The sequence below is a fragment of the Neoarius graeffei genome, chromosome 25 (assembly GCF_027579695.1).
Source record: "Neoarius graeffei isolate fNeoGra1 chromosome 25, fNeoGra1.pri, whole genome shotgun sequence".
Taxonomy (NCBI): Eukaryota; Metazoa; Chordata; class Actinopteri; order Siluriformes; family Ariidae; genus Neoarius; species Neoarius graeffei.
In genome coordinates this window covers 36,891,000-36,963,088 of record NC_083593.1, presented here as the reverse complement: position 1 = coordinate 36,963,088, position 72,089 = coordinate 36,891,000, and the positions used below count along the sequence as shown (strand labels likewise).

The 72,089-nt window shown below is 43.2% G+C and overlaps 1 protein-coding gene across 1 annotated transcript; it reads left to right on the top strand.

The window, feature by feature from the left end:
- The first annotated feature begins 22,815 nt into the window (after nucleotides 1-22,815).
- Nucleotides 22,816-68,977, top strand: LOC132873652 (GRAM domain-containing protein 2B). Its single transcript, XM_060909406.1, has 14 exons — nucleotides 22,816-23,044; nucleotides 24,966-25,088; nucleotides 35,815-35,902; nucleotides 43,341-43,410; nucleotides 43,563-43,666; nucleotides 43,780-43,875; nucleotides 43,969-44,040; nucleotides 44,143-44,223; nucleotides 44,396-44,507; nucleotides 56,250-56,333; nucleotides 62,287-62,377; nucleotides 62,552-62,653; nucleotides 64,247-64,331; nucleotides 68,636-68,977. Exons 1-14 carry the CDS (start codon nucleotides 22,938-22,940, stop codon nucleotides 68,672-68,674), a joined length of 1,254 nt encoding a protein of 417 aa, XP_060765389.1. The 5' UTR covers nucleotides 22,816-22,937; the 3' UTR covers nucleotides 68,675-68,977.
- Nucleotides 68,978-72,089: the final 3,112 nt, after the last annotated feature.

The following is a 72,089-nucleotide window of genomic DNA, read 5'->3' as shown; positions in this document are numbered from 1 at the left end:
GCTATTGAAAAAATGTATGGTCCGACAAAGGGGGTGGGGGGGTGTCACAGGCACACACACCCCAGCTACGCCCCTGCTGTGCAGGGTCACAGTAGCCTATCCCAGCTGACTATGGGAAAGAGGCAGGGTACACCCTGGACAAGTCACCAGGTCATCACAGGGCTGACACATAGACACAAGCAACCATTTATACCTACAGTCAATTTAGAGCCACCAATTAGCCTAACCTGCATATCTTCGGACTGTGGGGGAAACTGGAGCACACAGATGGGACCCATGCAGACATGGGGAGAACATGCAAACTCCACACAGAAAGGCCCTCGTCAGCCACTGGGCTCAAACCCAGGACCTTCTTGCTGTGAGGCAACAGTGCTAACCACTACACCACCATGCCGCCTGAGTTCATCTAAGTAAAGTTAAACAAATAACTTTAAAAGTTTAACGTTCAGGCGGCACGGTGGTGTAGTGGTTAGCGCTGTCGCCTCACAGCAAGAAGGTCCTGGGTTCGAGCCCCGGGGCCGGCGAGGGCCTTTCTGTGCGGAGTTTGCATGTTCTCCCCGTGTCCGCGTGGGTTTCCTCCGGGTGCTCCGGTTTCCCCCACAGTCCAAAGACATGCAGGTTAGGTTAACTGGTGACTCTAAATTGACCGTAGGTGTGAATGTGAGTGTGAATGGTTGTCTGTGTCTATGTGTTAGCCCTGTGATGACCTGGCGACTTGTCCAGGGTGTACCCCACCTCTCGCCCATAGTCAGCTGGGATAGGCTCCAGCTTGCCTGCGACCCTGTAGAAGGATAAAGCGGCTAGAGATAATGAATGAATGAATGCGTTTAATGTTCATGAACTTAAAGGTGCAGTACATAAGATTAGTCTTTTTTTTTTCAAAGGTCTTTAATGCTTAGGTGTCTTCGATGATTTGATTTGAATGATTCTTGCCCATGTTCACGAAGCTCCCCCCCCCCAGGATCTTCAGTGGCCTGTAGAGTATAGTGTCTATAAAATGACTGATAGGACGTGCTTTCAACCACAACAAAGCATTCTGGACTAGAAATATCTTTTCCAATTGGATTTTCTCAGCAATTTACAGTAATATACTTTTTATAAGGCCACAACTCATTGTTTTTATCATGCTCTACAGATCTACTAAGTTATTTTTACAAGTAAGGAATAAAAAGGACTAGTGCACTTTTATTGCACACTTTAACCTTTAACTACTGCATCTGTAAAATAAAACCAAGTAGAAAATCACTCATTTTCACAGACCTATGTATGTAAAGTTTTACAGGAATACTTATTGTATGGCCTTAAGTCCAAGGTCAGTTCTTTCTAGCTTCTTTATTTGATAAGACAAGGAAGTTTTAAGATATACAGTACTATATGGCAAAATGTATGTGGACGCCTTCCCCTATCTTTTGTCACAAAGTTGGAGGTGTATGATTGTCGAGAAAGTATTTGTATGCTGTAACATTATGATTTCCTTTCACTGGAATTAAGGGGCCCAAACCTGCTTCAGCATGACAATGCCCCTGTGCATAAAGCAAAGTCAACAAAGACATGATTTAGAGGCACTGAAAGTTGTTTTGGAAGTGCTCAAGTGGTCTGCGCAGAGCCCTGACCTCAACCCCTTTGGGAGGAACTGCACATCAGGCCTCTGCTCAACTTCAGCAAATGACCTCATTAATTCTCTTGTGGCTGAGTGGCCACAAATTCCAAAAGCTACTTTCTAAAATCAAGCATTAATGCCATGACTTTAGAATAAGATGTTCAACAAGCACATATGGTTGTCATGGTCAGGTGCTTACATACTTTTGGCCATAAAGTGTAGTTAAAAGAGCAAACAAAACAAGAACAGGACACTTAAAGGAGATATGCAGAGCCTTTATTTTTAAATACATTTCTGAGTGGATAGTATCTCCATCCTTGACTCTTGTATGCTGCATAAATGGGAATTAAAATATATATATATTTTTGAGAGTTAAAATCAAATGCAAAGTTGGCATTTGAGCTGCTCCGCTGAGCCAGCCAGCCCTGAGTGCGTGACGTCACAGCAGGAACCGGTTTTAAGGCCGAGGCCTTTGACAGCTATAGACCAAAGTCATATCAATAAAAATTTATGGTGAAAGTAAGAAATACCTTTACCAACTTGCTCAACTAAGACTGATTTGACTTCATTGATTGTGGGTTGACTCTCATTAAAACAGGATAGGTGTTATAACTTATGCAACATACATGTACATGCATGCATTTTCACTGATAAAACGTAAAAGACTAATTAAATAATCAGATGAACTGAGACAATCACATTCTGAAGCAAATTAAATAATCTTATACCGGTAACTTAAATACAGAATATAAGTTACATGTATTAATCTAAATGCAGGTGAACAACGTGTTGTTTTTGTTGTTTTGTATCCAAATGAGAGTCGCATCTTACTCGTCTGTGTTCTCGCTTCTTGAAGGCCGATCTTGTGGCTGATTGTTTTCAAACAATCTGACTTTTAGTTGTTCATTCAGTTCTCCGTTCATTCGCTTCTTCCATGTAAAGGAGAGATGGCAGGAATATCCAGCGCAGAAATAAGATGGCTAGTCCACTCATTCTCCATTTTCTCCATACTGAGTACTCTGCCATTACTGCTTGGCTCAGGCAATTACTAAAACCCGGGATGGAACAGGACGTCACCAGTTTTAGCAACAACCACGGGGAGGTCACTGCCTGAACGATATGTCCCGTCCCGTTCCGTCCCAGGTTTTAACAACAACCCTCAGCTCACTCCGGGAGAACTGGTGCAACTGAACTCACTTTCCTTTAAAAAAAAAAAAATAAATAAATAAATAAATACTTTCTTTTTCTTGTTTTCTTTTTCTTTAATTGTTGGTACTGCACCCTCTTTCAATACGGGCTTATAGCCAACGCTCCTCTCATACGAGTCTTCAGTAAAATGTCCAGAGCAGAGGAGAGACCACTTCGTAGGTGCCCAATGTGCCCATGAACTTCTCGCAAAGCACATCCAAATCTTTGCAGTTTGAACATTATTGGGCCATGAATGCAACGTAAATCCACCTTCTGTTGTTTTGCTGCACCGGCCAAAAACACATCTACATGGCATGGCGATAAATTAGCTCAAAATGGAGGATCGAAGTTGCAGTCAGCTCTGTGTTTTAGTATAGCGGAAATGGCGATGAGACCGATAGTCTTCCTGCTGTGATGTTACGGACGTCAAGCTCATTCACTCAGACTGCTACCTATATGAATCACTTTAATCGTAAAAATTACTATATTAGATTAATTGTTAACACTTAAAACTATTCCTATGCCATTCTTGAGGTCTCAAGGCATTTATAAACAAAATGTGAGGCCATGGCTCTGCGTATATGCTTTAAGTATGCTTCAAGTGATAGAGTTACTTTTGTGCATATTTTCTCAATTTGGGGACATGGCCATGTAACTTTTTGTAAAAAGTATATCAAAGTGAAGGGCGGCACGGTGGTGTAGTGGTTAGTGCTGTCACCTCACAGCAAGAAGGTCCGGGTTCGAGCCCCGTGGCCGGCGAGGGCCTTTCTGTGCGGAGTTTGCATGTTCTCCCCGTGTCCGCGTGGGTTTCCTCCGGGTGCTCCAGTTTCCCCCACAGTCCAAAGACATGCAGGTTAGGTTAACTGGTGACTCTAAATTGACCGTAGGTGTGAATGTGAGTGTGAATGGTTGTCTGTGTCTATGTGTCAGCCCTGTGATGACCTGGTGACTTGTCCAGGGTGTACCCCACCTTTCGCCCGTAGTCAGCTGGGATAGGCTCCAGCTTGCCTGCGACCCTGTAGAACAGGATAAAGCAGCTAGAGATAATGAGATGAGATGAGATGAGATGAGATATCAAAGTGAAAATGTTCTGAGGCAAATAGAGAGATATGGAGTCAACACTGGCTTCTTCTAAAGCCATTTGCAGGTTCATTAACACACATTCACATTTGAGCATCCAGTCTCATTTTAAAATGTTAACGTGTTGAATGAAAAGGCATCACAACAGCATCTTTTTAATGGGTCCAACATCAAGTGATCGTTAATTTATGGAGCTTGTAAATGCTTCTAAAATAAATCAGGTCCCATATTAAAAATCTAGAGAATGATAATGTTTATATACCATAAAATAACTAAAATCATAACATCTGAATATCATAGGGGAACCGTCAGGGCCTTCTAGGCCTTCAGAGAAGGCCCAAACATATCAGCATTTCAGATGTTATATTTAATTGCTTTCATTCTTTCATAATTTCATGAAAATTATTCTCTTCTAATTCGGCCTCATTTTCTATCAAATTTGCTTCAGAAATGAAAGGGTTACTGTCCTGAAAACATTAAAATAGAGTTATCCAATGAGATTTTTTTTGTTTGTTTATTGTCTCTAGGCAGAGAAGAGTTTAGCGCTGGCTCACTCATTGGTTAGGACTTCATTGCTGGGACAGAAGGCCATGGCAGTGTATGTTTATGTCGGAAGTGACAGATGAATTAACCAATCAGATTTTGATTTATAGTGAGAGGGATCAAAAATGTATTGCCCTCAGCCTTCTTGAAGGCCAATGCAAGCTTAACAGCGAATCCATGCCGTCAGTGCGTCAGTGAAGTCACCTTCCAGCCGGTGTAGCGTTCATCAGTATTGTTAGCGTATGCTAATAAAGCAGCCAAGCCAGTTCTACTGAGAGCAAGTAACACAGGCTAACGACCGAGAAACTAAGATTTCTGTCTCCAGACTCTTCTTCCATGCATGCTCACCACACTATTTTTCACTCAGACTTGAGTATTCATTTCCCTGTGTAATTTACTTTGTTACTTTTAAAATCAACAGTGACAGCTACACACAGTGGAGCGACCTGGCAGCCTGCTGCTAATCCCTTGCAAAATCCTTTGCCTTGTTGCTTATTTGGTGTGTCTGGCTAAGTTTTGGCTGAGCTGAAGTCCCAGCTGAAGTCTAATAGTAACGGTTCGCCACTGCTTGTAAATATGTGGAAAGAATATCTAATTTAGTTTTGGTAGCCTTTCAGGTATGTAATGTGGGTAAAGTTGAGAAAATAAGAGGAGGTAATGAAAGGGAAAAAAGTCAGGAAATACTTTTCTTGGGGCAAATTTGATCGGATACAACGGTTTAACACATAAACCAAATACACGCGATGTACGTGGTAATATGGCGGCAAGATGACTTCACTCATCTGTACAGCGGGGACTAGACAATGAGCTCTCCAGATATTTTACGTAGAGCTCTGTGGGTTGACTATACGTATGAGTGTTCCACTGATCTCTACATATTTTATGTAGAGATCAGTGGAGTGTTCATGCTCCTTATATATATTGTTGGAACAGGAAATGAACAAAACAATGTGTCCTAGGCTTTGGAGGAGGGTGCCCTCTGTTGGTCTGGTGGTGAAATGTCATAGGTGAGACTGCTTCATAGACTTCTGGTATGCATGTTCATCCATTCATCCATTATCTGTAGCCGCTTATCCTGTCCTACAGGGTCGCAGGCAAGCTGGAGCCTATCCCAGCTGACTATGGGCAAGAGGCTGGGTACACCCTGGACAAGTCGCCAGGTCATCGCAGGGCTGACACAGAGACACAGACAACCATTCACACTCACAGTCAATTTAGAGCCACCAATTAACCTAACCCGCATGTCTTTGGACTGTGGAAGAAACCGGAGCACCCGGAGGAAACCCACACAGACACGGGGACAGCATGCAAACTCCACACAGAAAGGCCCTCATCAGCCATTGGGCTCGAACCCAGGACCTTCTTGCTGTGAGGCAACAGTGCCAACCACTACACCACCGTGCCGCCCTGGTATGCATGCCTAATTTTCTAAAAAGTTAGTGATTTAATTCTTTTTAAATTACAGTTTTTCACCAAATTTGTATGTTTAAACATCAAAACTGAAAGGTTGTAATTCACCCTAACAGAGCATCAAACCCAGTAACTGAAACTTCAGCCAAAAATAGGGATGGAAATTTCATGACCAAACTCAATTTAAAAAAAAAAAAGTTTGTTGCATCAAACTCACAAAAGCTTGGATAAAGCAACAACAGGGGTGGGTTGGTTATTTATTTATTTATTTATTTATTTAAATTGAAAAGCCATAATCTATTTTTGTCTGAATCATGAACTAAATTTACAGAACAGCTGGCACATTATCTGCATTCCACACAAGAAAGGTCACTGTAAAGCCTAAAACTAGTACAATCTTCTTTCTTACAGCCTTTTATGTTGGCTTAGAAAGCAGTGTAGTTCTTCGAGCCAAATCTATAATTAGATCATAATTAAAACCAAAACAAACAAACAAAAAAACCTAATACTTTACACAACAGCTTGGTAGAGAGACCTACAGAGTGAAGATGAAAGTCAAACCATTACAGAAAAACCACATGAACTTCACATGTGATTTCTCACAAGTGAAATATGTGGAAAATGTGTTTTGCACATGGGAAACGTGTTATTTGCACATGGGAAACGTGTGGTTTTGGCCCAATTTTATGTGAATCACATTTGGGAATGTTTTACACATGTGGTAACATGTGATCACATGTGAAATGCATGGGAAATTCACGTGTTTTTTCTGTAAGGGAAATGTTATTAATGTAATATAATTATAATATAATACATTTATTCATCAGGTCAGGGTGACATGATGAATAAATGTATTATCTCATCTCATTATCTCTAGCCGCTTTATCCTTCTACAGGGTCGCAGGCAAGCTGGAGCCTATCCCAGCTGACTATGGGCGAAAGGCGGGGTACACCCTGGACAAGTCGCCAGGTCATCACAGGGCTGACACATAGACACAGACAACCATTCACACTCACATTCACACCTACGGTCAATTTAGAGTCACCAGTTAACCTAACCTGCATGTCTTTGGACTGTGGGGGAAACCGGAGCACCCGGAGGAAACCCACGCGGACACGGGGAGAACATGCAAACTCCACACAGAAAGGCCCTCGCCGGCCCCGGGGCTCGAACCCAGGACCTTCTTGCTGGGAGGCGACAGCGCTAACCACTACACCACCGTGCCGCCCTAAATGTATTATATTATATTATATTATATTATATTATATTATATTATATTATCTCATCTCATCTTATCTGATTATCTCTAGCCGCTTTATCCTTTTACAGGGTCGCAGGCAAGCTGGAGCCTATCCCAGCTGACTACGGGCGAAAGGCGGGGTACACCCTGGACAAGTCGCCAGGTCATCACAGGGCTGACACATAGACACAGACAACCATTCACACTCACATTCACACCTACGGTCAATTTAGAGTCACCAGTTAACCTAACCTGCATGTCTTTGGACTGTGGGGGAAACCGGAGCACCCGGAGGAAACCCACGCAGACACGGGGAGAACATGCAAACTCCACACAGAAAGGCCCTCGCCGGCCCCGGGGCTCGAACCCAGGACCTTCTTGCTGTGAGGCGACAGCGCTAACCACTACACCACCGTGCCGCCTATATTATATTATATTATATTATATTATATTATATTATATCATCTCATCTCATTATCTCTAGCCGCTTTATCCTTCTACAGGGTCGCAGGCAAGCTGGAGCCTATCCCAGCTGACCACAGGCGAAAGGCGGGGTACACCCTGGACAAGTCGCCAGGTCATCACAGGGCTGACACATAGACACAGACAACCATTCACACTCACATTCACACCTACGGTCAATTTAGAGTCACCAGTTAACCTAACCTGCATGTCTTTGGACTGTGGGGGAAACCGGAGCACCCGGAGGAAACCCACGCAGACACGGGGAGAACATGCAAACTCCACACAGAAAGGCCCTCGCTGGCCCCGGGGCTCGAACCCAGGACCTTCTTGCTGTGAAGCGACAGCGCTAACCACTACACCACCGTGCCGCCTATATTATATTATATTATATTATATTATATTATATTATATTATATTATCCTAATAATAATTCTTAAATTTTCCAGAAGAGCTGTAGAGGATTCACCAAGATACTCAATAAAACTTCAACACTTTCCAGATAAAACTGCACAAAGTGTACATGATTCATTTTAGAGATAGAGTTGACACAACTAATATTGCTTTTTTTTTGTTTACTGTTCTTTACTACTACTTTCTGGAAGGTTATTTATTAAGCAAAATAATAATAATTAATTGCCATGTCTTTTGTTTTGTCATTTCTTTATATGCACCTCAGACTTTACATGAGCCTCTTTTTTTGTTGCATGGCAACATAAAATGTCAGCATATCAGAGTGGGATGCTGTTCTGCTCTATCTGAAGTGACTCACTACATAAATAAAATTAAATAAAGCATTTAGGTGTCCTTGGAATGATCTGGAAAATAAAAATCTAAACACTGCATAACTGATAAGTATTCACCCCCTTGGTCACTGCGTTTACATGCACAAAATGTTCTGGTTTTGGCTCTTATTAAAAAAAAAATGACACTATTCCTACTGTTCACATGACTAATGAAAATTAATATTCCACTAATATTCCTGTTTACATGCAGCCATGCATACACCAATTAACATAAAATACCCCCATGATGTATGTCCTACAGCTATGCACTTTCTAAATGCATTGCCCTGTGGAGGGTAAACAGTTAAGAGGTCATGTGTTAGCCATAAAAGCCATAAAATCCCCAGTCAATACACATATTCTGAACGCCTTCTATACACTCAATGGCCACTTTATTAAGAATACCCATACACTTGCTGTTTTATGCAGTTATCTAATCAGCCAATCCCTTGACAGTAGCACAATGCATAAAATCATGCAGATACAATTCAAGAGCTTCAGTTAATGTTCACTTCAAACATCAGAATGGGAAACATTGTGATCTCAAAGTGTAACTTTCACTGCGACATGGGTGTTGACGCCAGATGGACTGGTTTGAATATTTCAGAAACTGTTGATTTCCTGGGGTTTTCACACACAATAGTCTCTAGACCAAAGGTGCACAGTAACAAAGTACATTTACTTGAGTACTGTACTTAAGTACACTTTTTGAGTATCTGTACTTTACTTGAGTATTTTTTTTTTTTTTGGAAACTTATGACTTTAACTTCACTACGTTTGAAAGGCAAATATCGTACTTTTCACTCCACTACATTTCTATCAAGGTACTTGTTACTCGTTACTCGTTACTATGAAGCAGGTTTGAAAGTGGATGTTTTTTTCTTTTCTTTTCTAAAACATGATTGTTTTTTTCCCAGGTGACACTGAGACAGTCTATCAGTAATCACTAGGGTCACGTCACGTCCATAGACTGTATAAAATCAAGTTCAGTGATTTCCCAGCAGCATTATTTGAACATGATCAGTCAATGGCAGAATGGAAGGAGGCGGTTCTTCTGGGGAATGCACACACTCATGGCCATACCTAGAACCCATATTTCAGTTTTCTGAAAGGATTAAAGATTCGTTTTGTTTTAAATGTTTGCTTTGTATGCCGAAAACGAACCACATCACGGCCTACAAAAACTCGCCATCCAACTTGCGGAAGCATATTGAGGTATATAAACATTTTATTCCAAGAGAAAGCTTGCAACAAAGTTGTCTGTGCTTTTAGAGCGAGCGATAACGTTGCAAATAGCCATGCAGTCTGGTTAGTCAAATGACTTTCTATGGATTTACCCGCCAAGTTGCCATAACCTTGTCCATGGCTAACGTTTACACATAGCTAGTTAACTTGGACACTGTTAGTTAGCATGTAAAAACAGAGTTACGCTAACATGAATAACGTTGACTTATCTGAAGTCCTTTCAGAAATGTTTTAGCATAACCTTGCCAAATAAACAGAATGTAGAAATCTTTCTTTTCTAGTAGCGTTAACTACCCAATATGATTTCTAGTTTGAAAAGAATTTGCTAGCATGTCAGGTAGAGTTTCACTGATTAGTTAGCTTAATGTTAAACCAGCATGATGGCACAGCATGCGTTCATTTTGTGAATTCACATTTCTATCTTTGGTAACGGCATTAGGTTTTGTAAGCATTGTGGCAATAATACAATGATGCATTGACAGAAAATATACTTTTAATATTTAAGTATCTTTAAAAGCAAGCACTTCAGTACTTTAACATAAGTAAAAATTTGACTGGACAACTTTCACTTGTAACATTTGACCAACGGGATCTGTACTTTGACTTAAGTAATGAAGTTGGGTACTTTGTCCACCTCTGCTCTAGAGTTTACACAGAATGGTGTGAAAAACAAAAAACATTGAGTGAGTGACAGTTCTGTGGATGGAAACATCTTGTTGATAAGAGAGGTTAGAGGATTGGTTTGAGCTGCCAGGAAGGATATTGTAATTCATATAATCACTCTTTACAACGGTGGTGAGCAGAAAAGCATATCAGCATGCAATAGCAAAAGACCACATTGGGTTCTACTCCTGCCAGCCAAGAACAGGAATCTTAGAATCAAGAACAAGTTCCTATTAAAGTGGCTGGTGAGTGTGTATGGTAAGTATGAACAGGAACATAGAAATCAGATTTGGATTGAGCACCAAAGCTTACAGAGTGAATGTGATTAAGCTAATGGAAGTGTTGGGGCTTGAACCCCGGTCCTCTGATAAAAAATTTTACAGCTGTAGCCCATTGAACCATGGGCACACGTGTGTAATAATCCCTATACACTTAAAGGGGAACTGAAGGCAAATTTTTTATTATCAAAATTCTATTTATCTCATTTTATAAAATGTAGGAATGCATTTCTGACAGCTATTTTGTCACCGCTATAGCAAGTTATGAGTGTTTGAAATATGCTATGTAATATATCAGTCCATATGTTAAAGCAATGGCCGTAAATGAGATTCACTGAGACCTGTGCAAGACATCGTAGGACGGAAGTAAAACATACAGCAGAAATCAAAGCGACCAACATCTGCCAATGTTGTCAAAAGACGCGCGTGCCCTCTTTCGAATGCTGATGTAATCAAGCTGGAAGTTTTCCCTGTGTCCGAAATTGCTTCCTACTCACTATATAGGGTACTATATAGTGGGGACGCCATTTTGTAGTACTGTCCGAAACCTTAGTGAGGATTATGTGGGGAAACGCGCTCAGTATAATATGTATTTATCATAAAAATAAATGCATGTATTTTATATTTTAAAAACCCACCAGCCGCCTGATCTGGCAAATTTTAATTGTGCGACAGTAATGATGTAAATACTAGCGCGATGGACTAGTCCTTATCCTGTCGTCTTTCCGACTCTTCTCTACTCCACGTTGGTTCAAAGTCGTATGGAATAATCTCCATGTCACGTACGCGAGGGAGGCGAACGTATGTGCAGAAGCATACAGTTTAATAAAGTGCAGAATATATATACAGTGAGACAATATATACACAGGCAAACAATCCAAAATGGCAGGCTAGATCAAAAATGAGAATACAGGCAAAAGGGTCGGTCAAGGCACAAACAGTACATCAAAAGCTAAGTGAGGACAAGAACAAGAAACAGGCACAAGGATTGTAAAACAGGAAATCAAGACAACGGGTAGAACGGTTCGGTAATGCATACATGCGTATCATAATACTTTGCGATGCAAATGCATCAGCACAGTCCTTAAATAGGCAAACACTTAGTTCCTTAATTGAGCTCAGGTGCGCCTTGTTCAGGGCGCATGTGCTGGAGTCCACTCAGCACAAGCACAGCCCGAGGCGCGCCTTCAGGTACACATGCCACAGCACACAGGACTGACACTCCATCACAGATGAAGCGGGCAAATCTCTAAATTAATCTAAATTGGAATGATATGGCGATCTGGCCGCTGTGTAAACAGTTTTCAAAATGGCAGCGCTGACACTTCACTTTTGAAGTCTCGCACAAGTCTCGTGAAGATCGCGTGAATAAGCGACACCTGCCGTGGACCATATGAACTACATTCAACGTGGCTAAAAACCGAAAAGGCTGATAAGTGTAATATAATATGCCAATACGAGTCACGATATAAGGTTAATAAAACTGAAAACGTAATTCAACTGTGATTAAACCGGGTCAACCCCGTAATTAAATGAGGTCAACTGTGCAGGAAAACGGGGGCTGCAACAGTGAGGTGAGAAAGAGAGTGCAGGCAGGCTGGAGCAGATGGAGAAGGATTTCAGGAGTCATTTGTGATAGGAAAGTCCCAGCAAACATGAAAGGTAAGATGTATAAGACAGTAGTGAGACCAGCTGTGATGTATGGATTGGAGACAGTACCCTTAACGCAGAGACAGGAGGCAAAGTTGGAGGTGGTGGAGTTGAGGATGTTAAGGTTTGTGATGGGAGTGACAAGGTTGGACAGGATAAGGAATGAGCACATCAGAGGGACAGCACATGTGGAGAGCTTGGGAATTAAGCTAAGAGAGATGAGAATGAGATGGCATGGGCACTCTGGCAGCGGGGTCGTGGCCAAGCAGCAGTCTGTGAATGGAGGGCAGGGTCGGGGAAGGTAAGTGGCTAAGTCATTCCACCTGCTGTCAATTGTGTGTGTGTGTGTGTGTGTGTGTGTGTGTGTGTGTGTGTGTGTGTGTTGCAGGGATGGAGCATAAAAGGAGAGAGAGAGCAGAGAAAGGGAGCTCTCTCCCCGACCACAACGCATGTGTGAGTGAGTGAGTGAGTGAGTGAGTGAGTGAGTGAGTGAGTGAGTGAGTGAGTGAGTGAAAAAAGCTGAAAAGCTCAATAAAGTGTTTGGGTGTAACATCAACTCTCGCCTGCCATGCTTCTGTGCTCCACCCACATCAGGAATTGTTACAGTGGTGCTGAAACCCGGGAGCACAGAAGGGAACCACTCCATGGAGTCCTCCCCATTCGAGGAGCTCATCCTTGCCCTCACTACCGCCCAGCAGAACCAGCATCAAGCGCTGATCACCCTCCGAAAGGAGCAGGAGCAACGCTTCGAAGCCTTGATGCTGGCCCAGCAGGAAGATCGCCAGGCGTTCCGGCACCTGCTCGCATCAGCAGGGCCGTCGGCTACCGCTGCCACCACCCTCACGAAGATGGGACCGCAGGACAATCTGGAAGCGTTCCTCACTCTCTTCGAGCAAGCAGCCAAGGTGTGGGGGTGGCCGCTGGAGCAGTGTGCGGTGCACCTCCTCCTGCTCCTGACTGGCGAGGCCCAGCTCACAGTGCAGCAGCTCCCTGCTGACAGCCGACTGGTCTATGCTGACCTGAGGAAAGCCATCCTGCAGCGGCTCGGCCGCTCCCCGGAGCAACATCGCCAGCGCTTCCGGATGCTGGCACTGGAGGAGGTCGGCCGGCTGTTTGCATTCGGCCAGCAACTCTGGGATGCCTGACGGTGGTGGCTGAGGGTGGAAGACCGCGACACCGACAAGATCATCGATCTGGTGGCACTGGAACAGTTTATCTCTCGACTTCCAGAAGGAACGGCGGAATGGGTCCAGTGCCATCGCCTGGCGTCGCTGGAACGAGCCATCAGGCTGGCGGAGGACCATCTGGAGGCAGCTCCAATGGCAGGCGGATGAGGCGTCTCCCCTCACTTCTCTGCTCTCTTTCCCCCCGTCTCTCATCCCCCTCCTCACCCCGTTCCCCTGCCACGGAGGCGGCAGCTGGCTCCTCCCCACCCAGCCCATCGCACTCGTGGTGTCCTCCCATCTCCCTCTTCCGTGTCTGTGTTGTCTCCCCCTCAGGTGAGTGGCACCCATAACACCAGTGCAGACAGAAAGCCTGGGCCGGTGTGTTGGCTCGGCGGAGAATTGGAGCATCTCCAGAGTCAGAGCTCTGCAAGGGAGGTGGGAGCTGTAATCCAGATCCCCGATGCGCCAGAAACTGCCCCCGATCAGGCCGGAATGTATCGCATACCGGTGAGTATTCAAGGGGATACATATCACACTTTGGTGGATTCTGGGTGTAATCAGACCTCAATTCACTAACGCCTGGTGCAAGGTGAGGCATTGGGGGGAGCACAAGCGGTGAAAGTGTTGTGTGTGCACAGGGATGTTCACCATTACCCTTTAGTGTCTGTCCAGATTCTATTCCGGGGCCAAATGCATAGAATAAAGGTGTCGGTTAGTCCTCATCTCACCCACTCGCTAATGTTGGGTACCGATTGGCCAGGGTTTAAAAAACTGATGGAATATCTAACACATAGTGGGTCCTGCACTAGTAGGTCATGGGAAAATCCCGGTGTGGCATTGACTGGAGAAGCTGTCACAGAACCGTCTACGTCAACACCACATCAGGGCGAGGAGCAGCCTGCTCCTCCTCCCTCTCTCGGGGATTCCCTTGGGGATTTCCTGTTAGAGCAGTCACGAGACGAGACTCTGTGGCATGCGTTTGACCAAGTGAGAGTAATCAATGGTCAAACTCTTCAGCCAAGCGCGGCACCAACCTTCCCTTATTTTACTATTATTAAAGATAGATTGTACCGAGTGGCATAGGACACTCAAACTAATGAATGAATAACTCAGTTGTTAATCCCAAAGAGTCATAGGGAACTTGTATTCCATGCAGCTCACTTTAATCCCATGGCTGGACACTTGGGGTGAGATAAAACACTAGCCCGAATAATGGCCCAGTTCTATTGGCCAGGGATTCACAGAGATGTCCGTCAGTGGTGTGCGGCATGCCATGAATGCCAATTAGTAAATCCCGTGGCCACTCCAAAAGCACCTTTGCACCCTCTCCCTCTAATCGAGACCCCGTTTGAGCGAATTGGGATGGATCTCATCTGGCCATTTGATCGGTCAGCGCGGGGATATCGCTTTATTTTAGTTCTAGTGGACTACGCAATGCGATATCTGGAAGCAGTGCCTCTCCGCAATATCTCAGCACGCAGTATTGCGGAAGCGCTCTTCCGCTTTATCTCCCGGGTCAGGATTCCAAAAGAAATCCTGACAGACCAAGGCACTATGCTTATGTCATGCACACTGTGCGAGCTGTATGGGTTACTGGGGATTAGGTCTATCCGCACCAGTGTCTATCATCCACAAATGGTGAAGATGTGCGTAATTGGGATAAGTGGCTCGAGACCCTGTTATTCGCAGTATGAGAGGTCCCGCAAGCCTCCACGGGATTTTCTCCCTTTGAATTATTATATGAGCATAAGCCGTGTAGCATTCTGGATGTGCTACAGGAAAATTGGGAGGAGGGACCTTCACCTAATAAAAATGAAATCCCGTACATTCTTGATCTGTGTGCAAAACTCCACACCTTCACGCACTTAACCCAGGAGAATTTGCGGCAGGCACAAGAACGTCAAAGCTGGCTGTATGACAGGGGCGCGCACCTTAGAGAGTTCACGCCGGGAGACAAATGCCGCTTTTCCACTACAAACGCGGCTGAGCCGTGCCGTGCCGAGTCGAGCTGAGTCGAGCTGAGCGGGGCTGTTGGAGTTGCATTTCGACTACAACCGCGCTGAACCGTGCTGGTTGGAAGTGGGTGGACACATTGGGTGGAGTTAGCGAAAGTGGGTGGACGTCATGTGATGTCGTTAAGCAGCGCAAACAGTGACATCAGTGACAGTGGCGGAACAAGTCAGAGCCGGGCCGGGGGCGGGGCAAATGACCGGGCCCTTTATTAAAGCTTATCATAACATCATTTTAGGCTACAAAATGTCCGCAACTGCGGTGTTTACCAATTTCAACACTACCGGGTGCAACTATGTTATTTAGTACATCAAGTCCTTCAAACGAACATGTAACTCAGAAACAAAAAACATTAGGATACTGTACATGGCTCATAATAAAACATCAATAGCCTATACTGCGCACATTATTTGAAGGGCATACGAATGAGCGCTCAGAGTGGTGACAGGAAGAGTCAGAAATAAAAGGAGGGCGGTGCAAACCTCACTGAATGCACTGTGTTTACCAATTTCAACACTCCGGGGTGCAACTATGTTATTTTGTACATTAAGTCCTTCAAACGAACATGTAACTCAGAAACAAAAAAACATTCGGCGACATACTGTACATGGCTCATAATAAAACATCAATAGCCTACTGCGAGCATTATTTGAAGGGCATACGACGAGCCTTGCGCTCCGCGAACTCGTCCACGATGCTCTGTATGTCACTGATTCAGTGAGCTTTGAAGCGGTAGTCTCATGACCCGGAGAGTAAACAATAAACATGGAGGACATGGAGTCGTTAGTGTTGCTGGTCTCGGTGCTGTGGCTTGACAACGCCAACAGATACTGGCAAGAGCGTATAGATGAGGCGAGGCGCATAAGGCTTCAGAAATTCTCGTAATTCGTAATTATTCTTCTTCCGGGTTTGCGGTGTTTACAGATCCCAGCGCGCTCGCGGGGCGTGTGTGGGCATGTGAGGACACTCCTCCTCACCAATCAGTGCACAGGGGAGTGTCTGCTCACGCCCCCAACCTCAGTCAGCACGGTTTGGCTCGCTTCAGCCCTACCCCAAAACGGTGCGAGTTTTAGGGGCTAAGCAGGGCTGAAACGAGCTGAGTCGTGCTGGTTTTTGGTAGTCGAAACGCGAGCCGTGTCGGGCTGAAGTGAGCTGAAGCGAGCTGAAGTGAGCTGAAAAAGGGTAGTGGAAAAGGGCCAAAAGTGCTCATATTATTGCCCACGTCGAGTTCTAAATTAGTCACCAAGTGGCAAGGGCTCTTCGAGGTCACACAGTGAGTCGGGGACATCAACTATGAGGTGAGGCAAATGGATAGGGGTGGGGCACTGCAAATCTACCACCTCAACCTTTTAAATCGCTGGAATGAGGGGGTCCCTGTGGCGTTGGTAATCCGGGAGAAGGCGGAGCTGGGGCCAGAGGTGAAAAAGATAACATCTTGGGCCACTCCGGTCCCTTGTGGAGACCACCTCTCACCAGCCCAACTCACGGAGGTAGCCAAGTTGCAAAAGGAATTTTCCAACGTGTTCTCGCCCCTTCCTGGTCGTACCAACTTCATAGAACACCACATCGAAATGCCCCCGGGGGTGGTAGTGCATAGACGCCCTTACCACTTGCTTGAACACAAGAAAAAGGTGGTTTGGGACAAACTCAAGGCCATGCTCGAAATGGGCATAATTGAGGAGTCCCACAGTGACTGGAGCAGCCAGGTGGTCCTGGTTCCCAAGACCGATGGGTTGGTCCGGTTCTGTGTGGACTATAGAAAGGTCAACGCAGTGTCTAAATTTGACGCGTACCCAATGTCTCGCATTGATGAGTTGCTTGATCGGTTAGGCGCTGCTCGCTTTTATTCAACACTGGATCTAACAAAGGGATATTGGCAGATCCCCTTGACTCCTCTATCCCGAGAGAAAACAGCCTTTTCAACACCGTTTGGTTTACACCAATTTATCACGCTCCCTTTTGGGTTGTTTCGGGCACCCGCTACATTCCAGCGGCTTATAGACAGGGTCCTCCACCCTCACGCTGCCTACGCGGCCGCCTATCTAGATGACATAATAATCTACAGTCATGATTGGCCGCGGCACTTGGAACACCTGAAGGCTGTTCTAAAGTCGCTGAGGCGAGCGGGCCTCACAGCTAACCCGAAAAGTGTGTGATTGGGTGGATGGAAGTACGGTATCTGGGGTTCCACTTGGGTCATGGGCAGGTGCGTCCCCAAATTAACAAGACTGCAGCGATTGCGGCCTGCCCGAGGTCCAAGACCAAAAAGAAGGTGAGACGGTTCTTGGGGCTGGCTGGCTATTATCGTAGGTTTCGACCTAATTATTCGGACGTCACCAGCCCGCTAACCGATCTCACTAAAAAGGGGGCTCCAGATCCGGTCCAGTGGACAGAGCAGTGCCAACAGGCCTTCTCTGAGGTAAAAGCTGCACTGTGTGGAGGGCCACTTTTGCACTCCCCTGACTTCTCTCTCCCTTTTATTTTGCAGACTGATGCATCGGACAGAGGGCTGGGGGCCATTTTGTCCCAGGAGGTGGAGGGCGAGGAGCACCCCATGCTGTACATCAGCCAGAAACTGTCGATGCGCTAAAGCAAGTACAGCACAATTGAAAAGGAGTGTCTTGCCATCAAGTGGGCAGTCCTCGCCTTCCAATACTACCTGCTGGGGCACCCTTTCACTCTTTGTTCGGACCACGTGCCCCTCCAGTGGCTCCACTGCATGAAGGATGCCAATGCACGGATCACCCGTTGGTATCTCGCTCTCCAGCCATTTAAGTTCGAGGTGATCTACAGCCCGGGGGCGCAGATGGTGGTGACAGACTTCCTGTCCCATTGGGGGGAGTCAGCTTCAGGCCAGACGGCTCCCCAGCCTGAGTTGGGCAGTGGGGGTATGTGGCAGCGGGGTCGTGGCCAAGCAGCAGTCTGTGAATGGAGGGCAGGATCGGGGAAGGTAAGTGGCTAAGTCATTCCACCTGCTGTCAATTGTGTGAAATTGTGTGTGTGTGTGTGTGTGTGTGTGTGTGTGTGTGTGTGTGTGTGTGTGTGTGTGTGTGTGTTTGTTACAGGGATGGAGCATAAAAGGAGAGAGAGAGAGCAGAGAAAGGGAGCTCTCTCCCCAACCACAACGCATGTGTGAGTGAGTGAGTGAGTGAGTGAGTGAGTGAAAAAAGCTGAAAAGCTCAATAAAGTGTTTGGGTGTAACATCAACTCTCGCCTGTCGTGCTTCTGTGCTCCACCCACATCAGGAATTGTTACAGGCACATCCTGAGAAGAGATGCAGAGCATGTTGGAAGGGGAATGTTGAGGATGGAGCTGCGAGGCACAAGAAAACGAGGAAGGCCAAAGAGGAGATACATGGATGTGGTGAGAGAGGACATGAAAGTGGCAGGTGTGGTAGAGAAGGATGCGGAAGACAGGGAGCAATGGAGATGAAAGATCTGCTGTGGAGACCCCTAATCAGGAGCAGCCAAAAGAAGAAAAAGAAAACCAAAAACGTAATTGAATAATACATTAATTAAGAAATAAAGCAAGTTTAAAGCAGATACGCAGAGCCTTTATTTTTAAATATATTTCTGAGTGGATAGTATCTCCATCCTTGACTCTTGTATGCTGCATAAATGGGAATTAAAATATATATATATATTTTTTTGAGAGTTAAAATCAACTGCAAAGTTGGCATTCAAGCTGCCTCACTGAGCCAGGCAGCCGAGTGTGTGACGTCACAGCGATAACCAGTTTTAAGGCCGAGGCCTTTGACAGCTAAAGACCAAAGTCATATAAATAAAAATTTATGGTGAAAGTAAGAAATACCGTTACCGACTTGCTCAACTAAGACTGATTTGACTTCATTGATTGTGGGTTGACTCTCATTAAAACAGGACGGGTGTTATAACTTATGCAACATACATGTACATGCATGCATTTTCACTGATAAAACGTAAAAGGCTAATTAAATAATCAGATGAACTGAGACAATCACATTCTGAAGCAAATTAAATAATCTTATACTGGTAACTTAAATACACAATATAAGTTACATGTATTAATCTAAATGCAGATAAACAATGTGTTGTTTTTGTTGTTTTTTTTATCCAAATGAGAGTCGGAGCTTACCCATGTGTTCTTGCTTCTTGAAGACCGATCTTGTGGCCGATTGTTTTCAAACAATCTGACTTTCAGTTGTTCGTTCAGTTCTCTGTTCATTCACTTCTTCCATGTAAGGGAGAGATGGCAGCAATATCCAGTGGAGAAATCAGATGTCTTCTCCACTCATTCTCCATTTTCTCCATACTGAGTACTCCGCCATTACTGCTTGGCTCAGGAAATTACTAAAACCCGGGACTGAATGGGATGTCACCGGTTTTAGCAACAATCGCGGGGAGGTCACTGTCCGAGCAATATGTCCCATTCCGTCCCGGGTTTTACCAACAACCCTCTGCTCACGCTCCAGGAGAACTGGTGCAACTGAACTCACTTTAAAAATAAATAAATAAATAAATACTTTCCTTTTCTTGGAGTTTTATTTTTCTTTAATTGTTGGTACTGCACCCTCTTTCAATATGGGCTTATAGCCAACGCTCCTCAACAGATCAGAAGTTTCGTATGAATCTTCAGTAAAATGTCCAGAACAGAGGAGAGACCACTTCATAGCTGCCCATCGTGCCCGTGAACTTCTCGCAAAACGCATCCAAATCTTTGCAGTTTGAACATTCTTGGGCCATGAATGCAACGTAAATCCACCTTCTGTCGTGTTGCTGCACTGGCCAGCAACACATCCACGTGGAATGGCTATAAATTAGCTCAAAATGGAGGATCCGAGTTGCAGTCGGCTCTGTGTTTTAGGATAGCAGAAATGGCGATGAGACCGACAGACTTCCTGCTGTGACGTTAAGGACATCAAGGTCATTAACACAGACCGCTACTTATATGAATCACTTTAATCGTAAAAATTACTATATTAGATTTATTAAGAAAAGAACGAAAGAAAGCACAACTTTATTCATCACACACTTGTGAAATTCTTTTCTGCATTTAACCCATCTGAAGCAGTGAATACACACATGCACAATGAGCACACACATACCCAGAGCAGTGAGCAGCCATGCTAACAGCACCCGGGGAGCAGTTGGCAGTTAGGTGCCTCGCTCAAGGGCACCCCAGCCCAAGGCCATCCCATATTAACCTAACCGCATGTCTTTGAACTGTGGGGGAAACCGGAGCACCCGGAGGAAAACCACGCAGACATTGGGAGAACATGCAAACTCGGCACAGAAAGGCCCCTGCAGGCCGCTGGGCTCAAACCCAGAAACTTCTTGCTGTGAGGCAACCATGCTAACCACTTACACCACTGTGCCGCCCGCTTATTAATGCTTAAAAATATTCCTGTGCCATTCTTGAGGTCTCAAGGCATTTATAAACAAAAAGTGAGGCCATGGTTCTGCATATATGCTTTAAAAATGACTTCAGTTCCTTTTTAATAAAGTAGCTTAGGGTAGTATCTCACTGGGCTGCGACAGCTTGCGACAAATTGCGAACGTCATTCGGGAGAGTGTTTCAAAAATGTCCTGAAACATTCACGGGGCTTCTCAATTTCCTCGCATGAGTCGCAAAGTGTCGCTCCTTCGACGCTGAAATTTTGAACATGTTCAAAAATTAGTGCGACAAAATTTCTCTCAAAATAGCCGCAAATGCTTCGCTGGTGTCACACAGCTGTCACGAACCCTTCAAAAATCAGTTTCCGTGAGGCTTCCTCTACTTCCTTGCCTGCCAAGGGAAAGCCAGGCTGCGACAGCTTGCGACTAGTTGGAGACACAACAATTGCGGTAAAATATGCGAATATCAATTCAGTGTGATTCCAAGTGAAAATTGTTGCTAAGGGTAGTATCTCACTGGGCTGTGACAGCCCGCGACTAGTTGGAGACACAACAATTGCGATAAAATATGCAAATTAGCGACAATTTTCACTTGGAATCACACTGAATTGATATTCATATATTTTACTGCAATTGTTGCATCTCCAACTAGTCGCAGCCCGGCTTTCCCTCAGCAGGCAGGAAAGTAGAGGAAGCCTCACAGAAACTGACTTGAGAAGGGTTCGCGACGGCTTTACAACACCAGCAACGCATTTGTGGTTATTTTGAGAGAAATTTTGTCGCACTAATTTTTGAACATGTTCAAAATTTCAGTGACAAAGGAGCGACACTTTGCAACTCATGCGAGGAAACTGTGAAGCCCTGTGAATGTTTCAAGACACTTCTGAAAATGTCTCACGAATGATGTTCACAATTTGTCGCAAGCTGTCGCATCCCAGTGAGATACTGGCTTAATTCGCATATTTTATCGCAACTGTTGTGTCTCCAACTAGTCGCAGGCTGTCGCAGCCCGGCTTTCCCTCGGCAGGCAGGGAATTATAGGAAGCGTCACGGAAACTGACTTGAGAAGGGTTCGCGACGGCTTTACGACACCTGCGACGCATTTGCGGCTATTTTGAGAGAAATTTTGTCGCACGAATTTTTTGAACGTGTTCAAAATTTCAGCGACGAAGGAGCGTCACTTTGCGACTCATGCGAGGAAACCGAGAAGCCCCGCGAATGTTTCAAGACACTTTTGAAACTCTCTCGCGAATGATGTTCGCAAACTGTCGCATCCCAGTGAGATACTGGCTTAATTTGCATATTTTATCGCAACTGTTGTGTCTCCAACTAGTCGCAGGCTGTCGCAGCCCGGCTTTCCCTCGGCAGGCAGGGAAGTATAGGAAGCGTCACGGAAACTGACTAGAGAAGGTTTCGCGACGGCTTTACGACACCAACGACGCATTTGCGGCTATTTTGAGAGAAATTTTGTCGCACGAATTTTTTGAACGTGTTCAAAATTTCAGCGACGAAGGAGCGTCCCTTTGCGACTCATGCGAGGAAACCGAGAAGCCCCGCGAATGTTTCAAGACACTTTTGAAACTCTCTCGCGAATGATGTTCGCAAACTGTCGCATCCCAGTGAGATACTGGCTTAATTCGCATATTTTATCGCAACTGTTGTGTCTCCAACTAGTCGCAGGCTGTCGCAGCCCGGCTTTCCCTCGGCAGGCAGGGAAGTATAGGAAGCGTCACGGAAACTGACTTGAGAAGGGTTCACGACGGCTTTACGACACCTGCGACACATTTGTGGCTATTTTGAGAGAAATTTTGTCGCACGAATTTTTTGAACGTGTTCAAAATTTCAGCGACAAAGGAGCGTCACTTTGCGACTCATGCGAGGAAACTGAGAAGCCCTGCGAATGTTTCAAGACACTTTTGAAACTCTCTCGCGAATGATGTTCGCAAACTGTCGCATCCCAGTGAGATACTGGCTTAATTCGCATATTTTATCGCAATTGTTGAGTCTCCAACTAGTCGCAGCCCATTACAAAGTGACAGAGGATTTCTTCTTCCTGTTCTGGGCACTAGGGGGCGACATTTCCCTCTTGACGTTTTCTTTTTTTCTTTTTTCCATGCCTAGGTAGAACTTCCTTCCTTTCGAAATGTGACCCTTGTGTTTTCAGCAGATTGTGTTTGTTTATGTGTAGCGGCTCTTTGGAGAGAGCTGAGCTGTGGGTCTGTTTGTGTGCAGTCGTCCTGCGCCATGGTGTTGATGATCGAGCAGACAGATCGGATTTTCACTCCGTTATCACCGCCTGAAGGAGGAAAAACCGGTCGAACCGACAAAAAGGACCTCCGAATACAAACCAAGTAAGTCTGCTTGGTTTGTTTTTTCCATCCTCGACAAGGAGAAGAAGCCTCGATTAGAGTAGCCCTGAGCAATAAGCTAACTCATGCTGATGGGAAAGTTCATGGTTTGCACGGATTCGTGTTTCACCCGCAGATACTGATCCAGGAGCAGATGTTCTGCAGAGAGAAGCCCAGCTGCTGGAGCTCCTGGACTCCAGTTTGCTTATAGCAGTGTAGTTTTTGTTTTTTCTTCCATAAACTTCTAATTCTGGTCAGGAGGCCAGCTTTAAAGCTTCTTAAATGTCCAAGTAACACTTGCTCCTTCAAAAACAATGGTAAACTCGTCCATGGTGCCCTCCTCAGTGTGCCATCTTGTTTCCCTTGCAAATGAGCAATTCCAGCGTTATGGACGTGACACTTGAACTCAAAATGGCAACAAATGACCCAGTGCATGTTTTATTGTCTCCCAGTATTTAAACAGGTGTTGCATATTTTAAGGCTGTACCATACTGGAGAAGTGATAGAACAAGAACAATTCCCATAGTACATCTAGGGCATGCCAGAAAATGCCAATAAAAGATGCGTTATGGATGTGACAGAAAAAGTATCACTTTTCTTGGGTGACTGTACATTTTTATTAAACTCTGTGAAATTGTAAACCTAATGTCGAAATGGAGATATCCATTTGATAGAGGGGTCCAAGGTGAATATTAAAAAATCTTCGTTTAAAATATTTTGTATTTCATGCAGAGTTTCGGAAGGAAAAGTCAGCGTTATGGATGTGACGAAATTCCGTTATGGATGTGACGCGTCTGAAATAGACATGGCATATGTTTAGAAAATCAGCAATTTAACCACCATAACCCTTTGAAAAACTCTCTAAATATCAGCTAAAACTATCAAAGTTGGCGGCACGGTGGTGTAGTGGTTAGCGCTGTCGCCTCACAGCAAGAAGGTCCTGGGTTCGAGCCCCGGGGCCGGCGAGGGCCTTTCTGTGCGGAGTTTGCATGTTCTCCCCGTGTCCGCGTGGGTTTCCTCCGGGTGCTCCGGTTTCCCCCACAGTCCAAAGACATGCAGGTTAGGTTAACTGGTGACTCTAAATTGACCGTAGGTGTGAATGTGAGTGTGAATGGTTGTCTGTGTCTATGTGTCAGCCCTGTGATGAGCTGGCGACTTGTCCAGGGTGTACTCCGCCTTTCGCCCGTAGTCAGCTGGGATAGGCTCCAGCTTGCCTGCGACCCTGTAGAAGGATAAAGCGGCTAGAGATAATCAGATGAGATGAGACTATCAAAGTTCTTAAATAATATTTAGGATGGCTATTGTTTTGCTGTTTTGTGGATTTTAGCATACATTTCTGTGGCTTGTGGCAATAATATAGAATTGTACATGATCAAAGTTGATTTTAGCTTGGGGTTTACATTATAAGAAAGAAAGACTGACATAATAAGGCGAAGGGAACAATTCTTGTGACAAATTGGTTCAACTTATTCACATCTGTAAAATACAGGCCTAGGTGATATCTCTGGGAGTGGTTTTGAAGTATTACATGTTGCTTTATTTTTGCATGGTGAGGTTGACATTTACATGGAATTGCCCAAATCCAACTCCCTCGCTTAGTTTGCTTTACAACTTTGCAGCTGATTTCATTAACAAATCAACACACTGGCTGGAATTGCAAGAAGGAATTGCTTTATGAAGCCTACAAGCTGAAATACTGTAGTTATAATGCGACTATTTTTGTAAATATTATTAATAAAAGGGAGTTCATATTGTGTGGTCCAGCTCAGGGTTACTGTGTTTGTTTGTTTGTTTGTTACTTGTGAAATGAAATCACTTCAGCTGTGTTTATCTTTGTTTTTCTGGTTTCGTCGTGCATCCAAAGCTCTGAATCTTAAAAATCGCATGTTTTTTTTTTTTGTGTTCATTTGTTGTGCATCCACAGCACAGAAGCTGAAAATGTCGAGGAGAAACTAAAGAAAAGTGGAAAGTCAGTCTTCGACCTTCAGGTGTCCATCGATACGGAGTCCGACGTGTCTGAGAGCAGGAGGAAGTCTCCTGTCCCCAGGTGAGACTTGGACAACCTTTATTGTCATTCAGTACGCAACAAGTGTGTCACCGTCTGAATTTACCACCAGTCTGAATTTACCAGGTAAATTTATTAACCTGGGGGTGGCACGGTGGTGTAGTGGTTAGCGCTGTCGCCTCACAGCAAGAAGGTCCGGGTTCGAGCTCCGTGGCCGGCGAGGACCTTTCTGTGCGGAGTTTGCATGTTCTCCCCGTGTCCGCGTGGGTTTCCTCCGGGTGCTCCGGTTTCCCTCACAGTCCAAAGACATGCAGGTTAGGTTAACTGGTGACTCTAAATTGACTGTAGGTGTGAATGGTTGTCTGTGTCTGTCAGTGCGTTTACATGCACATCCAAATCGAGCTACTGTTGGTAATCGAGCTAAGGGTCCCAGCAGGGGTGCCAGAGAAATCCAATCCTACATGCACACAAGGAAATCGAGCTATTGTGTGAGGTGCATTGTGCACCCGAGCCACAGGTGGCGCTACACGCCCCATCGTGTTGGTACACTTCCGGTTGTCGTCATGAAGAAGAGATATTCAAGAGTATAAACAAAGTTATCAGCAGTGTTGCCAGATACAGCTGACGTTTTCCAGCCCAAAACATGTTCAAATCCACCAAAATGTACTTAAAACCTCCCAATCTGGCAACACTGGCAGTTCCGTGTTCACAAGTTCCGTGCTCAAGCTGTTAGGCTTGCTCTAACAGACTGTATGGCTACAAACTGTCCTGCGCAGACCATTGTTTTGTAAGACAACTTATTTTGCACAATTGTATATTTTTCTAAAGTCCATTTTTTGCTTACAAAAAAATATTTTTTTTGCTTACAATTTAACTTATGTCTTAATAAACACACAAAAAGTTCAATTGTTTTTGTTTTTATTGACATTCTTCAGATGTTGGATATATATATATATATATATATATATATATATATATAAATATAAAATATACACACACACAAATACAATGACTTGTTTATGTACACAATTCACAGCTATGCAACAGCTGTACAGATGTATTTGGTGATACAGTAAGTGAGCTAAATTTTAACAGTGCAAACAATGCCACAAAAAGAAAAGATTCATGCCGTTGTCATGATTCGTTGTCATGCCGACCGAGGCTGTTGTGTTTCCCGCTTGTGGTCTCGTCACTCGTCACTTCCGGAAGGGGCAGTGCTGAAGTAAGCAGCTCGAATACGTAGCTCAATAGGGTTTACATGCACTAAGTAGCTCGGCAGAAATCGCATAATCTAGGTCGTGTAGCTCGATTCCGAGAAATCAAGTTTGGTTCAATTTCAGCCGAATTAAGGTGTATACATGGCATTTTGAACTTCGATTTCAGTCGAGCAACGGCAGAAATTCGATTCTCTCTATGTGCATGTAAACGCACTGTATGTGTCAGCCCTGTGATGACCTGGCGACTTGTCCAGGGTGTACCCCGCCTTTCGCCCGTAGTCAGCTGGGATAGGCTCCAGCTTGCCTGCGACCCTGTAGAACAGGATAAAGCGGCTAGAGATGATGAGATGAGAATTTATTAACTTTAATTTAATAATATTAACTTTATTTACACACATACTAATAAAATTCAATCCAAACCATTCACACAATACAAAAACACATTATCTACACATTATAAATCTGAAAAAGATTGTAAAAATATCATCTTTCTTTTGAAAATGGCGAATCGCTGGTCTCGTGCCTCCTTGGACTGTGTGTTTTGCTGATCTTCATTTTGTGACTGGGAAATGATTGTTTCCTCATCCATATTCAACAGCTTGTCTACTGCTAATCAAATCTCACAATTGTAATCACAATTCGTGTTCTATTAAGGCCTCTGCATGCTCTTGCGACAAGGCTTTCGCAGGTAGCTTTTCGCAGACAGTTGTAATTTATTGTTGAGCGGGGAGTATAGGCGTGCGCGATGTTATTCACTGGCACAACGCAAGGGGGTGCGAAGTCGCTAGGAGTAGTTGGTGGGTGTGGTTAGTGGAGTGTTTATCCTCCGGTTACTTATAATGACTAGAACTTTTTTTTTTTTTTTATAATGACTAGAACTGGAGTCGTATAGATGTACGTACTTCCTCAATCAACCGCTCTTCATGCTGCTCCATCTTCGCTCGTGTTTTTAAAAATGGCGGTCGTGAAAACAAACCAAACCGGGAAAGTAGGGAAGCGGAAGTGCGTGTACAGCGGCTGTAGAGTGGAACAATCAGAGCCCTCTTGTCTGCGACGCTGTCTGCTAGGCTTCTGCGGTGGTCACAATTTTTGGGAGGTGCGCGCAGAGCGTCTGCGAAGGTGGGGGGGCTACGCAGACGCTATCTGCGACACCGTCTGCGAGGACTGGGTTGTCAGCATAAATTGGCCTTGAGTCCACAAATGTGTTGAAATGCTCGGTACAAAATCGCAGCAAGAAATGGTAAATTTAGACTTCCCGGAAGTTGACCGGGGAAAAAAATCGGTCTGCGTATGCGCATGGTAAATTTATACCAGCGCACGATCAGACCGTGACACCGGACGAAATTTCGTTGCAATTTGGCTCAGCACAGAAATAAATATGAAGTAAATTTAAAATTATGCAGCAGCAAAAATATTATAGTATAAAGTGACCTGTGAAATTAGGAAATGTTCGAGTTATAAATAGAAGTTTGGATTTGGAGTTCAGCAGTCTGGTGACTTGGGGGGAAAAAGCTGTTACAGAACCTGGTGGTCCTGCACCGAATGCTGCGGAACCTCTTTCCAGAGGTGAGAATGGTCTATAGTGAGGGGTCACTGATGATGTTACTGGCTCGAGACATGCAGTGCCTTGGTGCAATGTCCTGAAAGGAGGGAAGAGAAGAAAATCCCAATGATTTTCTCTGCTGTCCTCACCACTCTCCTCACATTCTTCCAGTCAGAGGCACTGCAGCCTCCACACCGCACAGAGATGCAGCTGGTTAGAACGCTCTCTATGGTGCTTCTGTAGAATGTAGTGAGGATGGGCGGGGGCAGGTGGGCTCTTCTCATCCTACGCAGGAAGTGCAGACGTTGCTGTGCCTTCTTGACCAGTGAAGCGGTGTTCACAGACCAGGTCAAGTTGCCTGTTGCCCCTTTTCCACCAAAGCAGTTCCAGGGCTGGTTCGGGGCCAGTGCTTAGTTTGGAACCGGGTTTTCTGTTTCCACTGACAAAGAACTGGCTCTGGGGCCAGAAAAACTGGTTCCAGGCTAGCACCAACTCTCTGCTGGGCCAGAGGAAAGAACCGCTTACATCAGCGGGGGGTGGAGTTGTTAAGACCAACAACAATAGCAAGATCGCAAAAGGTTGCCATTTTTAAGTGGTGAGAAGCAGCAGCTGTACAAACGCGAAGTCATCCATTATTATTATTGTTGTTGCTGCTGCTGCTTTTTCGTGTTGTTACTATGGTGTTCGCGCCGAGGTTTATACAAACGCAGCAACATAACTGACATATACAGCGACGTAATGACGTGGCTCCGCTTAGCAACCCGAGCTATGGAAAAGCAAACTGGTTCTCAGCTGGCTTGCAAGTTGAACGAGTTGTGAACCAGCACGAGCACTGGCCCCAAACCAGCCCTGGAACTGATTTGGTGGAAAAGGGGTATGTGATGTGTACCCCCAGGAACTTGGTGCTGTTGACCACCTCCACGGCTGTGTTGTTGATGAGAAGTGGAGTGTAGCTGGGTTGTCTCATCTCATTATCTCTAGCCGCTTTATCCTTCTACAGGGTCGCAGGCAAGCTGGAGCCTATCCCAGCTGACTACGGGTGAAAGGCGGGGTACACCCTGGACAAGTCGCCAGGTCATCACAGGGCTGACACATAGACACAGACAACCATTCACACTCACATTCACACCTACGGTCAATTTAGAGTCACCAGTTAACCTAACCTGCATGTCTTTGGACTGTGGGGGAAACCGGAGCACCCGGAGGAAACCCACGCGGACACGGGGAGAACATGCAAACTCCGCACAGAAAGGCCCTCGCCGGCCACGGGGCTCGAACCCAGACCTTCTTATTGTGAGGCGACAGCGCTAACCACTACACCACCGTGCCGCCCCTAGCTGGGTTGTTTTTTCTTGAAGTCAACAATGAACTCTTTAGACACGTAGTCATGCCATGTTTCCCCTAGCAGTAACTTTTTATAGCTGTAACACTTACAGCAGTGATAAGTAGGTTCTTACTGTCATCCTTCAAAGAAGACGAAGAAGCATTTATGTACACAAGCACAGTGAAATTCCTCCTCTGCGTTTAACCCATCTGAAGCAGTGAACTCTCGTGCACACACACACCCAGAGCAATGGGCAGCTACGCTACAGCGCACAGGGAGCAGTTGGAGGTTAGGTGCCTTGCTCAAGCGCACTTCAGCCATGATACAGAAGGAGGGGAAAGTGCTGTTCATTCACTCAACTCCCTTCATGTTTTTCCTGCTGATCCTGGGACTCGAACCAGCGACACTTTGGGCCCAGTGCTGCTTCTCTAACCTTTAGGTCATGGTCAGAACAAAAAGGGTGTTTCTTTAGGACTATAGTGCAAGACATAACACCAGTGGTGGAATATAGTACTGTACTTAAGTACAAATTTGAGGTACTTGCACTTTTACAAGAGGGTTTTTTGTTTTTTTTTTATTCAGCATAATACTTCTACTGCACTATATCACAAAAGCAAATATTGGGCTTTTTTTTTTTTAAGCTCCACTACATTTGGCTGACCGCTTTAGCTCCTAGTTATGTTTCAGGTTAGTTTTTCATACCCTTCCTGTGTATCTCCAAATGAGATGATTTTGAGTGCTTGTGAAAAACTGAAGGATTAAGTGTTCCTTTATGGGTTGAGAAAATTGTCGCTAAATACACTATTTAAACCCCTCATGGATTAGCTGGAAAATACATTAACATGAAGATGAAAACAGGGCTATTTTTCTGAGCTTTAAAAAGCTGACTTTTTAAAGATACATGGGCAGCGATCCGACAAACATGTGGTGATCTTACAGAATATGATGCTGTTCTGTAGATTAAACTACCCAACAGTATATAGAGTAATTAAAATGAGCTGAGCCTTGAACGTCTACAGCAGTATGGTATTAGTACTTTTACTTCAGTAAGGGATATGAACACTTCTTCCGTGACTACAGAATATACAGGACATAAGTATATTGAACAGTGCTAGTGAACTAATCAACAAAACAATGTTGGATGTTGAGAAACCAGTGCAAAATGATTGGATTGAGGTTCTTGGCTGTGGAGAAATGTAGAGCAACTGGGCAGCCAGTAAAGAAAAGAAGTGTCTCATGACGGTAAAAGAGTCGCTATCAGTATTATAAAGTGCTTGTGTGTGTCTGTAACACTGAACAAAGATGGACAGGAGGTCACGTACTTTGGCACAGAAAAATAGATTAGGGTTGGAGTATCTGCTTCATGGAAATATCGTGTGTCAGCATTTTGTAACACTCGGTAAGTCTTCTGCTATGGTAGAGTCTTCAGAACAGAGGAGTGTCCTCTTTCCCATGATTGTGTGTGTGTGTGTGTGTGTGTGTGTGTGTGTGTGTGTGTGTGTGTGTGTGTGTGTGTGTGATCTTAGCTTAACACGAGGCAACAAATAAGAAAGGCAGTGAGGGAACAACTGGTTGTAGCTGCTATAACTTGTGATAACAGGAAGTAATGTGTGTCTAGTCCTTTCCACAACATTAAATGCAACTCTAAGAGGAATATAAAGACTGTACAAATTCAGCCCAGGTTTGACACGATTTTGTGACTGACAAATTTCCAGTGTCAAGCCCGAACATGAATGTCCGGAATGACTAACAGGCCTTATTCTATCCACATTCACTGGATATGAGCAATCACACGCTCAGATTGGCTACTCTGCTACCATGCTATCAGCTCATATACCATGAGTAGAGAGAGCCAAAATGGAATAAAAGTATTTGATAGTAATGCCGCTTTTCCACTACAAACGCGGCTGAGTCGGGCTGAGCCGTGCCGTGCTGAGTTGGGCTGAGCCGAGCTGAGCGGGGCTATTGAAGTTGCATTTCGACTACAACCGCGCTGAACCGTGCTGGCTGGAAGTGGGTGGACACATTGGGTGGAGTTAGCGAAAGTGGGTGGACGTCACGTGATGTCGTTAAGCAGCGCAAACAGTGACATCAGTGACCTTTTAAGCGGTAGTTTCACGACCCGAATAGTAAACAATAAACATGGAGGACATGGAGTCGTTAGTGTTGCTGGTCTTGGTTCTGTGGCTTGTTGTCACCGACAGCGCGGACAGATACTGGCAAGAGCGTATAGATGAGGCGAGGCGCATAAGGCTTCAGAAATTCTCGTAATTCGTAATTCTTCTCCTTCCGGGTTTACGGTGTTTACAGATCCCAGCGCGCTCGCGGGGCGTGTGTGGGCATGTGAGGACACTCCTTCTCACCAATCAGTGCACAGGGGAGTGTCTGCTCACGCCCCCAGCCTCACTCGGCTCGGTTTGGCTCGCTTCAGCCCCACTCCAAAACCGTGCGAGTTTTAGGGTCTAAGCAGGGCTGAAGCGAGCTGAGTCGTGCTGTTCTTTGGTAGTCGAAACGCGAGCCGTGTCGGGCTGAAGCGAGCTGAAGTGAGCTGAAAAAGGGTAGTGGAAAAGGGCCATAAGAACGTATTTTTATTTTTCAATAATAATAATAATAATAATAATTATTATTATTATTATAATAGCATTTTTCACAAATTGTGACTGTCATTTCACCGGTTTGTTTACATTCTACGCGAAAATGATTTTGTCGGACATTTTGTATGAAGTTTTTAATTGATCGAATTTGCAAATAATAGAAATGTTTCTCAAAATCCAGTGAACGTGGATAGAATAAAACAGTTATTCCACTCAATCTCGTCATACACGACTAATAACCAACGAGGTACGTAGCGCCGAGTTGGCTATCAGCTCATGTACGACTTGATTTTGTGGAATAACTGTAAATTATAGCGTGACATAATCGAAAAACAGTGATGTGACATCTGGGATGCCGCACGATACACCAATGAAGTCTAACATTTCAGAACTTTTTGTATTTTCTCGCCTAGTTTAACAACTCCTTCAATGTGTTCCTCAATAGCCATGATTAATAATTTCTTGACCCTCCTTCCTAACAATACGCAAGGATATGAACAACAATTGTTCAAAGTCGTAGTGTTTCCAGTTTCCCGTCCAAGACACGGCAAGAACTGATGGCGCTATGATTGCCTAATCTGACATGGTGACCGTCGTGAAGGGCAAAAATGTTATGTAGTCTGATCTCGACATGAGAGGAATAAAACATGGAACGTGGCTGTTCTTGGAAATGACTAACTTCAGAGTGGCAGCATATCAGTGATTCTTATCCTATAATAGGACATCAAATCTTGTTCTGTTTATAGCCTTACTTAAAACATGCACGGTCCAAAAAGAGGTTTCCTGTTGTTACAAACATTGCTATAAATAAAGAATAGCTGTGAGTATGAGTAAACCAGTATGCACACTGACGGACATAATTCACAAAGCAGTGTTCATTCTTCATTTTTATTCTCAGTCCATTGTGGATGTACACTCTATCTCACAATGCCATGTGGTCACTTCATTCATACATGAAACTGTTATAAGTGTTGTTTTTTTGTAAGTCAAATTAGATAAATAACCAGAGCTAATTTATTACCAGTATAAAAAACTAATACTAATTGGCAGCCTGTTAGTCTGCAATTTTTTTTATTCAGTTTGTCAAGTTCATCTCATCTCATCTCATCTCATCTCATCTCATTATCTGTAGCCGCTTTATCCTGTCCTACAGGGTCGCAGGCAAGCTGGAGCCTATCCCAGCTGACTACGGGCGAAAGGCGGGGTACACCCTGGACAAGTCGCCAGGTCATCACAGGGCTGACACATAGACACAGACAACCATTCACACTCACATTCACACCTACGGTCAATTTAGAGTCACCAGTTAACCTAACCTGCATGTCTTTGGACTGTGGGGGAAACCGGAGCACCCGGAGGAAACCCACGCGGACACGGGGAGAACATGCAAACTCCGCACAGAAAGGCCCTCGCCGGCCACGGGGCTCGAACCCGGACCTTCTTGCTGTGAGGCGACAGCGCTAACCACTACACCACCGTGCCGCCTTGTCAAGTTCAGTTATTCCCAAATGAAATTTACTAATGTTAGTTTTATTCATCAACATTTATGTACACTACCGTTCAAAAGTTTGGGGTCACCCAGACAATTTTGTGTTTTCCATGAAAAGTCACACTTTTATTTCCCACCATAAGTTGTAAAATGAATAGAAAATATAGTCAAGACATTTTTTTTCTGGCCATTTTGAGCATTTAATCCACCCCACAAATGTGATGCTCCAGAAACTCAATCTGCTCAAAGGAAGGTCAGTTTTATAGCTTCTCTAAAGAGCTCAACTGTTTTCAGCTGTGCTAACATGATTGTACAAGGGTTTTCTAATCATCCATTAGCCTTCTGAGGCAATGAGCAAACACATTGTACCATTAGAACACTGGAGTGAGAGTTGCTGGAAATGGGCCTCTATACACCTATGGAGATATTGCACCAAAAACCAGACATTTGCAGCTAGAATAGTCATTTACCACATTAGCAATGTATAGAGTGGATTTCTGATTAGTTTAAAGTGATCTTCATTGAAAAGAACAGTGCTTTTCTTTCAAAAATAAGGACATTTCAAAGTGACCCCAAACTTTTGAACGGTAGTGTATGTCCTAATTGGCTGTGATGGCTAACTTCTAATACAGAATGGAAAACTAGGTGTTTGTCATTATCTTGTTCCGTTATTTATACTGTACTCCTGTTTTAAATTTAAGACCGTTTTGGTCTGCCTTAAAACATTTTTCCACCACCTCATACCTTTTTTTTATTTTGATCAAATTACTTAATAGTTTACAGTAATTTTTCAATAATTTGAGCCTGCTATAAAACCGAATGTTATCCTGTGAAACGAGCTGTCTCGTCGATCTAAAATGTTGGTAAAATGACGGGGCTTTCTGAATACATCGTGCTTGGCTCGCTACAATTCAGCCTGATCTTCTGCCTGCTTGCGTCAGTGCTGTTTGCAGACCTCACTGCTGTGCAAACACACAGTTCTAGAGCAGTGCACAAATGTGTCAGTGGGATTTTTGTTCTTTTGCAATGACATGAAAGAAACGAAGGTTTTCATGGATCCTGGCTGCATGGCCTACGGCTTTAGGCCTAAATGAAGTCGGCTCTTATTCCATGAAAGTTTTCAGCCCTTCAGGTCCGGTTGCGTGTTTTGTAGTCTTGACAGCTGACACTAATGTTAGTTATAAAACGTTTCGCCATTCATTCAGGGAGTTCTGAGTTCTTTTATATTGTGAGAACATCGCACCTGTTTAAATACTTTGTATGACTCAACACATGAGATTGTGAGGCTGTTTTTGTGGCTTTAGTTGAAAAGACGAGGCAGTTTTATAAATTGAGGAAAACAAGATGAGAAAAATGGCTGAGAGAGCTTAAAGGAACAGTCCACCATACTTCCATAATGAAATATGCTCTTATCTGAATTGAGACGAGCTGCTCCGTACCTCTCCGAGCTTTGCGCGACCTCCCAGTCAGTCAGACGCGCTGTCACTCCTGTTAGCAATGTAGCTAGGCTCAGTATGGCCAATGGTATTTTTTGGGGCTGTAGTTAGATGCGACCAAACTCTTCCGCGTTTTTCCTGTTTACATAGGTTTATATGACCAGTGACATGAAACAAGTTCAGTTACACAAATTGAAACGTGGCGATTTTCTATGCTATGGAAAGTCCGCACTATAATGACAGGCGTACTAACACCTTCTGCGCGCGTCGACAGCGCATTGATATCTGAGCTCCGTATCAATGCGCTGCCGAAGGTGTTAGTACGCCTGTCGTTATAGTGCGGACTTTCCATAGCATAGAAAATCGCCACGTTTCAATTTGTGTAACTGAACTTGTTTCATGTCACTGGTCATATAAACCTATGTAAACAGGAAAAACGCGGAAGAGTTTGGTCGCATCTAACTACAGCCCCAAAAAATACCATTGGCCATACTGAGCCTAGCTACATTGCTAACAGGAGTGACAGCGCGTCTGACTGACTGGGAGGTCGCGCAAAGCTCGGAGAGGTACGGAGCAGCTCGTCTCAATTCAGATAAGAGCATATTTCATTATGGAAGTACGGTGGACTGTTCCTTTAAGGTCGACATGCTCATGCTAGCTAATGTTACTTGGCCCAGTATGGTAATAGGAAAAGAAAAGCAAGCTCACATCCGTTGGGAAAGCAAACCTAGACGTGTTTACAACTCCCGAGTAATTGAATGGGAGAGATTATTTTGAAGGAAATTATCAGGAACAGGTTTGACCATTAGCACCACCTTTGACTTTAAGTTGTCCTCTAAGTTGTTTGCAACCATTAGCCCATGTTGCTTTTTTTTTTTTTTTAATAGCTTCCTCCTGAACATTTATCTGGGGATTTTTTTTTTTAAATTATAAATAAACATGCTTAAAATCCCTAGTGCCGAGTTGCTGATATGGTGCCACAGCCATCATGTGACTGCAAATGCAGCACACACATTGCACAGTCGTTTTTATTTTCAGGTGTCACTGGTTCAATCTGGGGCTTTAAATATAAGATTCAGGACTTCAGATTCTGCTGATCATGTAAAACTTTGCGGACAAGTCTCAAATGCTTTGTTCTGTGTGTTTATTTCCTTTACCTTTGAAGGATTAAGCTGGCTGATCAACCCCTTCTCACACTCAGTCCAGTAGACTCTGAGTCAAAACTAGAGAGGAAGAAAACACAGTACAGTCAGGTATGTACCGTACTGAAACACACACTCTAGACTCGTACAGTGATGTATACTTAGACAAAATGTACTTTAAAAAAAAAAATTTGAGTCTATGAAGCAAATTGTAGGTTTATATTAATGTGGTTGTTTTAAAATGTTATCATTTATCTAGTGACACTAGCAACTAACTCAGTGGGACTTATCTAGTGAACGTTCTTCATAATTGAAGGTTAATAATAAAAAATAAATCCTTGACTTGCAAGTGACGGCAAAGCAAAATAGAAACCCGGATGTCGGCCATGTTGATGGAGATACAAATGCGGGGTCCAGCGACATTCCATGCAAAACATAGTCACGCGTGCGCAACTCTCTTTGTTTTTCCACTGCTTTAAGCGTTCTTTTAGCTATGCCATATCTTTGTGCTGTATATGGTCGTGGTCACAGCAGTACTCGTGACTGGTACGTTCTGATTTTTTAGAATTCTGTCCGTGATTCAGAAAGAGGAAATTCTGAGGTTTAGTACGGAGAGGAGACGAGGGGATCAGGACACTTCGTCCACTGACCATTCCATCCAAAGCCTTTTTCATACGCACTATCAATTATTTTATATTTCAGGTATTCCTTTGTTCGCAAATGAAAGCCCCGCGAGAGCGCTGCTCTGCGCCTAAAGATTTAACATGATCCAGACGGCTTTAAAAATTAATAACTTGGCCAATGGAGCTTGCAGCAAAGCCAAATTTGACAGACACCTTCCTCTAAAGGCCAATTTATGCTGACAACCCAGTCCTCGCAGACGGCGCCGCAGATAGCGTCTGCGTAGCCCCCCCACCTTCACAGACGCTCTGCGCGCACCTCCCAAAAATTGTGACCACCGCAGAAGCCTCGCAGACAGCGTCGCAGACAAGAGGGCTCTGATTTGTCCACTCAACATCCGCTGTACACGCACTTCCGCTTCCCTACTTTCCCGGTTTGGTTTGTTTTCACGACCGCCATTTTTAAAAACACGAGCGAAGATGGAGCAGCACGAAGAGCGGTTGATCGAGGAAGTGAGGAAGTACGTACATCTATACGACTCCAGTTCTAGTCATTATAAAAAAAAAAAAAAGTTCTAGTCATTATAAGTAACCGGAGGATAAACACTCCACTAACCACACCCACCAACTACTCCTAGCGATTTCGCGACTTCGCGCCCCCTTGCGTTGTGGCGGTGAATAATATCGCACACGCCCATTACTCCCCGCTCAACGATAAATTACAACTGTCTGTGAAAAGCTACCTGCGAAAGCCTTGTCGCAAGAGCATGCAGAGGCCTTCAGCCTCCGCCTTGGAAAGAGCACAGTCTCGGGTCAGTAGGACCGCACCCCGGCCTGGGATTCGCGAACGAAGTCCCTGCGAGAGCGCTGCTCTGCGCTTAAAGATTTAACACGATCCAACCGGCTTTAAAAAATTAATAACTTGGCCAACGGAGCTCGCAGCGAAGCCAAATTTGACAGGCACCTCCCTCTAACCCTCCCCCTTGGAACGAGCATGGTCTCGGGTCGGTAGGACCGCGCCTCAGCCTGGGGTTCATGAGCAAAGCCCCCGTGAGAGCACTGCTCGGCGCCTAAAGATTTAACATGATCCATACTATGGCACTCATTTGCTTTACAAAAATGTGTTTTGCTTCGGTCAAATTCCACTGAGAAGTCCTCATTTTTTCGAACAAATACCTGAAATATAAAATAACTGATGAAAAAGTCTTTGAACAAAATGGTCATGGGACGAAATGACCTGTATTTGTACTCAGTGGTTGGTAGAAGCATCTTATCTGCAGAAAAGCCTGACTTTTTAAAATAACATGGATCAAAACCACACACCTCTATCTTCGCTCGACCGTTCAAATCGTGGTAATGCTGAGAAAATTCAGCATTGTTTACAGACACGCTCTCAGCAGCTGCCATCCTAGTTGCTTTGTTTTTCCACCATCATGGCGGACACTAATGACGTAGCCCATTTTGATCACGTGGTTGCAAGTCCTCTATATGTACTTTTGTTAAAAATTGTTATTTAAGAGGCTGTTTCACTATCAAGGCCTACTTTTCGGGTCCAGAAATCAAACCTCTCAGATTTTTGTGTTTCTCTGCTGACAAAAATTGCATTTTGAGCTGGAAATGAACTGCGCATAATTTCAGAGCTACAGGTCCTATCCTGTTCATGTTACTTGTGGTGAGAAGACAGCATCGTGTGAGTTCCAAAAATTGACCCACTTTCTTATAGTCCAAAAGAGGAAGGTATACAAAGTGGAAAAACTGCTGAAATGGATGTGATTTTTAAGTACAAATGTTCAAGTACTGTGCAGTGATGTTTGTACACAGTGCTAACTGGAATAACAACTGAAGTGGTGACGATCCTTGTGGTTTTCCAGAGAGGAAACTTTTTTTTTTTTAAACGAACTCGCATTTCAACCACATGTGAAGCTCTGCTGCAAGTGTGTCTTGCATCTGTTTCAAATCCTGTTTTTTGTTGTTGTTTTACTGTGCAATGACAGTATTCTGCTTCAAAACAGACAAATAATTAGTTAATCATTTACAACCTCATCATATAGTGTGTGATATCCAGAGAGGATGTTTTTGATGGATAAAAGATTCTGTCAGAGCCACTTGGTTTACAACAAAAAGTATCTTCCACTTAAATAACTTTCTATTGTGAATGAAAGTATACGTCCCAAAGTGAAACCTAGTTAGTGCTAAAAAAAAAATTTAATTCTGAATTTAATCAGTAAAATAGAAGTGTAATAATTAAAGTAGAATTAGATGAAATGACCATAAGGTCAAAACTGAGCCTGCATCTGACTCTCACAAACATAAGACATTACTGCTGTAGGTAGGGCTGGTGTGTCACTGTAAAATAAGGTGTAAGAAACTCTAGCATATACAGTGGCATGCAAAGGTTTTGGCACCCTTGCTGAAAATGTCTGTTACTGTGAATAGTTAGAGTAGTATCTCACTGGGCTGCGACTAGTTGGAGACACAACAGTTGTGATAAAATATGCAAATTGGCGACAATTTTCACTTGGAACCACACTGAGTTGATATTTGCATATTTTATCGCAATCTTTGTGTCTCCAACTAGTCAAAGGCTGTCACAGCCCAGTGAGATACACCTGCATTTCCTGTCTCACTGAAACGGACTTGAGAAGGGTTCGTGACGGCTTTGCGACACCAGCGACGCATTTGCGGCTATTTTGAGAGAAATTTTGTCGCACAAATTTTTGGAACATGTTCAAAATTTCAGCGATGAAGGAGCGACACTTTGCGACTCATGCGAGGAAATTGAGAAGCCCTGCGAATGTTTCAAGACACTTTTGAAACTCTCTCGCAAATGACGTTCACAATTTGTCGCAAACTGTCGCAGCCCAGTGAGATACTGGCTTTAAAGGAACAGTCCACCGTACTTCCATAATGAAATATGCTCTTATCTGAATTGAGACGAGCTGATCCGTACCTCTCCGAGCTTTGCGCGACCTCCCAGTCAGTCAGACGCGCTGTCAGTCCTGTTAGCAATGTAGCTAGGCTCAGCATGGCCAATGGTATTTTTTGGGGCTGTAGTTAGATGCGACCAAACTCTTCCGCGTTTTTCCTGTTTACATAGGTTTATATGACCAGTGATATGAAACAAGTTGTCGACGCGCGCAGAAGGTGTTAGTACGCCTGTCATTATAGTGTGGACTTTCCATAGCATAGAAAATCGCCATGTTTCAATTTGTGTAACTGAACTTGTTTCATGTCACTGGTCATATAAACCTATGTAAACAGGAAAAACGCGGAAGAGTTTGGTCGCATCTAACTACAGCCCCAAAAAATACCATTGGCCATGCTGAGCCTAGCTACATTGCTAACAGGAGTGACAGCGCGTCTGACTGACTGGGAGGTCGCGCAAAGCTCGGAGAGGTACGGATCAGCTCGTCTCAATTCAGATAAGAGCATATTTCATTATGGAAGTACGGTGGACTGTTCCTTTAAGTGAGCAGAAGATACACTGATCACCAAAAGGCATAAAGGTAAAGATGAGGCATTTCTTTTCAGCGTTTTCTGCAAGATTTGTGTATTATTTTTGTTTTGGACAATTGGAGAGTGAAAAAAGAAAAGGAACACCATGTGAAAGTTTGGGCACCCCAATACATTTGAGTTCTCAGGTAACTTTTACCAAGGTTCCAGACCTTAATTAGCTTATTGAGCTGTGGCTTGTTCAAATTCTTCATTAGGAAAGGTCAGATGATGCAGATTTCAAAGCTGTATAAATTCTCTGACTCTTCAAATTTGTCCCTAAAATCAACAGCCATGGGCTCCTCTAAGCAACTCCCTCGCATTCTGAATAGTAAAATAATTGATGCTCACAAAGCAGGAGAAGGCTACAAGAACATAGCAAAGTGTTTTCAGGTAGCTGTTTCCTCAGATCGTAATGTTATTAAGAAATGGCAGTTAACAGAAACAGTGGAGATCAAGGTGAGGTCTGGAAGATGAAGAAGACTTTCTGAAAGAACTGCTCGTTGGATTGCTAGAAAGGCAAATAAAAACCCCTGTTTGACTGCAAAAGACCTTCAGAAAGATTTAGCAGACCCTGGAGTGGTGGTGCACTGTTCTACTATGCAGCGACACCTGAACAAATATGACCTTCATGGGAGAGTCATCAGAAGAAAACCTTTCCTGCGTCCTAGCCACAAAATTCAGCATCTGAAGTTTGTAAATGAACATCTAAATAAGCCTGATGCATTTTGGAAACAAGTCTTGTGGACTGATGAAATCAAAATAGAACTTTTTGGCCACAATGTGCAAAGGTATGTTTGGAGAAAAAAGGGTGCCAAATTCCAGGAAAAGAACACCTCTCCAACACTCAGTACGTTTACATGCACGTCCAAATCGAGCTGCTGTCGGTAATCGAGCAAAGGGTCCCAGCAGGGGTGCCAGAGAAATCCAATCCTACATGCACAAGTGAAATCGGGCTATTGTGCACCCGAGCCACACGTGGCGCTACACGCCTCATCGTGTTGGTACACTTCCGGTTGTCGTCATGAAGAAGAGCTATAGTGTTGCCAGATACTGCTGACGTATTCCAGCCCAAAACATGTTCAAATCCGCTAAAATGCACTTAAAACCCCCAATCTGGCAACACTGGCAGTTCCGTGTTCAAGCTGTTAGGCTTGCTCTAACAGACTGTATGGCTACAAACTGTCCGGCGCAGACCACTGTTTTGTAAGACAACTTATTTTGCACAATAATATTTTTCTAAAGTCCATTTTTTGCTTACAAAAAAATTTTTTTTTTTGCTTACAATTTAACTTGTGTCTTAATAAACACACAAAGTTCAATTGTTTTGCTTTTATTGACATTCTTCAGATGTTGGATATATATATATATATATATATATATATATATATATATATATACACACACACACACACACACACACACACACACACACACACACAAATACAGTGACTTGTTTATGTACACAATTCACAGCTATGCAACAGCTGTACAGATGTATTTGGTGATACAGTAAGTGAGCTAAATTTTAACAGTGCAAACAATGCCACAAAAAGAAAAGATTCATGCCGTTGTCATGATTCGTTGTCATGCCGACCGAGGCTGTTGTGTTTCCCTTGTGGTCTCGTCACTTCCGGAAGGGGCAGTGCTGAAGTAAGTAGCTCGAATACGTAGCTCAATAGGGTTTACATGCACTAAGTAGCTTGGCAGAAATCGCATAATCTAGGTCGTGTAGCTCGATTCCGAGAAATCAAGTTTGGTTCAATTTCAGCCGAATTAAGGTGTATACATGGCATTTTGAACTTCGATTTCAGTCGAGCAACGGCAGAAATTCGATTCTCTCTATGTGCATGTAAACGCACTGTCTGAGGCATGGGTGTGGATCGATCATGCTTTGGGGTTGTGTTGCAGCCAGTGGCACAGGGCACATTTCATTGGTCGAGGGAAGCATGGATTCAAATAAATACCAGCAAACTCTGGAAGCAAACATCACACCATCTGTAAAAAAAAAAAGTTGAAGTTAAAAAGAGGATGGGTCCTACAATAAGACGATGATCCAAAACGCACCTCAAAATCTACAATGGAATACCTCAAGAGGCACAAGCTGAAGGTTTTGCCCTGGCCCTCACAGTCCCCTGAACTAAACTTCATTGAAAATCTGTGGATAGATCTCAAAAGAGCAGTGCATGCAAGACAGCCCAAGAAACTTACAGAACTGGAAGCCTTTTGCAAGGACGAATGTGTGAAAATCCCCCAGGTAAGAACTGAAAGATTATTAGCTGGCTACAAAAAGTGTTTACAAGCTGTGATACTTGCCAAAGGGGGTGTTACTAATGCCGCTTTTCCACTACCAACGCGGCTGAGTTGGGCTGAGCCGTGCCGTGCTGAGTTGGGCTGAGTCGAGCTGAGTGGGGCTGTTGGAGTTGCATTTCGACTACAACTGCGCTGAACCGTGCTGGCTGGAAGTGGGTGGACACATTGGGTGGAGTTAGCGAAAGTGGGTGGACGTCACGTGATGTCGTTAGGCGGCGCAAACAGTGACATCAGTGACCTTTTAAGCGGTAGTCTCACGACCCGGATAGTAAATAATAAACATGGAGGACATGGAGTCGTTAGTGTTACTGGTCTTGGTGCTGTGGCTTGTTGTCACCGACAACGCCAACAGATACTGGCAAGAGCGTATAGATGAGGCGAGGCGCATAAGGCTTCAGAAATTCTCGTAATTCTTCTTCCGGGTTTACGGTGTTTACAGTTCCCAGCGTGCTCGCGGGGCGTGTGTGGGCGTGTGAGGACACTCCTCCTCACCAATCAGTGCACAGGGGAGTGTCTGCTCACGCCCCTAGCCCCACTCGGCTCGGTTTGGCTCGCTTCAGCCCTACTCCAAAACCGTGCGAGTTTTGGGGGCTGAGCAGGGCTGAAGCGAGCTGAGTCGTGCTGCTCTATGGTAGTCGAAACACGAGCCGTGTCGGGCTGAAGTGAGCTGAAAAAATGTAGTGGAAAAGGGCCATAAGTACTGACCATGTCAGGTGCCCAAACTTTTGCTTCAGGTCCTTTTTCATTTTTTGGTATTTTACGCCTGTAAATGATGGAAATAAAAATATAATATTGCGGAAAATATTAAAGAAATGTTGTCTTTACCTTTATGCCTTTTGGTGATCAGTTCATCCTCTGCTCACTTAACTATTCACAATAACAGACATTTTCAGCAAGGGTGCCCAAACTTTTGCATGCCACTGTATATACTGGACCTCGTTGCAGGAGTTGGTTGGTATTATTTTAAAAGCCAACCATGATTGTGAAATAGCCCAATAAAGAAAAACGTATACTTGCTGACATTTTTAAAGTTTTCTGTAAGGTGTCAGTGCTTTGTAACGCACATTACATAACATTACCACCCCCCCAGTCATGCTTCGTTCCTTATATTTGTCTTTCTCTAGTTCTCCAAAGCAAACGCACAGTATCATAAGCTCTTCAAAGAAATAGGCAATGATGAGATCCTCAAACAAAGTAAGTCAATATTGTGTTTGAACAAGTTTCCTTTAGCTCTTTCATTATCTCTGTCAGAATACTTTACATCATTATAAACTTATCAGTACTGTGCGCTGAAGGGAATTTCTTTACTTTGTTCTATCTTATCTGATGCCTGTGTCTGTCCTTAGGTTATACTTGTGCTCTCCAGAAGGACATTCTTTATCAGGGGAGGCTTTTTGTCTCTGATAACTGGATTTGTTTTCATTCCAAAGTGTTTGGCCGAGACACCAAGGTACGTCCTGAAATCACACGTTGATACAGGTGTGCTAGGACTCCCAGGTAATTTAGTTGAGACAGAACAAAAGGTTCATTTTCATAACAATCGGGGTTGTTTTGTTGCCACAGATTGCTATCCCGGTTCTCTCGATCACCCTTATAAAGAAGACAAAAACTGCCCTTTTGGTGCCGAATGCACTCGTTATCACAACTACAACTGAAAGGGTCAGTGGATCGTTCGAGATGTGGAAGTACATTAAATACGTCATGGGAATAATCTTTGACATTTACTCACATTTGATTTTATCTTTTATTTAGCATTTGTTTGTGTCATTCCTGTCCCGGGACACTACATACAAGTTCCTGGTATCAGTCTGCCTTCATTTACATGTAAATGAACGTTTCTTTGCAGTATACTGTAGAAAAGCCATGTTATGACATGGTGTCTGTATACAATTAAATGAAATGCTTTTTTCCTTTCCCCCATTTTAGACAGAGAATGCAGGAAGCACCCCGATCACATCCTCAGCAGAGAACAGCTTCAGAGGAGACTGCCCTTCATCGCTTCCTCTGGTTAGTGTTGATTTGCCTGTGGTTCCTTCATTTCCATCCCACAAGTAGGTTTGTCATGCGACTCCAACAACAGCCCCCATGTTGTAAAGTGAGCTGGTAATAGATTTATGTGCTATGTACTATGTGAATGGATTTTCTGCTTTCATGACATGTATGTAAACTGTGTGTGCAGGACTTCTCAGCTGATTTTTCAGATCTTGACGGAGTAGTGCGTCAGAGAAGGCAAGACATGCTGGACAGTAGCAGTTCTGACTCCCAGACGCCAGATTATGAAAAGATGGCTGGTGTGTATCCCTTGTTTACACTTTATACACGCGCGCACACACACACACACTACATTCAGTCACATTGCCCTTAAGCTCTGTAATTCACTTCCCTTTTGCATCAGACACTGTGAATCGATTGTGGACTTTAAACACCATCTAAAACCTCATCTCTTTAAGCTGGCATATTCACAGTGGTTTGGTTTAACTACCTTGTAAATATGAGATTAGTGTTCATTTAATACTTTTTTATTAATTGCATTTACACGTTTCTATTTGGCTCAATCCATGTGAAATCACCAGAGGCCTCGCCACTGACCATCTCAGATTTGCTTCATACTTTCTGGAAATAGTGTCAGTGTGCCCAATAAATAGTGTACAAAACTTTAGGCTTGTACCTTTATTAGTTTCTGAGATATAGGGGCTTTTAAAAAAAAGGATGTGGCCCCAATTTCACTGTTGAAACACGTGCTACAGAAAACGGACCTAACTTCCATAAGTCATTACTTTTAAACTATTCATGCAAGATGCATGAAATTTTCAAGGATTGTTCTTCAATGCCAGACGCCTTTAAATACTATAATAGAAAGCTCACAGTTCAATATTTCCCAAGTTATGGCTTGCTGACAATCATAAAAAAAGTCTTCTATCGTGCTTTGGAGCAACTTTAGGGGTGTTCACATGGCACATATTTGCATCGATGCTGCACCGATGTATTTTGTTGCGATATATCTTACACCGGTGTAAATTTTGTGGAGCGTTCACACGTCACAAACCTGCTTACTAGAGAGAAGCGTGTTAGCACCGGTGCAGCCCCACTTGCGATCACATGGCAGTTTTTGCGACCGTGCTATACGATAGTAATAATGCGGAAATGAAATATGCGCATGCGTGAAAATGTACTTCCTTTTCCCGGTTGTCATGGCATCACCAAGCGCCGGGAAAACAATGTGGATGAAGACACCAGTGTTGCCAGATACTGCTGACGTTTTCCAGCCCAAAATATGTTCAAATCTGCCAAAATGCACTTAAAACCGCCCAATCTGGCAACACTGGAAGACACGCAGTTCTGTTGTTGTTGATCTTCGCCATTTTGGAAGCGTAAAATACCAGGATGCAAATTATGCAATGCCCGTATGTAATCAACTCTCCTCACTCGTAGCGAGTCTACCCCTGTAGCGTTCAGACGTCCCATTTTATATCGGTGCTGCACCGCAAACTAGCATTTACTCCGGAGTAAATTTCTTAAACCACCTCCCGAGCAGGGTTAGATTTGCACCGGTTTAAGCAGCTTTCAGGGGCTACACCGGTATAACTTTGTACCGTGTGAACGCTCTACCGGGGCAGCCCCGGTGCTACACCGGAGTAAAAGTTGCCGTGTGAACACCCCTCTTGACCCCCCCCCCCCCCCCCCACACACACACACACACACAAATATCTCCACATTAAAGCACACCAGATCTTTCAAATTTTCTTATTTATTACTCATATTATAGTACTCTTTAGGCAACTAGGTATGTGTTCAAAAGAAATCAAACTTTCTGATTTATTAGGCTTTAAAAATAAAAAAAAAACATTTTGCACCTATAATTCAAATGCATATTGCAAATGTATGACAAGGTCTACCATAAAAACAATTCTACCACTGGAAAGAGCTTGTTTTGATTAGCAAATGCACAAAATATGAAGTTGGTACCCTAAACCAAACTATAAATATTAAGGTATCAAGTACGGCATGTTTTACGATAGACAGAAATGCTGTTTTAAGGCATATTACAAACCTACAATGTAGGAAAAATAACAACCTTAAAAATACTTAATTTGAAGAGCTTAAACAGTGTATTGATTTGCTTTTCCACATCAGGTGGAAGTTTATACTGCCTACCAGTTGATGTAAGTGGGGCATCAATGAATTTCATGAAATGCACCAGAGGGACCCAATAGTTATCCTCTCTCCTGGGCCAGCTGTAAGTCTGAGAGGGACCATGAGGGTGCATAAATGTTACTTGTACATCTTGTTCCTCCTCTGATAATGCACGAATGTTGCCTATCCACCACTGTCTGTCATACAAACATACAATTCCTGGTAAATATGTTGTATCTGCCAGAGAGACTGCTGATTTAACTGGGGTTTTATGCATTACTTGTGGCCGATTCCCACTCATATCCACAATGAAGCTAGGACACCTTGCTGACCTGTAGCTGGTTGGACATGATTGGAATGAATGAATGAATGGTTGTCTCTTGTTCCAGGAATAGTAGCTGACCTTGAAAATCTTGTCTCCAATGCTTTTCCACTCTCCATAACTTCCCCTGTACCAACCCAGATGAAATGGATGTTCTTGATATGTTTTTCTGCCCACAAAAACAGATCAGATGGGGTTAGTATGTGATCACTCATGACTGCTTGTAAGCTAGCTCAAGCTGCTGACCGCTTTACAGTGCCTCCAATACCATCACAGGGTGATTTACTGTGAGAAGTGGCAAAGAAATGCCATTCTGCCAAAAGTCCAAAATCGTCTGCACGCTTTATTATCTCATCTCATTATCTGTAGCCGCTTTATCCTGTTCTACAGGGTCGCAGGCAAGCTGGAGCCTATCCCAGCTGACTACGGGCGAAAGGCAGGGTACACCGTGGACAAGTCGCCAGGTCATCACAGGGCTGACACATAGACACAGACAACCATTCACACTCACATTCACACCTACGGTCAATTTAGAGCCACCAGTTAACCTAACCTGCATGTCTTTGGACTGTGGGGGAAACCGGAGCACCCGGAGGAAACCCACGCGGACACAGGGAGAACATGCAAACTCCACACAGAAAGGCCCTCGCCGGCCACGGGGCTCGAACCCGGACCTTCTTGCTGTGAGGCGACAGCGCTAACCACTACACCACCGTGCCGCCATGCTTTATTAGGTTTGTGAAATTTTTATAGTTTTTGTATTGGGCTGCTGATCCGTCACTGAAGTAAATTACCTTTTTCAGCTGGGGATGTAAATGGCATACATATAGTAAAACCTTTAAGAATGCATGCATGGCCACTGTATCATGCTTAAGGCAGTCACTTATTATGCAGATAGAGATGCATTTCGTTACTTTTGTACCATCTTCTTTCTTTGCTCTAATATACACTGCAAATGGATGAAGAGTGCGTTGGCTGTTGTCCCAGTGGTATCCCTGGGCAGAATCCTGTATACAGAATGAATAGTTTTCGGCAAAAGCCAAAAGCATAATACATTCATCCTCTGACAGATTTTCCTTCAAATTCTTCAAATATTCACTCTGGTGTTTGGCAATGAAATGATGTTCTGCTGGTTTGTCTGCTTTTTCAGTTAGAGTTTCAATAAAACAGCATTTCCGTCTATCGTAAAACATGCCGTACTTGATACCTTAATATTTATAGTTTGGTTTAGGGTACCAACTTCATATTTTGTGCATTTGCTAATCAAAACAAGCTCTTTCCAGTGGTAGAATTGTTTTTATGGTAGACCTTATAATTCAAGCGCATATTACAAATGAATGACAAGTGCCAAATATTTTTTGTTTTTTGTTTTTTTAAAGCCTAATAAATCAGTGTTTGATTTCTTTTGAACACATACCTAGTTGCCTAAAGAGTACTATAACATGAGTAATAAATAAGAAAATTTGAAAGATCTGGTGTGCTTTAATGTGGAGATATGGGGGGTCAAAGTTGCTCCAAAGCACGATAGAAGATATTTTTTTATGACTTTCAGCAAGCCATAACTTGGCAAATATTGAACTGTGAACTTTCTATTATAGTATTTAAAGGCGTCTGGCATTGAAGAACAGTCCTTGAAAATTTCATGTATCTTGCATGAATAGTTTAATGACTTATGGAAGTTAGGTCCGTTTTCTGTAGCACGTGTTTCAACAGTGAAATTGGGGCCACGCCCCTTTTTTAAAGCCCTTATATCTCAGAAACTAATGAAGGTACAAGCCTAAAATTTTGTACACTATTTATTGGGCACACTGACAAATTTTCCAGAAAATATGAAGCAAATCTGAGATGGTCAGTGGCGAACATTTTTCTAAATCTGGTGATTTGGGGTGGAATTACCCATTTGTGAAATGACATTGGGTGTCATGAAAGGCGCTTTTTAAATAAACATTTTTTATTTTTTTATTTATTTATATATTTTTTTTAACATTCATTTCAGGGCAGGCTCGAGCTACAGTTTTGCCACGCTAACGTTAGTATGCGAGTTATGCTTTATAATGCATCAACATCTACACATTTCTCGATAATACAACAATAGTGAGACTAGTATTAACGGATTAAATTGTGCACAGGGATGTGTTGGGATTTTTTGTGTTGTAAATAAGGCAGTTTGAATATTGATAAAACTCTAGAAATGGTGGTTAAATTCAGAAGAGAAAGGTTGGCCCTGCCAGTGCTCATCATTAAGAAAGAAAGCACAACTTTATTCATCACACACTTGTGAAATTCCTCTCTGCATTTAACCCATCTGAAGCAGTAAAAACACACGTGAGCAATGAGCGAGCGCACACACACACCCAGAGCAGTGGGCAGCCATGCTAACAGCACCCGGGGAGCAGTTGGGAGTTAGGTGCCTCGCTCAAGAGCACCTCAGCCCAAGGCCGTCCCATCTCACCCCTAGTTGGTGGTGAGAGTTGGCTTTTAGAGTGCACCACCAGTGGAATTATTAAAAATTGTAGCAAAAAGAAACTTTATTATCTTTATTACTGACTTTTATTATATTTATTATTGCTTTGGTTCGGCCAGAGTTTAGACAAATGATCTTTGTATTTCCCAAAACATAGTGTGACATCACCTTGAACTTGAGGCAAAGCTTCTTTTATTGGTGCTTCAGCCACACTTGGTGAATGTGTACACATTTATAAAATACATGCACAAAAAATAATCTGAAGACAGCAAAAAAAAAAAAATTAGTAGTGATTCAGTCTGATAATGTGAAACTCTAACAATCACTAATGTGTTTTTATATATATATATATATATATATATATATATATATATATATATATATATATATATATATAAATAAATAAAATATGTACATGGCAGTTGAGCTTTTATTTCACTTTCTGGTAAGGTGTTAATACATCACTATTTAACTCTAGTACCGCATAAATTAAAGTAGTAGCATGACTAAACAGTGCATTTTTCGTTTTCATGAAGTAAACATTGCATATTTTTATCAGGTTTATAAACGGTTGCTTGGAAACTCAAATGAACTAAGGTTATGGACTGATGAGCAAGCCTGAAAACTCACGAGTTCTTCTGAATAACATGTTATAATAGTGCAGTCCAAACAAACTATTAATGCGGAACAGCAGACAATAAGATTTAGATCAGGTTGCAGGTCAAACAGGTAGAACTATTTCCCCTGATGTTGATCCGCTCGTGATTATATCATTGTGTTCAGCAGCTATCAACACAAAAGGAGGTGTGACTATAAGAATATAGAATATTGGTTGTTGGTGTTGCTTTTTAGGTTCGTGGAGGAGTCCATCAGTAAATATTTCATATAGGAAGACACCACCACCATCATATTAAGTTTAAAAAACATTGTCTAAGGCAGCTAAGAAATTCTGTTGTGGCTAAAGGGGCACTGAAGTAATTTTAAACTTAATTACCTAATTAATGTGTTATTCAATTACGTTTTCAGTTTTAGTAACCTTATATCATGGCTCGTATTGGCAACTAATTGCAATTTAAATATTATCAGCCTAATGTAGTTAGTTTGGTCCACGGCAGGCGTCGCTTATCCACGCGATTCTCACGAGACTTGTGCGAGACTTCGAAACGTGAAGTGTCAGTGCCGCCATTTTGAAAACTGGTTTCCAAATGAGATATTGCACAAAAAATGAGTTTAAATGACTATTACTGCCTGCTTTTTTTTTCAAACTTTCCTGGTTGCTAGCAAAACAAACACAACTTCCGGCTTGATTACGTCAGCACTCGAAAGAGGGCGCACGCGTCTTTTGACAACCCCTATGTCCGAAATCGCTCCCTATTCACTATATATATAGCAGGGGTGCCATTTTGTATTGCTGTCCGTGCTGAAAGAAATCAAATTAAAAGTCTCAAATTTGATTTAATTAAAGGCAGCGGCAAAGACGAAAGTATTCAGCCTTGATTTAAAAAAAAAAAAAAAAAGGTGTAAGTACTTTTGTATTTATTAATGTGAGAAATACACTCATTATAATATATGTATTTATCACAAAAACACATGCATGTATTTTATTACTTTGAAAACCCACCAGCCGACTGATCTGGCATGTTTTAATTGTGCGACGCGACAGTAATGACATAGATAACAGCATGACGGACTAGTGTCCGAAAGCGTTTTTTCCTCTATATAGTAATTCCTAATATAGGGAGTAGCGAACGAGTGAGCGATTTTGGACACCGGGAACGTTAGCAGATGTTGGTCACTTTGATTTCCACTGTACGTTTTACTTCCGTCCTACGATGTCTCGCACAGGTCTCAACGAATCTCATTTACAGCCATCGCTTTGACATACGGACTGATTTTATATATATATATATATATATATATAAAACAGAGCATATTTCAAACCCTCATAACTTGCTATAGCAGTGACAAAATGGCTATCAAAAATGCATTCCTATATTTAATAAAATGAGAAATAGAATTTTGATGATACATTTGCCTTCAGTTCTCCTTTAAGAACACTAATGTTTCTACACAGCAGCGATGGAGAGTCTGCTGATCTCATGCATGGTAATACACTAGCATTTGAGAGAAAGCTAACAGCTAATGTCATCAACATCACACTTCCATGTGTCCTGCAGGTTACAAGCATCTAATGCAGAATATCATGATACTGTAGCAGCACTTCTGGTATTAATCTTTGTTCAGACTAGGGGTTAAGATCCGTGACCACTTTTTGATAAGAAAGGTTACCAGATTTGCCAAAAGAAATCCTATGTCACTTAAAAACTAGCCTTGTAAAACTAATCAGGTACCAAATTAAAGCTCGAAGACATGTCAAGCAGCGATTCCTGATTAAACTGTCGGCCTCTTAAGCTGCTTTTATATGTGCAGCGGGAACAAGTTGCGCCTGCTTTCCTTCGTGTTTACATGTTCACGCTCTGTCGGTGGCAAACTGGAGGTTAGACAGGTAAACACAAAAGTGTGCATGCGCAGATCAGTGATCAGAAGCTTGTTTTTAACTTGCTTTATTGTCTCTTGCTACTTGGTATGCTCGGTAATTCAGTGGTAAATTGGCTCATTGTAGCCCGATTGCTCCAAATCCAACTGGGATCTGCATCTCCCTACAACTGGATGAGGGTAAGAACAACTTTAGTCCAGTTATCGCTGCGATTGGCTTGGTCATCGTTTGACTCCATCATTTAAAGGCAGAGAAGTTTGACAAGGAAAAGCACTCGAGAAGAGCTGACCATTGAATTCGCTGCGAAGCGGCCTTGTCTGGTAGATGAATGCTACCGCGCATGCATAAGCCCTCCTCCTTGCCAACAATTGTGTTTAGACGGTAAGCGGGCACAAGTTGTGCCCGGAACAAGGTGCACCACCTCGTAAAGGGGAGAAAGTTGCACCCACTATTGTCAAATTGTTCCTGGAACAAATTGTGTTTAGACAGGCAGCTTGTTCTGGCGCAAATGCCCATGTAAACACAGCTTTAGGTTGGTCAGGAAAAGCATTATGCCTCCTGGGACAGGCTATTGCATTTTGTAGAAAACCATGAACCTGGCTGTCTTTTTGATTTTGTTAGAAACTCATCCAGCATGTGGTATAATTGATTGGATCGCAAGATGCATTTGACCCTGTTCAGACTTGGTCCATATTAAGTACATTTATGAGCCACTCACTCAGTGGTAGTTAGTAAATCTCATCTCATTATCTCTAGCCGCTTTATCCTGTTCTACAGGGTCGCAGGCAAGCTGGAGCCTATCCCAGCTGACTACGGGCGAAAGGCGGGGTACACCCCGGACAAGTCGCCAGGTCATCACAGGGCTGACGCATAGACACAGACAACCATTCACATTCACACCTACGGTCAATTTAGAGTCACCAGTTAACCTAACCTGCATGTCTTTGGACTGTGGGGGAAACCGGAGCACCCGGAGGAAACCCACGTGGACACGGGGAGAACATGCAAACTCCGCACAGAAAGGCCCTCGTTGGCCACGGGGCTCAAACCCGGACCTTCTTGCTGTGAGGCGACAGCGCTAACCACTACACCACCGTGCCGCCTAGTTAGTAAATACATGCGTAAAATACCAATATCCTGCATTATTTACCCTGGAGGTTTTTTTTTGTTTGGTTGGTTGGTTGGTTGTGGGTTTTTTTTTTTTTTGTGCTGCACTGAATCTAATTCCTCCCAGTCAACTCTAATAATTTATAACAAAGGATTGAAATTTGAAAAGTTTAAACCTTTAGACTTTTTATCCCACATTGGCTGAAAGGCCCGAAGGGGGATTATGTCATGGGTCTGTCTGTCTGTCCGTCCGTCCGTCCGTCCCGGGAAGGGTACTCACCTTCTGAAATCAACTCATCTCATCTCATCTCATTATCTCTAGCCGCTTTATCCTTCTACAGGGTTGCAGGCAAGCTGGAGCCTATCCCAGCTGACTACGGGCGAAAGGCGGGGTACACCCTGGACAAGTCGCCAGGTCATCACAGGGCTGACACATAGACACAGACAACCATTCACACTCACATTCACACCTACGGTCAATTTAGAGTCACCAGTTAACCTAACCTGCATGTCTTTGGACTGTGGGGGAAACCGGAGCACCCGGAGGAAACCCACGTGGACACGGGGAGAACATGCAAACTCCGCACAGAAAGGCCCTCGTTGGCCACGGGGCTCAAACCCGGACCTTCTTGCTGTGAGGCGACAGCGCTAACCACTACACCACCGTGCCGCCTAGTTAGTAAATACATGCGTAAAATACCAATATCCTGCATTATTTACCCTGGAGGTTTTTTTTTGTTTGGTTGGTTGGTTGGTTGGTTGTGGGTTTTTTTTTTTTTTTGTGCTGCACTGAATCTAATTCCTCCCAGTCAACTCTAATAATTTATAACAAAGGATTGAAATTTGAAAAGTTTAAACCTTTAGACTTTTTATCCCACATTGGCTGAAAGGCCCGAAGGGGGATTATGTCATGGGTCTGTCTGTCTGTCCGTCCGTCCGTCCGTCCCGGGAAGGGTACTCACCTTCTGAAATCAACTCCTCTCACAATTTTTGGAGGAATTTCACGAAACTTGACAGGATTCTTTTTTTATATGTCGGTAATACACATTGCAATTTCGTTCAGTTCAATCTCATTTTACCAGAGTTATGGCAGAGTTGCCAGCGGGGGATGTTGTGCTCTCAGATCATTTCTTGTTTTAGTTTCCTTTTTGTAAGTGAAGAGCATGTTTAATATTGCAAGAGCATTTCATTTCTCTTTGTTGAACATGTTAAAAGTTCTGCATTTTCACTCTGCACTCATCACCTGCGTAGGAATATGGATGAAAAGTAGTTTCGAGAAAGCAATGGAAAATGGCAGGGTTTAACAAAAAAAAAAAGATTTTTCATGAAATGTCAGAGCAGTAACAATCCTGGCTTTATCAGCATTCATACGTATGCTAACATAAAACAGAAGTCTGTTAATTAGTGTGCTTGCAAAAGCACACCATTGTTCTTAAGTTTTATTTTTATTCCGTTTCACCCGTTTCTTGGATCCACTCCTCCTCCTAGGGTTTTCGAGATAGAGACACCGTTCCTACGCTGAAACGTAGGGCCCGATCTGGAATGGTGTGCTTGTTTAAATGGTTGCACTACCCCTTGTCGTTCGGTATTCCCGTTTTTCGGCAAAATTCCATGCCATTGAAATGAATGGGTAGAACTTTGGAGTGATGAATCGAATCGTCCTACTGGGACACGCTCCATCGCAGATGTACCAAACCTCATGTGATACTTCAGGCCAACTCCCCCGACACATACATGCAATCGGTTCTGACCCGCACTCATATTTTTCCTTTCTTTTTGCTCATCCCTTTTCCTCCATAGGCTTGCATTGATTTTTGGCCCCATTGAAAATGAATGGTGTTTCAGGAGAAAAACTTTCACTCTCCATCATCTCATCTCATTATCTGTAGCCGCTTTATCCTGTTCTACAGGGTCGCAGGCAAGCTGGAGCCTATCCCAGCTGACTACGGGCGAAAGGCGGGGTACACCCTGGACAAGTCGCCAGGTCATCACAGAGCTGACACATACTGTAGACAAGCATTCACACTCACATTCACACCTACGGTCAATTTAGAGTCACCAGTTAGCCTAACCTGCATGTCTTTGGACTGTGGGGGAAACCGGAGCACCCGGAGGAAACCCACGCAGACACGGGGAGAACATGCAAACTCCGCACAGAAAGGCCCTCGCCAGCCACGGGGCTCGAACCCAGACCTTCTTGCTGTGAGGCGACAGCGCTAACCACTACACCACCGTGCCGCCTCACTCTCCATCAATTTTTATTTTTTAAACAAGTGACCAAACTTCAAGAAACTTCACTTGATGCCTCAGGCCAAGTCCCCGCACAGATCCATCCCCTCATCTGAGACCTGCACTTGTCTTTTCCGTGGTTTTCACGCATCTCCTTTTTACCTCCATAGGCTTCCATTGATTTTTGGCCCCATTCAAATGAATGGAGTTTTGCTCAGTAACACTTCACCACACATCCGCCAAACTTCTGGCACCTCAGGCCAAATCACCATCACACACATGATATCGGTTCTGACCCGCACTCGTCTTTGTCTTGCCTTTCATCCGTCCATTTTTTTTCTCCATTTTGCCACTAATCAATGGAAGCTTGACTGAGTCATTCCTCCCTTCCCCCATAGGTGATGATGCATTTGGCAAGGATCTGCTCATTTGAGACTTTGACAGCAAATCAACTTCAACTCAAAGGCCACTTTTTTAGGAATGCTAAAATTGATCATGCTAGCTTTTACATGCACACACGATAGCAATTAGCATATAAGCATTCACGTGTTACCATGCTAGCTGTTAGCATGTTACCCATTATGATATCATGCCTGTTGTTTGCTCGTGAGTTGTTAGCATGTTCACCATTAGCATGTTATCATGAGAGCTGTTAACATGTTAGGATTAGCATGGTAGCATGCAGAGTTCACATGTTTGCTGTTAGCGAGTTCGTCTGAGCATGTTAGCATGCTAGCTGTTAGCATGTCACCCTCAGCATGTTAGCATGCTAAAAGTTAACATACTAGCCGTTAGCCTGTTAGCTATTAGCATGATAGCTGTCAGCATATTAGCCTTAGTGTTAGAATTTTAACAAATAGCATGTTAATCATTAGCATGTTAGCATGTTATCTATTAACATGTTAGCATTAACATGTTAACATGCTAGCTGTTAGTATGCTAACTGTTAGCATGCTAGTTGTTAGCATGTTGGCATGCTAGCTTTTAGCATGATAGCTGTTCTGCTACAGCTCAGCAAGCACACTTTGCATTTTCTCTGCAGAAATGCAGTCTAGTTTGTTTTTAAAATGTTCCATATGTTTGAAAAGTGGAAGCGTGGCAGGGTTTTGTTCGGGCTAATCAAGGCTAATGACTCTCATAATGGCATTGGTTATGCTTTACATTATGCTTTGTGATATCGTTTAAAAAATTCCCAAATTTACATGATCAGTAAAGGAGAACCAACCTCAGATGTAATTTCACTAATTACTTTATAAACCCTTTTCTCTTCTCGCTGCTAGAGTTCCTGGACGTGATGAAGAGTGGAGAGATGGCAGTCCATGCTGACATTCACCTGCAGACCACCAGCACAAAGCACCACAATGGTGCGTGAAGTTCCCCTACACTCAAACCCAGTAGCCTTCTTTTCGTTTTTCATTTAAAACGGAGTGTCTTAGTACTTCTGTAATACAGATATTTAGGCACTGCCTAAAAGTGGTGATGAGCATATGAGCAAAAGATTTCCAAGGACACAACATGAATAGAATAATATTCTAGTATATGAACCATCAGGTATTGTAGTGTAGGGCATTTCACGTCAATAAATAGCTGCATTGTCTTGTGACAGTGTTTACAATAAAACACTTCCTGCACTTGCATCCGTCTGTCACCCTTACGTGACAGAAACTCAACTGTCTGACAAGCTAGTGGACTAATCAACCTGTTTTAACTAGTTTTATATGAAACACTCGTGAATATTTTCCATAAAATGTGTTAATAAATAATCCTACCTGTGTTTTTTTTTTTTTTTTTTTTTTTTTTTAAAGTAAATTAAAAATAAGCACTGGATAAAACGTATTTAACTTCCTAAGGCCCAAGCTGTTTTTTTACATGCATTTTTTTATTTCTCTTTGCTATTTGGGCTTATTAGAACCTGATTAGAATAAAAACTAAGCATCATCTTTTGATAAGATGTACTTTTAGAGAAAAAGTATGTCCACATATGTGGATTCTTGTTCCAGATTTCCATAAAGTGCTGTCCACGCTAGAGGTCTGCGCAGGTTGGATTTTTCAGTCCTGCTCCCGCCCGTGCCCGCATTGTGCAGTCCCACTCCCGCCTGCAAAGAATTATGATTTTCAGTCCCGCTCCCGCCTGCGCCCACAAAAAAATTATGATTTTCAGTCCCGCTCCCGCCCGCGCCTGCCATATTTTGTCCCACTCCCACCCGCAAATCCCGCATGATGCAGACGTTCGCGTTATTTCTCAGGTAAGTTCTTGTCTTGACACAGCGTGATGGTGCCCCGCCCCCTACTTTGAGTGGATTTGAGCATAAATATCTACAGCTCACGTTTGTTTACCTTATTTCTGAATTCAGCATGTAGTATCTCTAATAATAATAATTTAGTGCTGTCAAACAATTAAAATATTTAATCGCAAATCACACATTTTTATCACATGAGAAACCATTGTAATTCTCTGATCAGCATAAAAAAGTGAATGGGCTTGCTTTATACCAATGTTTGTTTGTTTTTTTTTTTAATTGCAAAGCAAAGCTAGTAAAAGAAATGAATTGATTTCCTGCTTGCGTTAGTCTACAACTTTAATCAGAGAGACATGTTACACAGTGACGGTAGGCTTGACTCAATGCTATCCCAGAAATCCTTCCTGTAATATGCAAATTTGGCCGCCTCTGATTGGACAGCCAAATTTGCATATTACAGGAAGGATTTCTGGGATAGCATTGAGTCAAGCCTACAGTCACTGTGTAACCTGTCTCTCTGGTTAAAGTTGTAGACTAACGCAACAAGTAAATCAATTCACTCATGGTTCTCTTGCTAGCTGGGTGTGAACTGCGAGTCATTAGAGTGATCAAAGGATTTCCCGTTAGAGTGATCAATGGCAAGTTTAAGATGCTATTTCTCACTCAATCCGGCAATCTGACTTTCTCTGCAAATTTAGGCATCTTAAAATGTTTTTATTAATGCCAAATAAAATATCCAGCACAAATTATATATGATAGACATAAATTAATAATTTATAAATTTTATTTCAAGCACGTTTTTAGTTAGCGGGACTGCAGCTTATCACCGCTCCCACCCACGCCGCATATGTGCACTTCCGGTCGCGCCCGCAATGAGCTTTCAAAATTTGTCCCGCGCCGCACTGCTTTGCGGCGGGTCCCGCGGGACTCCCGCGGGAGTGCAGGGCTCTAGTCCACGCATGTGACCGCTAAGCCCTAGGAGGTTAAATAAAGATACAAATTTCATTGGCCCAGGGTTAAGTGTTTGAGATGCATTGCCTTGCACTTACGATCGGGGTCCCTGTGGTGATGCACGTACATCATTCATACGTATGGTCAAAAGCCATCAAAATCAGATCAATGTGTTTCTCTTAAGTATGGGGCTCTACTCTGCTTAAAAAAAAAGTGATGAGTATTGTGCAGAGGTGGACAGTAACGAAGTACGTTTACTTGAGTACTGTACTTAAGTACACTTTTTGAGTAACTGTACTTGAGGGTTTTTTTTTTGGAAACTTATGACTAACTTCACTACATTTGAAAGGCAAATATCGTACTTTTCACTCCACTACATTTCTTTCAAGGTCCTCGTTACTATGAAGCAGTTTTGAAAGTGGGTGGGGTTTTTTTTTTTTGGGGGGGGGGGGGGGTTTCTTCTTTTCTAAAATGTGATTTTTTTTTTTTTTTCCCCAGGTGACACTGAGACAGTCTATCAGTAATCATTAGGGTCACATCACGTCCATAGACTGTATAAAATCAAGTTCAGTGATTTCTCCGCAGCATTATTTAATACAGTCAGTGGCAGAATGGAAGGAGGCGGTTCTTCTGGGGAATGCACGCACCCGTGGCTTTACCTAGAACCCATGTTTCAGTTTTCTGAAAGGATTAAAGATTCATTTCGTTTTAATTGTTTGCTTTGTTTGCCGAAAACGCACCACATCACGGCCTACAAAAACTCGCCATCCAACCTGCGGAAGCATATTGAGGTATATAAAGGTTTTATTCCAAGAGAAAGCTCGCAATGAAGTTGTTTAGAGCTAGTGATAACGTTTCAATAGCTATGCAGTCTGGTTAGTCAAATGACTTTCTATGGATTTACCCGCCAAGTTGCCATCGTCTTGTCCACGGCTCATGTTAACACGTAGCAAGTTAACTTGGACACTGTTATGGCCCTTTTCCACTACCCTTTTTCAGCTCACTTCAGCTCACTTCAGCCCGACACGGCTCGCGTTTCAACTACCAAAAAACAGCACGACTCCGCTCACTTCAGCCCTGCTTCGCCCCTAAAACTCGCACCGTTTTGGAGTAGGGCTGAAGCGAGCCAAAGCGAGCCGAGTGAGGCTGGGGGCGTGAGCAGACACTCCCCTGTGCACTGATTGGTGAGGAGGAGTGTCCTCACACTCCCACACACGCCCCGCGAGCACGCTGGGATCTGTAAACACCGTAAACCCGGAAGGAGAAGAATTACGAATTACGAGAATTATGAAGCCTTATGCACCTCGCCTCATCTATACGCTCTTGCCAGTATCTGTTGGTGTTGTCGGTGACAACAAGCCACAGCACCAAGACCAGCAACACTAACGACTCCATGTCCTCCATGTTTATTGTTTACTATTCGGGTCGTGAGACTACCGCTTAAAAGCTCACTGATGTCACTGTTTGCGCCGCTTAACGACATCACGTGACGTACACCCACTTTCGCTAACTCCACCCAATGTGTCCACCCACTTCCAGCCAGCACGGTTCAGCGCGGTTGTAGTCGAAATGCAACTCCAACAGCCCCGCTCAGCTCGACTCAGCACGGCTCAGCCGCATTTGTAGTGGAAAAGCGGCATTAGTTAGCATGTAAACATGGAGTTATGCTAACATGAATAATGCTAACTTATCTGAAGTCCTTTTAGAAATGTTTTCGCATAATCTTGCCAAATAAACGATGTAGAAATCTTTCTTTTCTAGTAGCGTTAGCTACCCAATATGATTTCGAGTTTGAAAAGGGTTTGCTAGCATGTCAGGTGGAGTTTCACTGACTAGCTAGCTTAACGTTAAACCACCATGATGCACAGCACGTGTTCATTTTGTGAATTCACATTTCTGTCTTTGGTAATGTTATTAGCTGTTGTAAGCATTTTGGTAATAATACAACAACGCATTGACAGAAAATGTACTTTTAATACTTAAGTATTTTTAAAAGCAAGCACTTCAGTACTTTAACTTAAGTAAAAATTTGACTGGACAACTTTCACTTGTATCGGAGTAACATTTGACCAACGGGATCTGTACTTTGACTTAAGTAATGAAGTTGGGTACTTTGTCCACCTCTGGTTTTGTGTCTGGGCTCGGTTTTATCCCATTAATTCTCAAGGCTGATCAAGGTCAGTTGGTGTGAGTAATGAACAAAATATAGACCGATTTTGACACATTTAGATATAAGACAGGACAAAACATGTGATGCAACACGTTTTATTCCTACGCTGCAAAAAATATCTTGTTAATAGAAAATATCTTTCTTTAACATGGATTAATTTATCCAATATTTATTAGAAGATTATTAGAACTCAAGTGTAATATTATTTAGCTTGTTTTTCTACACTTTTTTTTTACTCATTTCAAGCTTTAAATTTTCTTATTCCATTGGCAGATCGTTTGTCATTTTAAGCCTTTAATTCTAGAAAGAAACAAAATTATCTGCCAACAGAATAAGAAAATTTAAAGCTTGTAATGAGTAAAAGTGTTTAAGCTAAATAATCTTACACTTGTTAGAATAATCTTCGAATGAGATGCATTTAAAAATATTCTCTCTATAATTTTTTTACAGTGTAGTGGTAGACGGAGGCTTTGTTTTATTTACGGAATTATCCTTTAACCAGTAGATGGACTTTTTTTAATTTATTTTTTATAAATTGATCCAAACAGAGTCAAAGTCATAGAAAGGTCACATGTCCGTCTGAAATAGTGTTTTATTCAATAGCATTGAAGTGTTTTGATTTGTCTGTTGATGTCATTGGCATGGAGTTCTAATTGTTTGTTTATTAAAGAAAGTATGATGCATCGTATAAAAATATGCAGCTTGGCATGTTACAGGGAAACCGCAAAGCCATCCATCCTGAAGACAAGCCTGTGTCAGACGCTGGAGGCGTCTCCTCCGAGCGTGTCTCTCTCAACAATTGCACACGTTTTAAAATTCATACGTTGAGCCGTTCTTACAATAGAAACGATAATGTGTTAGAACAAAGCACGTTAATATAAACCTGTGATTGCCTTGCAGCCAGAAGTATTGTCAGAGCTGCCGTTATAGAAAATTTAATCCACACCACCTGACCAATCAGGTTCAAGAATTCAGTGTTGCTATGATGATGTGTTCAAGAAGTCACGGACAATGCAACAATGGAGATCAGTTCTCGGATTGTTCAGTTATTCAGTCACAGTGAATGAGTCCAGTATATAGAAGTGGTTAACTGAGCCTACTGTGCTGGTATGTCAACAGTTCTCTGATGTTAGTAAATCAGGCTAAGGTTCAGACAAACAGGGTCACTGTAACCGCTTGCCTTTTTATATTGGCATCATTTGCTTTAGGTAATAGTGTACTCCAAAAGAACATACGGGGAATTATTATTTATGTATTTTTTTTTTATAGATGTATGATTTTCTTATTTATCAGTCCTTTTAGTTGTTCTAATGGTAATGATGTCGAGCTGTTGCTAGACTTCCTGTCCAGAAGTCTTTGGGTAACTAAGGTGGTGTTTACATTAGACCGTATCAGCGGATCATCAGATTAATGTTTTTAAAACGATTCGCGTGCACACAGCAACGCCAATACACGGATACGCTCGGCTCCGCAGGCATCCTGCGCTCCAAATCACTCCGCCCTGAACGGCGAGTGCCCTCTGGAGGGTGCGCACTCCGACCCTGCGCAGCTCACAGAGCGCACGAGCAGTGATTCGGGACAAATAGCAGGAAGTGAAAGTCCGCGCCATTTTTCAGCAGTCGCGTCACATGACCAACGTGGCATGACCAACGCCAGCGAATCAGGAAGGTGGATGTCACAGTGACAGTGTTCAATGACGACGTCAGCTAGAGCTCAGCACAGCGTTTCCTCGTTCCTCAATGTTTACACAGCACCGGATCAGATACGTAACGGATTGAATACGTGGGCCCTGGCGGATTCAAGTTGTTCCGCCTGTGGAGTCGTTTCCCGGCGTTTTAATGTGAACGGACAGTGCATCCGCGACGAAAACGAGACGGATACGGTCTAATGTAAACACCACCTAAAAAGCATGAGAAATCCACAAGTTCTGCTCACTGTACATGTGTTCATCCACAGGTCCGGTTAAGGCTGCAACTGATGCCATACAGCAAGAAAAGTTTCTCTCTCCGTTGTCTCTCAACACCCTTCTACTTGTTTATCTATTCTTGTGAGTAATTGCGTTTGTGTTCTGTGTAATAAATGTCCAATAAAACGACCGACCTGCTCGACTGCTTTTGCATGCCAAAACAAGTTTTGCTACGATTGTTTGTTTTATTCTCATCATAACTGTGTGAGAAGTATTTGTCATTTCTTTGAATGAGGGCGTTGTGGTTTTTGGCAGGGTGTGTGTTCTGGTTTTGTCCTCGTGTTACATGGCTTTCAAGATCCTGGCTCTCGAACAGCGGCTGAATTCGCTGGGCTCGTTGGTCGACTATTCACACGAGTGAGTGAGTCGTTAATTACAGATGTGCCTATGTGTTTTGCTGACACCCCCCCCCCCACCCCCACCCCCATACAAAAACGAAGAGTCATGTCACAAAGTGTAATTGCTAGACACGACTGCCAGCAATAGGCTGTGTGAGCCTATAGAGAGTGTGCACGTGACGTCACGAGGTCACGTGATATTTGTTTATCTGCCATCTTGGACGGCATGGCCGCGCATAGAACTTAGACGAACCCGTTCTAATTATCAAGTGTGTGGGAGTAGATCTTTCAAGAATGGTTGTATCTTGTTCAGCATTTGGTTGTACCAATAGACAGGGCCAAAAGGAGGGCCTGTCATTTTATAGATTCCCTGCAGACGAGGAGAGACGCGCAAAATGGGTGTCCGCTGTGCGAAGAGAAAACTGGTACCCCAGTTCTACCAGCCGAATTTGTAGTGAACACTTCGTATCAGGTAGGTGTAATCTTCTAATTCAATACTCCTAGTACATCTGTTAAGTTGATTTTCGGATTGAATGATAACTGCATAGTCGGTGATTTGTGATATTTTTTTTCAGACAAAAACATACATATTTACAACCCTGTCATTATCTGGAACTGAGTTTTTAGATTTCGAATGTTCCTATGATAAAACGTCCTGCATAGTCTCTTTATGATAAACGTCTTAATGCCACTTACCCGTGAGGTTATCAAGTAGACATTCTTCTTCGGAACCTTCCAGAGGTATAGTTGAGATATCCATCCCGCAACAAAATATTTATAAGCTTCCAGGCTCTTGTAAGCTTTGAGGGCTTTGCCAGTGTAACACGATTCACGATTAACAAGAAAATTGTAAATGTCGTAGTAGGCCAGATCGGGCAAATCGCCGGCACCACAGCTCCGAATTTCCCTGAACAAGGATTGCGGCAAGTTGTACGGATCTGCAATCCCCAACCTGGAACACTTTTCCACGTAACGCTGCCTCACGTCACCTTCAAGATGCTGAACAAACTTAGACAAGTAATCGCGCGATGTAGATGGGGTATTTTCCGAATTTTCTTGGGGATTACTGCCTGGATCCATTACGCTCGCGCAAGGTAAACAATCCTGAAGCCGTCCAATATGGCGGAGTACACATGGACGGGTCACGTGACTGCACATCCTCTATAGGCTGGCCTAGAAAGAAATCAGCCACAGCCTTGCCATTCTGTGTATTTTTACTTCTGACCACTGGTGATGCTGCTGTTCTTGATTACAAAAAAAGTAATTAATAAATAAAAAGAATCCACTCTAAGTCCTTTTGATAGCAGCAGATTGTTTTGTTCATCTTGCTTATTTCTTCCAGTCCACCCTGGTTGTGCACATCATACTGTAGGTTCAACTTAAGACAAACTAACACTTAGACAATGCACGGAAAAGCCCCAGCATGCTGCTTCTAAATATATGTTTGGGTTTTTTTTTCCATAACAGTATTTTTGTTAAAGGTGATCTTAATCCCAATATACTACACTCTATAGCGGTGTTCTGGACTGATCCCAGTGCCGACTTCCTTCCATTGTTGCTTCAAAATACATATGTTTAAAATAACCGAAAACATTTTTTTTTTCTTCTACAGGAACGCGTTTTATCATCAGTCTCAAGCAGGGATCAATGCAAAGATCTACGGTGAGCTGTCCACAAACCTGTTCAAATTGGAAAAGGTGAGTGAACTGTTTGGTTTAACTGGAGGGTTCAGTAACATTGGGGTTGATTCGTCCGACTAAATCATTTACAGACTGATTTCTGAGTTGGTGAACCTGTTTTTCTTTTATATTCAATAATCTTGCTGTGAAAAGCAGGTAGGGTTTCGCACACCAGTCATGTCATTTGGCAGACGTGTGTATGCCAGATGGAGAGAAACAAAGTGGTGTTTCTAACTTGTCAAATACACATTTATTTATCACTCCAGTGGAAGAGCGAGCCTGCTGTTTAACAGGGTCGATATTCTTGCATGTAAGAAAAACATCTGTGTGTGTGTATATGTATTCTAGCCAAAGCTAATTTGCAGCCCTCGTCATGATTAGGCTTTTAAAGCAAACTAACTGCTGTAGTTGTACAACATGAAGTCAGAGTTTAAGACTTGTGTTTGAACTTTTTAATCAAAATTTATGGCTAATTTCTAAGGAATTTAAAAAAAAAAAAAAACATTCCAGATGGTGCTGTTGAAGAAAAGTAATTAACAATGGAGTGGTATAATGTGTTGCCACCCTGAAGTTGATTCGTTTCCTGTAAGAGCATTTTCTGAAGTGTTTTATTCCTTATATATACACACGCCATATGGCCAAATGTTTGTGGACAGCTGTTGCCACAAATCTGGAAGCCCACAATTGTAAAGGATGTCTTTTCTTTTTTTGTAAGTTGTAGCATTTACAATTTCCCTTCACTGGAACCAAGAGGCCCAAACCTGTTCCAGCATGGCAGTGTCCCTGTGCACAAAGCGAGGTCCATGAAGACATGGTTTGAAAAGTCAAAGAACTCGAATGGCCTACACAGAGCCCTGACCTCAACCCCACTGAACACCTTTAGCCTAGGTCACAACCGGACGTACGATTTTTTTTGGCTGTGCGATTTTTGGCGTTTCCCAAATCGCTGCGTTTTTTTTTTGTTCGTGGAGAAAGACGCACGTTGGCCGTAAGTTTGTCTTGCAACCTGAAAAAACCGTGAGCGCCCGTAGAGTTTGTTTGACATGACAAAGAACGTCTACGGCTCGAAAATCAGCACGTCACACGCGCGCCCTCCGTGCGTTTCTTGCGTTTTTTGCACGTAGACCGGCCGTGGGAGCACGTACGGCCGGTTGTGACCGAGGCATTAGGCATGAACTAGAGCACTGGCTGCACCCCAGGCCTTTTAGCCCAGCATCAGTGCCCAACCTCACTAATGCTCTTGTGGCTGAATGAGCACAAATCCCCACAGCCACGCTCCAAAATGTAGTGGAATGCTTTCCCAATTATTATAACAGCAGTGATCTGGAATGGGATGTTATGGGTGTGATGGTCAGGTGTCCATAAACTTTTGGACATTGGTGTATTTTAATCCATTTTCAATCATGTTGCGCGTCCACCATAGAAACTAATAACGCTACAGCTCTGTTAAAAAAAAAAAAAAAAATAGCAGTACATCAGTAATCTGTTGAACCACCGTTATTAGTAGTAGTCACATTTCTGCATGGCAAATAATTGACTTGTAGATGTAGAAGTGTAATAGAAAAACAACAGACCCGACTGTCATGACACGCACACTGCTTGTTCTGAGTAACTGACGCTACGTTCACACTGCAAGGCTTAATGCTCAATTCCGATTTTTTTGTGAAATCCGATTTTTTTGTGAGGTCGTTCACATTAACAAATATATGCGACTTGTATGTGATCCTCAGTATGAACGAAAAGCGACCTAAAAGTGTTCCGCATGCGCATTGCAGGATACGACGACGTCACACGCAGTGAGCATGGCCAGTGTTTACGGAAGTAAAACCGCCCGGTTGCGGTATGACCCATCCAATCTAGCTTGAATAGCTGCATCCCCCCAAATGGAAATCAGCTCCCTAACCTCTGCGTCCTTCCATTGAGAAGATTCAGAACCTTCACAGCCCGAAGCGTCCCTCGCATTGATGTCATGCGCAGGGGCGCAGATACGTTTTTTGAACTGGGAGGGACAAAAAACTGGGGGGGGGACAAAGCTGCCAGCAAACCAACCCCAACCCCGATATGCCTGTCAAACTTGTTGTTAGTAACCATAGCAACCAAGCTCGAGCTCGCAACCTGTGCAGTCTGCGCAGCTCAACCAACCGAATATCAGTCTTTGTTTTGTTTTATGTGAGTTGTTGCAACTATATGTATACACTGCCGTGCACCTCAATAAACCGAATGGTAATTAGTCTTTTGATTTTTCCGTGAGGTTTGCCTTATGCAAAGAAAGACAGCATAGACGTTTTTTCCTTCCTATAAGTAGGGGGGACCGAACGAGGTGAATTTAAATATGACTCATCCCCCCCTCTATCTGCGCCCGTGATTATGCGCCATGTTGTTGTAACTTTTTTGAGAGACCCGCCGCCTACTTCAGCGCAGAATAGTGACGTTTGTGGCTTGTTGATGACGTGTAAGTCGGATGAATGCGACCTGGCGGTTCAGACTGAAGTCGCATATGAAAAGAGCGGATAGGAATCGGAATTAGGACCACATATCCAAACGGCCTGGGTCGGATTTGAAAAAATCGGATCTGTGTCGTTCATATTGTCAATAAAAGATCGGATACAGGTCACATATGGGCGAAAAGATTGGATTTGAGTCACTTCAGCCTGCAGTGTGAACGTAGCCTCTGTCATTCGTTGAAAGGGGTGTGTTCAAAATACGGTAATAGCAGTGTGGAGTTTAATTTGAGCATTCATTCATTCCGTGGGAAAAAAAACACAAAAGAGGTCATTTAATTGTCCTTTATTAAGGAAGAAGGGAAGCAAATGTTTCACACATTGTTATAAAATATCTCATTATCTCTAGCCGCTTTATCCTGTTCTACAGGGTCGCAGGCAAGCTGGAGCCTATCCCAGCTGACTATGGGCGAGAGGCGGGGTACACCCTGGACAAGTCGCCAGGTCATCACAGGGCCGACACATAGACACAGACAGCCATTCACACCTACGGTCAATTTAGAGTCGCCAGTTAACCTAACCTGCATGTCTTTGGACTGTGGGGGAAACCGGAGCACCCGGAGGAAACCCACGCGGACACGGGGAGAACATGCAAACTCCGCACAGAAAGGCCCTCGCCGGCCACAGGGCTCGAACCTGGACCTTCTTGCTGTGAGGCGACAGCGCAAACCACTACACCACCGTGCCGCCCCGTTATAAAATATATTTTTATTATTATACCCCTGCTCCGAAGGAGGGGGGTATACTGGTTTACCTCAGTCCATATCTCCATCCATCTGAAACACCCTTTTTCTCAGCAACCTCAAATCATAGCAACTTGGTACCAAACTTCAGCTTGGGGTTCTATACCATGTGTACCATTTTCAGGTCTGTCGCACATCAACTTCCTGTTTACCGACTGAATGTATTTACAAAATTTTCCTAACATTTTTCTCAGCAACTACAAATCACAGCTGTTTGATATTTGGTACCGAGCTTCAGCTTGGGGTTCTATACCGTGTGTACCGTTTTCAGGTCTGTCGCACATCAACTTCCTGTTTACCGACTGAATGTATTTACGAAACATACAGGGTGGATTTACAAAATTTTCCTAACATTTTTCTCAGCAACTACAAATCACAGCTGCTTGATATTTGGTACCGAGCTTCAGCTTGGGGTTCTATACCATGTGTACCGTTTTCAGATCTGTTGCATATCAACTTCCTGTTTACCGACTGAACGTATTTACGAAACACACAGCGTGGATTTTGATGCTATTTCAAAATGACCGTTTACCAGGATGCTATGTGAAATCCCTGGGGAGAGACACTGCTCTTTACTTAATTGTTTCAGGGTTAATTATTTGTTGAAGTCAATGTTCATAATAAGTGTCCTATTCCTTCGATTGCTTGCATTCTGATATAAGCGAGAGCGAGGGATACGTAAGTGAGCAGTAGCTCACAGTTGAGCTTGTTTTCACTTTATGCACTACTTTTTTTTTTTTTAAATGCACTGCTATTTATTTGAACCCAACTGTATAGAAGTATTAGAACAGACATACAGTACCAGTCAAAAGTTAACACACCTACTCATGACTATGAATGTGTCCAAACTTTTGACTGGTCCTGTATATTAATGTGAATTAATATACAATCCCAATTCCAAAAAAGTTATGGGGTTGTAGATCTGCTGCTGTTTTAAAAAATATCAGCCAACTGACACCTTCTGATCAAACGGATCCAATAATTTAGCAGTGCTCTGGTTCAATAAGGTTCTATTTTGTTACTCATCAGATTTTGGCTCAGTTTCTCATTATCTTCTACACTGTTCTTTGATGCACAGATTCAGAAGAACCTGCAAAAGCTGCTTGAAGGGAGCTGAGAGTCCTGAAGCAAGCTGCGTCTTCATTAATAAAAGCTTCAAAGACTCAACGAACAAGAGTATAACCTACTTAACTGTGCAATAGCCCACGCCACACAGCCGCCTTCTCTACTCAGGAGCGCACAGATTTTTATGAATCATGTCATGGCATTTCATTCAAAGCAGGTGGAGAGAGAAAAAAAGCTTTATATTTTAGTACTGTAGAATTGAAAAGCTTCAAGCTAGTGAGAATAAATGAGTCCCAAGGACTTGGATTTTGTATGTTTAACATTTCAGAAATAAAAACTGATTACTAAAAATGTAGCTTTGTGACAATTTAGAATGGTCAATAAAATATTTATAGTTTGGCAGTGTGTGTCCTGAGTGGTGTGGTGGGTGTTTTTTGTTTTTTTTTGGCTCAAGTCAAAAATTGAAAGCAATGAAATTTCACACTTGAGCACCACATATCTAAGGCTAACGTGCTTTCTCTGAAACGTGACGCCACCACATCTGCTGCGAATGCTATGTTCCAAGACAACTGACTACACGCTCTCTCACACAGGAGCTTACAGACACGCCTACCACTGAAGTGAGAGTCTCATCTCATCTCTAGCCGCTTTATCCTGTTCTACAGGGTCGCAGGCAAGCTGGAGCCTATCCCAGCTGACTACGGGCGAAAGGCGGGGTACACCCTGGACAAGTCGCCAGGTCATCGCAGGGCTGACACATAGACACAGACAACCATTCACACTCACATTCACACCTACGCTCAATTTAGAGTCACCAGTTAACCTAACCTGCATGTCTTTGGACTGTGGGGGAAACCGGAGCACCCGGAGGAAACCCACGCGGACACGGGGAGAACATGCAAACTCCGCACAGAAAGGCCCTCGCTGGCTGCTGGGCTCGAACCCAGGACCTTGCTGTGAGGCAACAGTGCTAACCACTACACCACCATGCCGCCCTCCAAAGTCATATATTAAAACTTAATTTTTAAGTATCTTTTCAAATATTAGGATCATTAAATGTGTACAATAAGGCCTTGGCTGGTCGTAGAAGCCCTGAAGATTTTAATTGTTCAAAAAAAAAAACAACACATTTTTAATAAACTGACAGGGTCGTGACAAATACAATCATTTTTACTGGGTTGTGATTTTTGCAATTCCTATTGCAAATATTAAAAATAATAATAATAGATTTCACGCCGTCCTAATGGTCCCCAAGCTTGATTTTAAGAACCATGGCTTTATAAATCTAAACATTTCTGCATTTAGCGTGTAGCCGTCCCATCCACCAACATACACTAGAGTATTGCAGCAGATCAAAATAACTGAAGGCAGCTCATTGAGAAAGGGAATAATTTTTCAGATTTAATTGAGCTATGGTATTTTCTGGGTGGCACAGTGGTGTAGTGGTTAGCGCTGTCGCCTCACAGCAAGAAGGTCCAGGTTCGAGCCCCGTGGCCGGCGAGGGCCTTTCTGTGTGGAGTTTGCATGTTCTCCCCGTGGGTTTCCTCCGGGTGCTCCGGTTTCCCCCACAGTCCAAAGACATGCAGGTTAGGTTAACTGGTGACTCTAAATTGACCGTAGGTGTGAATGAGAGTGTGAATGGTTGTCTGTGTCAGCCCTGTGATGACCTGGCGACTTGTCCAGGGTGTACCCCGCCTTTCACCCGTAGTCAGCTGGGATAGGCTCCAGCTTGCCTGCGACCCTGTAGAACAGGATAAAGCGGCTAGAGATAATGAGATATGTACAGTTGTGTTCAAAATAATAGCAGTCCAAAATGACTAACCAGATCAATCACTGCTTTTGGTGGAAGTTATATTACTACATGGCAAATAATTTACCAGTAGGTGTAGTAAAGTTGTAGAAAACCAACAGACCCAACATTCATGATATGCATGCTCCTGAGTCTGTGTAATCGAATAATTAAGTGAAAGGGGCGTGTTCAAAATAATAGCAGTGTGGAGTTTAATTAGTGAGATCATTCATTCTGTGAAAAAACAGATGTCAGTCAGGTGGCCCTAATTTAAGGATGAAGCCAGCACATGTTGTACATCCATTTCTCTCTGAAAACCTGAGAAACATGGGTCGTTCCAGACATTGTTCAGAAGAACAGCGTGCTTTGATTAAAACGTTGATTGGAGAGGTAAAACGCATAAAGAAGTGCAGAAAATGATGGGCTGCTCGGCTAAAATGATCTCCAATGCTTTAAAATGGACAGCAAAGCCAGAGAGACGTGGAAGAAAACGGAAGACTACCATTCGAATGGATCGAAGAATAGCCAGAATGGCAAAGACTCAGCCAATGATCAGCTCCAGGGTGATGAAAGACGGTCTGAAGTTACCTGTGAGTACTGTGACAATTAGAAGATGCCTGTATGAAGCTAATCTATTGGCAAGAAGCCCCCGCAAAGTTCCACTGTTAAAAAAAAAAGGACATGCTGAAGAGGATACAATTTGCCAAAGAACACATCGACTGGCCTAAAGAGAAATGGAGAAACATTTTGTGGACTGATGAAAGTAAAATTGTTCTTTCTGGGTCCAAGGGCCGCAGACAGTTTTTCAGACGACCCCCAAACACTGAATTCAAGCCACAGTACACTCTGAAGACAGTGAAGCATGGTGGTGCAAGCATCATGATATGGGGATGTTTCTCTTACTGTGGTGTTGGGCCCATTTATCGCATACCAGGGATCATGGATCAGTTTGCATATATCAAAATACTTGAGGAGGTCATGTTGCCTTATGCTGAAGAGGAAATGCCCTTGAAATGGGTGTTTCAACAAGACAACGACCCCAAACACACCAGTAAGCGAGCAGCATCTTGGTTCAAGACCAACAAAATGAAAGTTATGGAGTGGCCAGCCCAATCCCCGGACCTTAATCCGATAGAAAACTTGTGGGGTGACATCAAAAATGCTGTTTCTGAGGCAAAACCAAGAAATGCAGAGGAATTGTGGAATGTTGTCAAATCATCCTGGGCTGGAATACCTGTTCACAGGTGCCAGAAGTTCCCAGAAACCGTGGTTATACAACTAAATATTAGTTTAGTGATTCACAGGAATGCTAAATCCTAAAGATTTTTTCAGTTTATACAGTAAATATTTGAGTTTGTTTGTGCCCTGTGATGACCTGGCGACTTGTCCAGGGTGTACCCCGCCTTTCGCCCGTAGTCAGCTGGGATAGGCTCCAGCTTGCCTGCGATCCTGTAGAAGGATAAAGCGGCTAGAGATAATGAGATGAGATATTTGAGTTTGTAATGAAAAATGCAGACACTGCTATTTTTTTGAACAGCCCAATGTTCATTTTTCTTCATTTTCTGTAAAGTAATTAAAACATTGATACATTTTTCTTCATGTTTTGATGTAGAATATAATGTGCAGTGTTCTCAATGCATGGAAATAAAAACTATAAGGATTTTGAGCTTTACTCACG

Bases quoted from the DNA above. Each gene is read 5' to 3' on its own strand.
- LOC132873652 (XM_060909406.1), top strand. From the start codon at position 22,938: ATGGTGTTGATGATCGAGCAGACAGATCGGATTTTCACTCCGTTATCA. The intron at 43,876-43,968 runs GTCAGTGGATCG...TCTTTTATTTAG, and splicing joins TCACAACTACAACTGAAAGG to CATTTGTTTGTGTCATTCCT. The intron at 44,041-44,142 runs GTAAATGAACGT...CCCCCATTTTAG, and splicing joins CAGTCTGCCTTCATTTACAT to ACAGAGAATGCAGGAAGCAC.